The sequence below is a fragment of the Mustela lutreola genome, chromosome 3 (genome assembly GCF_030435805.1).
Source record: "Mustela lutreola isolate mMusLut2 chromosome 3, mMusLut2.pri, whole genome shotgun sequence".
In the NCBI taxonomy this organism is placed as follows: domain Eukaryota; kingdom Metazoa; phylum Chordata; class Mammalia; order Carnivora; family Mustelidae; genus Mustela; species Mustela lutreola.
In genome coordinates, this window is record NC_081292.1 from 87,055,514 (window position 1) to 87,127,602 (window position 72,089).

The 72,089-nt window shown below is 41.8% G+C and overlaps 1 long non-coding RNA gene and 1 pseudogene across 1 annotated transcript; both read right to left on the reverse strand.

Moving 5' to 3' along the window:
- Window positions 1–20,322: 20,322 nt before the first annotated feature.
- LOC131826859 (uncharacterized) lies at window positions 20,323–26,044 on the reverse strand. Its single transcript, XR_009351782.1, has 3 exons — window positions 25,580–26,044; window positions 22,342–22,585; window positions 20,323–21,002 (listed from the first exon to the last, which is right to left on the reverse strand). It is a non-coding gene; the product is annotated as an uncharacterized LOC131826859 (long non-coding RNA).
- Window positions 26,045–26,202: 158 nt separating this feature from the next.
- Window positions 26,203–46,766, reverse strand: LOC131827872 (rRNA-processing protein FCF1 homolog; annotated as a pseudogene).
- Between the last annotated feature and the right edge of the window lie 25,323 nt (window positions 46,767–72,089).

The following is a 72,089-nucleotide window of genomic DNA, read 5'->3' on the forward strand; positions in this document are numbered from 1 at the left end:
GACTGCCTTGGGATCAGGTCATGACCCCGGGCAGGCAGGATCTCCTACCACCTCCCGCTCCGAGATCCTTGGGGAGTTGGCTTCTCCCACTGACCATCTCCTCTCTCATGCTCTCTCTCACTCATTCTCTCTCCATGAAAGAAAGACAAGCTTTCCAAAGTGTCTGGAGCCTTGTTGGATGGGCTTGAATGTGGTGGATCTCAGTGAGTTTTCTCATCGCATGCAGACACCTTGAGGATAGCCATGTCTTTCTAAAAGGATCCCTTGTTGTTCTGCAATGGTTTCTTTCTCTGTTCACGGATCCGGTGTCTTTCCATTGTCTCTTCTCAAGACCTCGGAAAAGCAGCCTTTGAGGATTCCTTTGGGTACATACGGACTAGCCCTTTAGATCCTTTCTCTTTCGACAAAATCTATACTAGCCTCTGCATCCCCCTATGTAGAGTTTATTTTTCACTGACCTATCCAGGTCTTTTCTTTCAATAGAATTTCAGTCGTTCATTCTGAAGGTCATTGTTGAAAAGTTAAAGGTGAAGTCTACTAACTCGCTAGGCGTATTTTCTTTTTCCCGTCTATTCCTTCCTCCCTTTCTATCTATACACATAGATATATATATATAGGAATACATATACACACACACACGTGTGTGTGTGTGTGTGTGTGTGTGTGTGTGTGTGTGTGTTTTTGCATATGAAGTATCCCAGTCCTAAACCCCAGCACCTGGGAGCATGACCTTATTTGGAAATAGGGTCCCTGGAGATGTCACTAGCTAGCATGAGGTCATATTTGAGTAGACTGGGCCCCTAATTCAGGGGGGCTTATGTGCTTCTAAGAAGGGAGAGTGCGGATACACAGATATGCACTGAGGGAGAAGGCCCGGTGAAGAAGTCCAAAGCCAGAGCAATACTTCAAGCTGGAAAAGTGGCCTGGAACAGATCCATCCACAATACCTACAAAAGGAGCAAGTCCTACCAACATTGTAGCCTCTAGAAATGTGACACTGTCCAATTCTGTGGTTTCAGCCTCCAGGCTTCTGGTATCTTGTAGTAGCAACCATAGAAAACATATATATATATATATATATATATATATATATATATATATAACCATTATATAAAACCATGGTTATATATATTATAATGTATATATATATTATACATTCTTTTACCTAATAAAACATTTTTGTTCAGAATCTCAGTCTTCCTTCCTTTCAATGGGATGTGATTCTCATTCTTTTGGTGCCTCCTGAACAATTCGACCACGTCTGTCTTCCACTTCAATTTGCATGAAAGTTATTCTTACCTAAAGTTGTCTGCCATTTCTTTAAAAACAGTTGGCATCTTTTTGCAGTTTCCAGTGTTTTTGGTTTGAGTATCTAATTATAGGCAGATGAAGGTAACTTTCATCCTACTCTTTCCTTCTGAGTTTGTTTCTTTCTGGGAAAGTATATTTTCTACTCTTTAAAAAGAAGGACCTAGAAAAGTGAAATGGTTTTTCTTTGTAAGTCTACATTCCCTTTCCCCATTTTCTGTGTACTTTCTGAGACCGCAGATTTGGGGGCCGACAGCATGTATCAGCCTTTAAAAAAAAATTATAATAAAACTTAAATGAAGTGAAATTAAATATATTTAATTCAAATGAAACTTGAAATTACAAATGAAAATTTAGAATTAAAAATATAAATTAAATACATTGGAAGGGGAGGTGAAACATGAGAGACTAAGGACTGCGAAAATCAATATGAGGGCTTTGAAGGGGCGAGGGGTGGGATGTTGGGGGAACCAGGTGGTGAGTATTAGAGAAGGCCCCTATTGCATGGAGCACTGGGTTTGTTGTAAAAACAAGAAATACTGGTATGCTGAAATGAAAATTAAAAACAAAAGAGAAAAATGAAAAAACTTAAATAAAAACATTTAAAGAAAAACACAGGGATTTTTAAAAAGAGATCTATGAGGGCTGTGAGTTGTGTAAACCTGGTGAATCACAGACCTGTACCCCTGGAGATAAAAATATACTCTATGGTTTTTTAAAAAAATAATTGAAATAAAATAATAAATAGATAAATGGGGATGTACAAAGGGATGAAACAAAGAAAATGCAAGACAATGGGCATCATTTGAGGGGCTCAGTCCTTTCATGAAATGTCAATGGTTTCTCTACTCTAATGAATAGATGAACTTGGTTAGATTGCATCAATACACATAACCACACAGAATGCTGTGCTGCTTCGAGGAGGGACAGAATCAGCTTACGAAGGCAGAAACAAAATTCGGTAGTATTGAAAACCTAAAATTGAACAAGACTTCTACCAACCTAGACGGGGACATCATAGCGAGTATAAGAAGGGGCGGGGGAAACACTGAAGGTACAACAAATGGAAAAAAAACACAGAGTGAAATGTGTATAGAAAGATATTCTCAGAGAATGGACAAAGTATGAGAATCAGGAAGTAAATTCCTCCAAGTCATCAGATAGAAGTTAAAAATTCAGGAAAATTAAATGGACTCCTGGGACATACGAACAAAGCTTGAAACTCCTATTAATGAGAAGAGCAAAAGGAGGACTTCGTCTCTCCAAAGATTTTATACCGTCTCTACCCAGCAAGGCTCCAATCAGAATACCATCCAAGATGACTGAGGATGGCCCATATGTTCATAGGTTACCTAGGTGAATAGAACACGTACAGAGATTTGGATGAACGGTAGTGTACAGTTTCAATGGACCCCAACTGGATGGAGGGATTCAATGCAATCCAGTTTCTGATCTAGCAAGTGCCTGTGTCCGTGGGTAAGCCAGTTCTCCTATTGCCCTGGACACGAAAAGGGCTCGTCATTCCCCGGCAAATCTGAAGAAAGAAGCGAGAGCAAGACTGAGGGAGAAAGAGAGTGAGAGCAGAATCTGATGGGATAGGATGTCTTACAAAAGGTCTCTTGAAATGACCCGAGGAAATAGACCAACACGAAAGGGCAGACTTTGACCAAGCGGTGCTAAACGACGTGAATATCCACGTGGAACAGAAGAGGTCCGAACGCTATTCCAGACTGATGGAGCCTACATACGAAAGAAGACATCAGAAGTTGTCTGGAAGATACAATAGGAAACCCTTTGGAGGATCTGGGGGAGGTGGCAGAGATGAGTGGAGCACACCACCAAAAACGGGAAGCCCAAGAAGGGTTAGGAAGTTGGACTCTACGAATCCAAGGTTCCAAACACAAAATCTTGCCCAGCAAAGGACAAGACGAAAAGTATGAAAGGTTGTATGGAGATACCACCTAAGGAACTGTATACAACTCGAGAGAGGATAACTGGGAATCAAGAAGGATAGGTAGGTACCTTCAAAACAATGAAAAATCCTTGCACAGAAATATGCCAAGGAGAAAATCATCAGCCAAGAAACCCATGCAAAGATTCCTAAAATGCTCAGCGATCACAAAAGTGCCAAGGAAAACACAACCTCTGGGTTAGTGTTATCCGAGTGGAGGAGGACCTCGAAGCGTGTTGCCTAATGCAACGGACTGAATCGTGAAAAACGGATTTAATCATGGAGTGGGGCACCTGGGTGGCTGCTTTCTGCTGGGGTCCTGATGCCAGGGTCTTGGGAGCAAGCCCTGCCTGGGGCTCTCTGCTCAGCAGGAAGCCTGCTTCTCTCTCTCCCACTTGCACTTCTTGTACTCCCTCTCCAAGGGGGCTCCCTCTCTCACTGTGTCTGTCTTTCTGTCAAATGTGTCTATCAAACAAGCAATCCCTTCCATTCAAGAGTAAAAATCAAATGTTGACGCATGGGGTCCTCATGAACGACAAAAATCAGGAGGGTTGTTTGATGATTTCTTGGAAGTTTTTCTTCCTTCCTTGGACAGACAGAGAGGAGAAGGAAGGAGAGAGACAGGCCGAGAGAGAGGGCCAAACAGGCTCCCTGCTCAGGAAAGAGCCAGATGCAGGGCAGGGTCCTCAGGCTGGTGCATCGCCAAGTGCAGCGTGAAGCCCTGCAGCAGCTCCAACAATCCCAAGGGGATCTCCCTGCAGGTCTTGCCTGCCCCTCCCCCGCCGGGGACGCCTGGGCGCCGCCCTCGCCTCCACCCTGACGGATCTTTGGCCCCGCTGCCCCAAGAGAGCGCACTCAGAGGGCGCTGGAGGCGCTCCTGGAGGCTTGCGCCAAGGCTCCCTGGGCTCAGCTGTTCCCTGCGGCAGGGCTGCAGCGGGGGCGGCGGGGGCGGCGGGGGCGGCGGGAGTTGCTGCCGTGGTGGCTGCGACGGCGTCGCGAGGCGGTGGCGGTGGCGGCTGAGGGAGCCCGGCCCTGGCAGGGCGGGCAGCATCTCGGGCACCTCCCGCTCGCCCCGGGTCAGTCGCTTCTCTCCTCACCCCTCCCCCTCTCAACCATTGTTTATTTCTGTGAAGGCTTTTCCTAGTTGGTTTCAGGGCAAGAGCACTCTTCATGGGGAATGGGGGAAGGGCAGGACCCGAAGAGAGACCTAGTGGACTCTGCCCTGAGCCCAGAGCTAGCCTCAGGGCTCAATCTCAAGAGCCTGAGATCACCCCCTGAGCCAGAAACCAGAGTTGGGCACTTCACTGAGGGTGCTGCCCAGGTGCTCCTCAGCTGTTGCTGACCCATTTCTGGAGACGGGCGCCTGCGTGGCTCAGTTAGTTCAGCGACTGCCTTGGGCTCAGGTCATGACCCCGGACTGGTAGGATCTCATCCCGCCTCCCGCTCCCAGCTCCTTGGGGAGTCGGCTTCTCCCACTGACCATCTCCTCTCTCATGCTCTCTCTCACTCATTCTCTCTCCATGAAAGAAAGACAAGCTTTCCAAAAACTGTCTGGAGCCTTGTTGGATGGGCTTGAATGTGGTGGATCTCAGTGAGTTTTCTCATCGCATGCAGACACCTTGAGGATAGCCATGTCTTTCTAAGAGGATCCCTTGTTGTTCTGCAATGGTTGCTTTCTCTGTTCACGGATCGGGTGTCTTTCCATTGTCTCTTCTCAAGACCTCGGAAAAGTAGCCTTTGAGGATTTCTTTGGGTACGGTCTAGCCCTTTTCATCCTTTCTCTTTCCACAAAATCTATACTAGCCACTGCATCCTCGTAGAGTTTATTTTTCACTGACCTATCCAGGTCTTTTCTTTCAATAGAATTTCAGTCGTTCATTCTGAAGGTCATTGTTGAAAAGTTAAAGGTGAAGTCTACTAACTCGCTAGGCGTATTTTCTTTTTCCCGTCTATTCCTTCCTCCCTTTCTATCTATACACATAGATATATATAGGAATACATATGCACACACACACGTGTGTGTGTGTGTGTGTGTAAGTGTTTATGCATATGAAGTATCCCAGTCCTAAACCCCAGCACCTGGGAGCATGACCTTATTTGGAAATAGGGTCCCTGGAGATGTCACTAGCTAGGATGAGGTCATATTTGAGTAGACTGGGCCCCTAATTCAGGAGGACTTGTGTGCTTCTAAGAAGGGAGAGTGCGGATACACAGATATGCACTGAGGGAGAAGGCCCGGTGAAGAAGTCCAAAGCCAGAGCAACGCTTCAAGCTGGAAAAGGGGCCTGGAGTAGATCCATCCACAATACCTACAAAAGGAGCATGTCCTACCAACATTGTAGCCTCTAGAAATGTGACACTGTCCACTTCTGTGGTTTCAGCCTCCAGGCTTCTGGTATCTTGAAATAGCAACCCTAGAAAACTTATATATATATGTATATATATACATATATATATATATATACATTTATTTATTCATTCTTTTACCTAATAAAACATTTTTGTTCAGAATCTCAGTCTTCATTCCTTTCAATAGAATGTTATTCACATTCTTTTGGTGCCTCCTGAACAATTCGACCACGTCTACCTCTTCAATTTGCATGAAAGTTATTCATACCTAATGTCGTGTGCCAGTTCTTTAAAAACAGTTGGCATCTTTTTGCAGTTTCCAGTGTTTTTGGTTTGAGTATCTGTTTATAGGCTGATAAAGGTAACTTTCATCCTACTCTTTCCTTCTGTGTTTATTTCTTTCTAGGAAAGTATATTTTCTACTCTTTAAAAAGAAGGACCTAGAAAAGCAAAATGGTTCTTCTTTGTATGTCTACATTCCCTTTCCCCATTTTTTGTTACCTCTCTTTAATGTCTCCCCCTGCTCTGAGGCACTGCATGTTTTAAGCAGCCTCAGGCAGGCATATCTCTTTCTGAACGTCAGACTGACGCTGAGTACACATACGGAATAAGGCATATTTTGAGTCTTTGTATAGAATCGTTCCTCTATTGCTTTGCAATGAATTACCCCCAAACTTAGCAGCCCAAACTATATATTTAAGTACTTATGATCTCACACCGTTTCTGAAGGTCAGGCACCTGGAAGCTGTCGAGCTATGTGTTTCTGCCTTGAGGTATCTCATGAGATTGCCATCAAATAGCCGGCTGCAGCTGTTTGAAGGACATGTGATGATGGACAGACCTCAATTCTGTGCAGGTGGCAGGTGTGGAGGGCTTCAGTTCCTTGCCACCCGGGTATCTACAGGGATACCTGCATTTCCACAAGAGCTAATGATAAATGAGAATGAGAGAGAAAGGGAGGGAGTGAGAGGGAAGGAAAGGGGGAATAGAAGAAGAAAGGAGAGAGAGAGAGAGAGAGAGAGAGAGAAAAGAAAGAGAGGAAAAGAGAGAGAGAACAAAACAGAAGCCTCAGTGTCTTTCATAACCTAATTCTGTAACTGATTTACCCCCAATTCTACTATATCCTGTTAGTCACACCAGATGTGGGAGGGTACAACACACATGCAGATACTGGGATGTGGAAATCTTCGTGGTCCTCCCCGAGGCTGGCTAGCACACTGACTTGTGCTTTTCCCCCCACACAATCTAACATCTTTGAAATTGGGATACATCTTACAATCAAAGGTATAGCATGGTTTGAAAGGCAAAATTCCCATTTAACAGCATTTAAATCGTCGTAAGCCTTATCATCATGATTTGAGAATATGCTATCCTGGGATATTCGGGCTTTCAGGAGGCTTCCTGGCTCCTGGCAGCTTGCCTTGACCCCAGTCTCTCACGGCCCCACCTTGACAGTCCACTTGCCACCTGCCAGATGTGCTCGGCTCCTGTCCTGTGCCCTTGCTCACCACACCACCCCTTCTGATGTGCCCTTTTCACGACTAAATGATCACACCAGGTACTGAAGCCTCCAGAAGATTTCCTGGACCATCCGGAAGCATCACAGTCTTCTCTTGCTATAGGATTGTCTATAGTCCTAGCTACTGCTTCCATCCATTCATCAGTGCTTATGCTTCTGGTCTTGTAGACTTGCTGCACTTTCTGTGTAATAAATGTTGCTGTATGCATTTAGCCTTAAAAGCAGAATTTCTGGACTCTTCATAAAACATAAAGTCTTCCTTCCTCAGGTGAAACTGTAAAACTAATCCGGCACACATCAGTAATGGACAGCTATCCAAGAATGCACAAGCTCACTGTTATAAACCGAAGCTGCAAAGATCACTGTTTCCAACATTCATCAAACTGATGAACATTCTGTTCCCTACAACTTCAACATTCTAAGATTTGCTTAGACAAGGCTTTGAAGTGCACCATCGCATAGGATGGGGAAGGGGTGCCTGCTCTTTTTTACTCGCAAAAATAGGGGTTCTGTCCAGTCACTGTGTTAAGAATAAAAGGTCAGTACTTCGTGACACTCTTGTAAGTGGCTTAATTTGTTGCCCCTTTTTTTTTCAGGTTGAATTCCAACAGGTGAATTGATGTTCTCTATAGAAAGCAGGTTGAAAAGGGGGAGTGGATAAAATGCATGAACTTCCATTGAAACCCAGTAGACAAGATTGTCAAATTTGAGGATTTTCTTTCAGTTATTTGACTGCTCTGAAGGAAAGCTGTGCTGGACCATTGCCAGGAAACAGTAGGAAAGACCCAGGCCCATTCTTTTTGGCGGCAGGCTGGAAAGCATTTCTATCATTGCATGTATGTATGGGAAAACAAATCATCACTCTTGCCTCACATTATATCCAAAAATTAACTGGAAATAGATTGTAGACTTAAATGTAAAGGCTAAAACCATAAAACTTTCAAAAGAAAATGCAGGGGGATATCTTCATATTCTTGGGGTAAGCATGGCTGGATCGGGCCAGGTACACTATTCCCTGGGCACCATTTTTCAATTCAGGGCACAGGAAGATTCAAGACTATTTTGGTCTTGAATCTAAGCCATGCTGACTCATCTAGCCCTCAATACCTATCACATTTGATTGAACTCGGTTCTTATCTGTTGTCAGTCTAGGTTAGAACCCAGAAGGATGGTTCATTGACACCTTCCCTGATCTCTAAGAGCACAGAGTCTAATATTCTTCAGTTTTCCCAGACTTGGGAATAAGTGCCTTGCGGGGACATTGCAAAAAGGTGGATGAGAGGTTGTCTACAAAACACCCAGGTCTCTAGGAGGAAGACACCTCAGATTCACAAGGGTCCACTAGCATAACTCTTTTTCCCAAGAATATGTTCTGACCTGTTGCCAAGAACCTGTCTTTGATCTGTCTCAGGATGTCTGTGTTTAAACGCCCAGAGTTAATGATTGGGTTGGTGGTTGACATGAGGGGATGGTCACTGAACAAAGGCACCCCACCTATCTTCTGCTCTCTGACTTCCTCCCTCTTCTCCAGGTCCCCTATAGCATGTGACAAGCAGAATTAGCTCACATAAAGCTATCAAAGAACTCTCTCATTAACTTAGCCCCCAGGTGTCAAAAGAAACAGCTTAAGTCCCTGAAACATGAAATGAAGATGTGTCCCCACCTTAACGATGTAACACCCCTTCCCTCACATGATGCACACCGTGGGAAGCTCTAATCACATCCATTAGGGACCAAGTTGCTGAGCATATATCAAAGGAATAGGACAGAAGTGAGGAAAGATAATTATGTTTAACAAATGAATTAAAACAATTATACAACCACCCACTGAGTACAGAGCTTTTTGAGCTCTGCTTCAAATAGGATATGAAAAGAATCAGCTGAGAAATCATATTGCAATCAAAACTGGTCAGCACTTTCAGAGAACTTTTTTCTGCAGGATCAGAATGCAGATATTATTGGTTAGAGAAATCTAAAAGGTGCTCTCTTATCAGATATCTTGTGAACCTACAGCAAATGATTCCCAGTAACATTAAAACCCAATAATAACTGTTTCAAGACATTAAAACCCCACTTCTGATGGTCAGTGGTATCGTTTGTCCTGTTTGTTGTAATTTGAAACAGCCAGCATCCTTTGGACACTCTTCCTACCTCTGAGGAATTTTCCCATGTTGACTTTCTACCCCAAGAGAAGCCAGAAATTACTTTGCAAATGATACAAGGTCTGCCCATCAGATGCACCCACATGAGGCTCTGATGGGAGAAGAAGAAGCAAGCACCAAGTAGGTAGGATCTGTTTCTAAGGATGGATGCAAAAGACTGGAGTTCTCTGAGCAGCCATGCCCACGGTTCCATCCAGGGTCAACTGTTGGGGTATCACTGCACTATCTCCCCTGGGCAGTCCTGCGGTGGTACAGCCCCAGAACCTGGCATTGGCCCTCCGGGCATTCTTCAAGGCCCTTGATAATGTTCAATAAAGTTCTTTTCTGTTCAAACTAACTACATCATTGGCTGATACACATTTTGCTTTTCAGAAGTAAAGAATAGGGGAAGAACTCATAAGTGCTTTGAAAACTGTAAAAGACTGTACCGATCTACGGGAGCAACTACAGTGCTTGGCTTTTAAAGGCAAGAAGCAGCAACCTAAGCTTGCAAATAAATAGACCACTCACAAGCTTGTTGAATGTTTGGAATTCTACAAAGTAAAACATGGGTCATGGGATTAATGTTGTAGATGTCCCTTCATAGCCAGATGGATGATGAGTTGGGTTTTCAGAAGTTTCCAAAGCTACTCTTCGTGTAGGAACTAACTGAGGCTATTTCTGTCCCCATGCTCTGACACTGGACATTGTCCTTTGGGGGGCAGATAGCAGGAAACCCCAAGTTGGTGGGACGATGCAGGTTTTCAGTCCGGGCCTGGCTTAGGTCCCAGCCAAGAGCCAGCATGGCCCACCAGGGACATCACCCACACTCCTTCCTTTGTTAAGCTGAATAATCTTCCATTGTAATTTATTTATTTATTGCATTGCAATTTTATTTATTTATTTATTTATTTATTGCATTTCATTTATTGATATAATAATATAGCATTATAATAATATTTCATATATTATATGTAATATATCATATCATTGGCTCTCTCCCGTCTCTTCCCATAAGGGCACTAATCCCATTGTTAGGGCCCCACCACCATGACCTAATAATCTCTTAAAGGCCTTATCTGTAAATGTCATTACACTTGGCACTTGGATTAGGGTTCCAACATATGACTTTTTTTTAAAAGATTTTATTTATTTATTTGACAGATAGAGATCACAAGTAGGGAGAGAGGCAGGCAGAGAGAGGGAGGGAAGCGGGCTCCCTGCTGAGCAAAAGCTCGATGCAGGGCTCGATCCCAGGACCCTGGGATCATGACCTGAGCCAAAGGCAGAGGCTTAGCCCACTGAGCCACCCAGGCATCCCTCCAACATATGACTTTTGAGAGGGGACACAAACATTCGGACTACAGAAGAGCTATATTTTTTAAATTATTTTTTAAGAAACAGGAATAATTAACCAAAAACCATTAATGTAAAAAAAAAAAGATAAAAGTACATTGTATTACTGTAGACTTATTTTGTAACTGCTAATATTCACTTAATATAATCAATCACCTGGGATGATTAAAAAATGTGGACTCAACAGCCCTGGCTGACAATTTGAGTCGGCATCTAAACTGTATCTGTGTTTTATTTTGTGTGTACGTGTATTTTGTGTCTTGAGAAAAATCTGATTACAGAGATAAGTAACTGTAGATAAAGGCTGACTCGTGACAATTTGCCTTAAAATCTCAGAGCACCCCTTAATTTAACCCAAAGTCTTGAAGAAAAGATGAAAAAAGTCTTTGCTTCAAAGTTGAATCACTAAGAAGGTCAAATACGTGTTCAGATTCCCAAACAGAAACATGCACATTTTATTATGGCAGCAGAAATTTACACAGTGATGGGTTAGTCCCTCACTTGCTATTGTATAACACTATCAGGTCCTGGAGGAAATCCCAGGGAGGAACATGAATCAAGCTACACCCATTGGGGCAAAATAGTGCACATTCAGCATCTTCGCCTGACCTTTTAAGGGTTACCAGAAGGAGACACTTTGGGCTAAAAACCAACCTGTGCTTTGCTCCCCAAGCAGTCTCCACAGCACACAGCTGCAACCGTGCAAAGGATGGTGCTTCTTTTCCTAATCCACACCCAGGCACCATACAAAGATAATAAGGCACCATACATTCATCAGTGGGAGGGGTCCTTGTGTAATCAGGCATATTGTTTTGATTTTCTATGCACGGATATTTACAAGCCTCAATTTCTTAAAAGAGCAGTCAGAGTTTAAATTTTCCTGGTTAATTGTGTATTTGGAAGGTCGAAGATAGGCACAATAATGCAGAGAAAAAAACGTATTCAATAATCAGTATGAGGATGAATGAACAATGGCTCTATAAGTGAATGTGATGGTGGAAATTCAGGATATATAGCACACCTCGAGTTTTGTTGTCATCATTTTAATAAAAAAATATGAATAAAAACATTTTTAAGACACGTGAGTAAAGACTAGAAGTGCAGTCTTACAGGCTACCCACATCAAATGAGGTCACACATCCATTACATCGAAATTAAAATGGCTTCAAGTTCTCACCCTCTTCCCTCAAAGGAATCTGAAGGTTGAACATTGCTATGCTGTCACTTGGGATGCCATTGTTGGCGCTGTCACCTTGCAAGGACAGAAATATGCACTGGTTATTATGGGATCAGAAGGAAGAATCACAGAAACCTGATTTAGGGGAAGAGGGTGAAAAAAATATCAGGGAAGAATAATTGAACTCTGCATTAGAAACTATTGATACACTTTACATTAACTAATTGAATTTAAATAAAATAAGTTTAAAAAGAAAAAAAATCAGGGAAGATGAGTAACCGTCCTTTATTTTCCATATTTTGATACTTTGACCATCATGAGTGCTTGCTGAAGCTGGAAGGACTGCCCCTCCAGGGTTGGTCAGCTCCTAGAGAGAGTTACCCCTCAGCTGGGAGTGAGGTTTTTAAATGCAAAGCAATGAATCTAGAGTCTGAATTCCTGACCACCTTCTCTGTGGAACTGTTACTCAGGGTCCGAATCACCCCAGGGCCAAGTACCAGACAACCAGGGACAGCCGTTATACCCCAGCTCCTGCTGAAAGTGTCCAAATCCGCCAGTCACAACCTACCATCCCTACTTCCCCCATTCCTTCCTACAGAAACCGCAATAAAGGCTCTTATCCTCAGTCTCATCCTGACGGAACCCGGTGCTCCCCTTTGTCCTCCCCCACCCCTCCCTGGTGGCTGCGCCAGCCCCCTCCTTCTGGGATCTGTGAGTAACCAATTGTCTTTTCAATGGCAGTGATCTCCTGGTCTGTTGGCCTTACTATCCCTAAATGACAATAAAACCCCTAAGTCCAAACAAAGACTTCCTGGAGGAGGTGATGTATGAGGTGTACGATGTGTGAAGAATATCTGGAAGTATTATCTTTGTATAACAAGCCAGAAAATAGGGTTTTAGGCACAGAGAGCAGCAGGTGTGGCCAGATGCAGGTAAGAGAAAGCCAAAGCCATCCACGAATTCACAGGGGCTCACTGTGGTTCAAGCACAGAACCTGCGGAAGGAGCAGGGAAAAGTGGAATCGAAGAGATCATGTAAATGGTGGAAACTGTGGGCTATGTGTTGTGCCTGACCGCTGTACTTCCTCATCTTCCTCTTTCTGGGTACACAAAGCCGTTCACTCTGGATAATTTCCCCTGTGCTTCACAGTATGAAGGTTCCTCAAAGAGGAAAATAGAGTTACCCTAGGACCCAGCAATCCCACTACTGGGTATTTACCTAAAGATACAAATGTAGTGATCCAAAGGGGCCTGTGAACCTGAATGTTTACAGCAGCAATGTCCACAATAGCCAAACTATGGAAAGAACCTAGATGTTCATCAACAGAGGAATGGATAAAGAAGATGTAATAAACACACACACACACACACACGCACACACACACACACACACAGGAATACTATGCAGCCATCAAAAATGAAATCTTGCCATTTGAAATGACTTGGATGGAACTAGAGGGTATTATGCTAAGTGAAGTAAGTCAATCAGAGAAAGGCAATTATCATATGATCTCTCTGAAATGAGGAATTTGAAAGGCAGGGTAGGGGGTCATGGGAGGTAGGGAGGGAAAAAATGAAACAAGATGGGATGGGGAGAGAGACAAACCATAACAGACTTAATCTCACAAAACAAACTGAGGTTTGCGGGGATGGAGGGGGTATGGAGAGGGTGGCTGGGTTATGAACATTGGGGAGGGTATGTGATATGGTGAGTTCTGTGAAATGTTTAACACAGATGAATCACAGACCTGCACCCTTGGGGCAAATAATACATTATATGTTAATTTAAAAGAAATTTCACCGGTGCTTTATGCAGTCTGGGGGAGGATGGGCATACATATAAACCCATATAGTGATTGGTCCACCTGACACCAATAGGACGAATCAGAGTCTCCCTGGGATTGATATGTAAATGACAGGAAGACAAGGTTTTCTCTTTAGGCGAGTGACTGGCCTTGCTGGATGGGATTCAGGAGCTGGCAATGGCCATCTTCCTGGACACTTGAAGAGTCTGACCAGAGAAGAAAGCAGCCATATGGAGACAAGTAAACATGAGACATGGACAAAGAGAAAAGTGTTTTGCCGGTTTCCAGTCCCTAGTTCTTGATTCTGAAATTTTAGTTCCGTAGCTCTTCTTTTGATTTTTTTAAAAAGATTTTTTCTTTATTTATCTGACAGAGATCACAAGTAGGCAGAGAGGCAGGCAGAGAGAGAGGAGGAAGCAGGCTACCTGCAGAGCAGAAAGCCCGATGTGGGACTCGATCCCAGGACCCTGGGATCATGACCTGAGCCGAAGGCAGAGGCTTAACCCATTGAGCCACCCAGGTGCCCCGTCTTCTTTTGGATTTTTATGAACTTCTGTGGTATCCACCCCTACAGGAACCTGGACATTCCTTTGTTTTTTGTTTGTTTGCTTGCTTTTCCCTTTTGGTTCCTCCAGTTTTCTTTGGATTGCTGCCACTTGCAAGCAAAGGGTCTTGTAAAAATACCACACCAAGGAAATTCACACGTCCTTAGGAGCTATTGAGTAAGTTCCTGTAGGGGAAGGACACAATGAGATGCACATTTTAGAGTGATCATCTTAGAATAAGTTTAGAGGATGAATTGGTGTGAGGATGGGAGGGAAAGGGGCATATTCCTGAAGATGAGATGACAGGTTGGAAGGCCGTTATGGTCATTCTGGCAAAGTATGGTGAGTGCCTGAAACAGAAGAGAAAACGGGGCTGAGGAAATATTAAACTTATACAAGGTGAGAAGACTAATGAGACTTTATGAAATCTGAGTTTGTGAAATCGGATATTGCTAGGCTTTTAGAACACTTACTTTGGGATCTAATCTTCAAAAATATTTAAATATCTCTGGTGGTGACAACACCATCATCTTTCCAGTGATTAAGAACTCTGAAATCTTAATCTGGCCTGGGCTGTAGAATGTCAGCTGCGGCTTGAGCACAACGAAAAGCCATTGAAGGGTTTTACACTAGTGGGTGGAGCGTGGTCGTGGGATTCCTTTTGCATTCTTAAAATGTCATTTTTGGCCGCTGTGTAAAAAATGGATAGAGAAAAGGCAAAAATAGAAACAAATCATTCTCCAATATTTACGGAACATCTACTATGTGTCAGGTACTGTTCTAAACCCTAAAGACAGAATAGTTAACAAGAAACAAAATGAATTTGATGTCCTCTTGGAGTTTTCATTTTAGTTGTTGAGTGAGAAATGAAGCAAATAAATATACATACATATCAGGGGTTGATGTGCGGTAGGAAGGAATCTAAGCTGAGTGAGTGGACATGGGGTGTGAGGGTTTAGGGGAGCAGGTTGGAATTTTCTATGGGACTGTGTCAGGGAAGTCTCCCTCATTTGAGGAAATACCTGGAGGAAATTAAGGAGCGAGCAGTTGTGCTGTTTGAAGAGCATCCCACACAAAGCAAACAGTAAGCCCAAGGTGGGAGCACATCTGGTGTGTTAAAAGAATGACACGGCGACCAATAATGCTGGGCAAAAATGAGCAAGACAGAAAGTGGTAGGAGGTAGGTAAGGAAGGTAGTGGGGTCAGATCACATAAAGTCTTGAAGGCCATTGTAGGGATTTGCCTTTAACTTTGTGCCAGATGAGAAGAGCTTGGATGGTTTTGAAGAGGCTTGACTTGATTTAGATTAGAAAAGGATCGGGGTGCCTGGGTGGCTCAGTGGGTTAAGCCTCTGCCATCAGCTCAGGTCATGGTCTCAGGGTCCTGGCATCAAGCCCTGCATTGGGCTCTCTGCTCATCAGGGAGCCTTATTCTCCCTTTCCCACTGCCTGCCTTTCTGCCTACATGGATCTCTCTCTCGATCTGTCAAATAAATAAATAAAATCATAAAGAGAAAAGAAAAGAATCACTCAGGCTGCTGTGTGCAGAACGGACTTGTGGGGTTGTGGGGTGGGGATGCTACTTGCATTAATGTAGACTGAGATTTCTATACTGCTGGAATTTGGGGCCACATTAATTTTTGCTATGGGGAGCTGTCCTGTGCACTGACCACTAGATCGCAGGAGCGCCCTTTCCCAATCCCAAGTTGTGACAACGAAAAGTGTGTCCAGGCCCTGTCAAAATCCCCTGGGGGAGAGCAGGTGCACAAAACTCTCCTGGTTGAGGACCACTGATCTAGGTGAGAGGGGGTATTGGCCCAGACCAGAGCAGTAGATGCAGGGGTGGGGAGAAGGGGGGAGATTCTGGGTGTATATTGAAGACAAAACACGCAGGATTTGTAAATATATTAAGTGTGGAGTGTGCGGAAGAGACAAGAGTTGGGATGATTTTACAATTTGGGGGGCCCGAGGCCCTAGAACAGTGACATTACCACTTGCTAAGATGGGAAAGACGACGGGAGAAGCAAGTTTGATGGGCAACAGGTGTTTGTTTCTGGAGATGGTGGCTGAATCCACATGGGGATGCCCAACCAGCAGCTGAACACACAAGTCTGGCATTCATGGGTGAGGTCCAGGCTGGAGGCACAAATATGAGCACCGTTAGGACATAGGGTTCAAGCTGTGAGAAGAAGTGGGCTTACCTACACAGTGAGTATGGACAGAGGTGTGTTTGGCAACATGATAAGTCAGCTTCGTGATATCTGTCCCCCGGTATTTGTCCTGTGAGTATGGATGGGAGTGTGTATGGGACTTAGGCTTGCTTTTAACCAGTAGAATTTGGCAAGGTAAGAAGATGTCACTATTATGATCTCATTATATTAAATCAGACTGTTTTACGGATTGGAGTGAGAGGCTATTCTGGACTTGAAGAAGCAAAGAGCCAAGTTCGGAATCACCTGTGGAGAGAGTTATATGGCAGGAAACTGCAAGCAGACTCTGGGGGCTGAAGATGGTTTCCAGTTAACAGCCTGGAGAATCTCCCTGGCCCGCCCCAGCATGGGCTGGCCCCAAATCACACAGCTACAAGGAAATGAGTTCTGCCAACACCCGAGTGAGTTTGGAAGCAGAGCCTTCCATAGTGGAACCTGCAGGTGAGAACACAGCTTGGTGGGCGCCTTCTCTCCTCCTTTGAGTGAGACCCAGAGCCGAGGACCCTGGTTAAGCTGTGTCTGGCCTCCTGACAGCTAGAGATGGTAGGATAGTAAACTGAGCTGTTTAAAGTTACTAAACTTGTTATTATTTGTTATGAAGTAACTATTAAAAACAAAACAAGAGGCCCAAAATGGAGTTGCTTATGCTAAGCCCCATGTCCCCCAAATCAGACTTAATTATGATTTCAGCTGTCCCAGAAATGGAATCTGAGCCCAGGCAAACAGACACCACCTGATCCCCACTCCCTCGGACCCCTGCCATCCTCAGAAGCCAAGTCACCTGGCCATAACCAACCTGCTTTGTTTGCCTGACATGACTTCCTTGCTCCTCCTCTCTCCTGCCTATAAAAGTCTTTCATTTTGTACTGCTCCTCCGAGTTCCTTTCACTCTGCAAGCAGGATGCTGCCAATTTCGTGAATCATTGAATAAAGCCAATAGGTTCTTTAAAATGTACTCAGCTGAATTTTTTATTTTAACACAACAGAAAACTCAAGCAGAAGTTCCGAGTCCCAGAGCACAGGACTGATGTCTAAAGGTCAGGAAGCTCAAGAAAACCCAGGCAGGAAAGGAGCCATCATCACTGACCAGTGTGGAAGAGGAAGGGAGAGCCAACATCACGATGAAAAAGATAGAATATTTCCAGAGAAGTGGAGGGACTTCTATGTCTATAGGACTGACAGGTTGAGTCATTTGGATCTGAGGGTTAATCATTGGATTTGGCAACTTGGTGGTGATTAGCGATCTTGTAAAATATCTGGGTAGGTGTAGTCATGGGACCAATGACTGTTAACAGTGTCTGAAGTGCAAAAAAAATTTCAGGGTTTGGATTCAAATGGGAGCAGTGGATATAAAGAGCAGTGAGCAAGTCTGACTTCTGTTTTGGAGATCAAATCAGTTGGTTTTGCTGATGGATTAGATACGAGAAAAGGGAAAGGGGGAATTTATCCCAGGGGCTGAGGCTTTAGCCAGTAGGAGGTGGGGATGCTGTTTACTAAGATGGGGAGACTGGGACAGGAGAAGGTTGAGGAGGGAGCAGGATAGAAATCATGGTGAAAATAAGACTCCTGTTACATATTCATTGAGAAATATGCTGCAGGCAGCTGGCCATGTGAATCTCAGCTCCAAAGGCGGGTTAGGTTTAAAGACGTTCACTTCAGAGCCTTCAGCTTCTACAAAGAACTTAAATCAATGATGCTGAATGGAATCGGTTAAAGCAGTGGTTTTTAAACTGGGGCTGGGAGGCAAGGAGTTTTGCTCCCAGGGCCGACTGAACAATATCTGGCAACATTTTTGGTGGTCACCACTTGGGGGGTGCTGCTGGCATCTAGTGGCTAGAGACCAGAGATGCTGCTAACTGTCCTGCAGGGCACAGGACAGCCCCACAGCAGAGAATCACCCACCAGGTATCAATAGTGCTAGGTTGCGAAAGCCTGATCGAGGGAGAGAGAGAGAGAGAGAGAGCGAAAGCATAGCTACAGAAGACCCAGAATCAAGCTCTTCAAAGGGGCGGAGATGAAATAGAGAAGCAAATTGAGAATACAGGTCCAGGATGGTAGGAAGAGAAACCAAGTGATTAAGAGGGCACTAAGGAAGCGGGAACCTAGAGACACCGAGTACATCCACGTTTGCTAGTGATAGGCGTGTATGGTGCATGGACCGCCTATGAGAATTCATACACCTTGCACATTTTTAAGTGGGCATCTGAAACTTTTTAATCATAAACTTTTCATCACAATATATGTATATTTTATTAACTAGGTGTTGAAAATATTAAACATTTAAAAAATGAGATAGAGGGCACCTGGGTGGCTCAGTCACTAAGCAGCAGCCTTTGGCTCAAGTCATGATCCCAGGGGCTTGGGATGAAGGCCCACATTCCTGATCAGCAGGAAGCCTGCTTCTCCCTCCCTGGCTCTCCCTACTTGTGTTGTGTGTGTGTGTGTGTGTGTGTGTGTGTGTGTGTTTGTGTGTGTGTGTCTCTCTCTCTCTACCAAATAAATAAATAAATCTTTAAAAAGAAAATGAGATAGGAAAGGATCGACTTCATTGGAATAACATTTGCTTGCTACAAGTTGATTTTTTTTAAGCAGAACAGTCTCATTTTTTGTTATTTTATTTCCCAAAAGACACTGGAATGGAATGAAACCATTAAAATCCTTACTTGTGCCTTTCCCTATTATGTCCCTAAAAATATGTAGTTTAATTTAAATATGAAGGAATGAGTGTCACTAACCAAAACTGATTGTTATTCTGATGTCAGAGCACTTCCAACATCTGCCCAAATCCCCTTTCCGATGTTAACCTTTACCCTAATAAGGAGAGGAAGCCCTAAAAGCAGAGCCCCAGGACTGCCCACAGAAGGGCATTATTTGAAACAAAACTGGTATTTCAACTTTGGTATCAGCCCAAGTCCTACACTCTAATAAGATCTGAGAGGAGTGTCTTGATCTTCCAGGAAGGAGAGGAGTATCCTGATATCAGACCCAAGAATGGGCATATCATCGATCCTACAGAGCACACATGGAGTTTGGATCTGGAAATGGACTCCCTTAAAATGATCTGCACATAAGGATTCTTTATAGAGATTTTTCAACTACCCTTGGGGACATGGTACCCTACACCCACAGGTGTAGACAAATATTTTACAAGCTATGCTGGGAATGAGGTGGGGAGAGAAATATGGAGGTTGTTATAGGAAGATAGAAGGTTAAAGGAAGTTTTTGTTTTGGGTTTTTTCCTTTTGTTTTTAAGAAAAAGGTCATTTGTCTTCTGACTGGAAGGATCCATTGGAACGAGAACTTGATATTGACCCTGGGAGTGGAGTCCTGGAGAGGGCTGGAGGGAACAAATCCCAGACACAAGGAAGAACAAACCCAATCTGGGGATGTCTGCTCTTCTCAATAAACCTGCTCTGTCTTCAACTCTTTCTGTGTTTCTTGTACATTTCTCCAATTACCATGTAAATTCCATGATGCCAGGGACTTTTCTGTGTCGTTCGCCACAGATTTACAAACACTCAGGGCAGTGTGTAGCACTGACTAAATATTTGTTGAGTAAATGTCTAAAAACAAATTAAAAATGGATACAAATGTAGGTATAGATTTGATTGGGTGGTGGTAAGATAAGGGAATTCCTACACAAAGGGCTTTTATTTTCTTGAAGTGTGACACTAGTCATGAAGTTTTGGAACACAGGTGAGGTTTGGTGGGGTGAGGTCCAGAGCCGATGACCAAGAAAGGATTCTTGAGACGTCTTAGGTGCAAATGGTGGTTTTATTAAAACACAGGGACAGGACCCAAGGGCAGAAAGAGCTGCTCAGACAGAGGCATGGTTGACTGGGAGCTGAGGAAGGTGAGGACAGAGGGGGTGTCCAGAAGGACTGTCATATGCTAAAGAAGAAATTCAGGATAAGGGAGACCTGGTTATTGTAATGTCAAGGCTGTTTTTGCCTCTAATGAGGGAAAGCATGAAGACAGTCGGGAGTTTCCTGGAGATATGTTACATTCCTCCTATCACACATCCTTGTCAGTGGGCTTTGGGCTTAGAAGAAATTCAGTTTTATTACACTTCCCTCCCCCTTAGCCTCCCAGAATTTTATGGAGGGGAGGGTGATGGTGATGTTAGGGCTTCCGGAAACTGAGGTATGGGTGTCTGGAAGTCAGGCTATTGATGAGAAAGCTTCTTCCTTCCTTGTAAGTCGCTAGGACATTCGTAGATGGAGGGAGACTCCTGTCCTGCAGGACTGGGATCTCTATCAGTTAAGCATCGTTTTTCCTTTAGGGCAGCCAGGAGTGCATGAGGAATGTTACACATATGGCATGGGGAGAGGGTGTAGGGTGCCAGTTTCTGCTTTGTCCTAAGCTTGCCTTCTGCTCCCTCATCCCTAGGACAGGAGCTGGGAGTGAGGTGACATAGTTCAGAAGAGGTGGGGGTAGGAATTGTTGAGGCAAGTCTTGAAGGTGTGAAACGGTCATCCATTAGAGGGAAAGCAAACTCACCAGAGAGACAAGGGAGTTTGAAGCCAGGGTTGAGTATCCACTGGAGAATTGTGGTCAAGTGTTTTAAAGTACAGCAGTTTGGCTCAGCTGTATGATTCCTTCCTGGTTTCTGGTGCATGCCGCTGGCATTTGTAGAATCATTTCTAAAGAAACAAAGCAAAAGAGGATAAGCCTTTCTTTCACAAACGATGATGAATCAAGTTTTGAACATGCTGGGCTTTGAGGCACAGGTGGGACATCAGTGAAATGGCATGAGTAGGTAGTCAGTTACACGGGCCTGGTGGGTAGGAAAGAAACAGATGGTCATGTATCAGTGGGAGAGATGTTGGCTAGGGAATGGGAGCTGAAACCAAGGGCACAGTTGATATCACTACAAGAGAGGGTAGCTTGGAAGAGAAAGGTTAACTGAACCCCCGGGGAAACCCTGATGGGAATGTCACATGCATTTCTCAGGCATGCCAATGTTGACACAGATTACTGTAACTCCTGGGGGCCAGAAGCCATGTCTTTGAGATTCATTCATTCTCTGCCTCTGGCATAGCGTGGGCCACATTGAAGGTAATTCTAAAATTCATTCCGATTTGATTTCATTGCACTTTTCATTTACCAGAATCTTGTCATGGTTTGCTAGTGTATCATTTTCTCGAAAAGATTAAATAAGGACCATTTTACAAATATGAGATGAATGCCTGAAGGGATTTTGTTTAATTCATTCATTAGCTCGGGAACCACTAAGATGTTACCACCACTTCAAGCAAGAATCTCAAGGCAGACACATATACAATCAGTAATACTTAAACGAATTTGCTTTGATAGATGCAAATAGATATGCAAATAGAATGCAAATGGATGCAAAACTGCCTTCTACCAAAGGAAAGGGGGTCAACTGTACTTCCAGTGGACAAAATTCATTTACATATAGCTAGACAAGATCATCTGCATCCACATCAATTATGTACAATCTATAGAGTTGCAAAATAGCTCAAAGACAAGAAAGGCACAGAATATCCCATAGAATTGGTCAGCCCAGAAGGGTACATGAGACAACACCTGTTTTCCCTTGGAAGACACTATAATCTTTTAGGTTCATTTCAATGTCTTTTGTGATTTTGCCTATGCTTTAAAAGAAAAAAAAGTTACCCTTATCATTCTTATTAGTTTGAAAAAAAACTAATAAAATACTAGTCTGTTATAAAATACACATGGAAGAATGTTCTGGCACTATCATACCCAATTTGGGGTACTAACTGATTAGGAAGATGAGGCAGAATTTGGGAGCCCCTAGAATGAGTCTGTTTCCGGTTGGAATGGGAAACATTTACGAATCAAACTAAATGATCTCAAATCCACTCTGGAATGAAACAGGTTATAAGGAAAATACAGAATATGTTGAAATGGACCTGTTGGCTCATTGTGAGCTTTCCTGGTCAAATGGAGACCTCTACCATGATGCTTGTCCTCCATGTCCCACCCATCCCATACCTGCTATCCTGGCACCAAAGGGCCACCAGACTTTAGGCTCGGTCTGCAGTTCCAAATGGAAACCCTCTGTTCCCACAGTAGTGGACAGGATGACTCTGGTTGCTGGTGGAAGCGTCAGCTGCTTTAGTCCAACAGTTCAAGAGAGGATCAGAAGAGCATAAGGACGATATTGGAAAAAAATGCTCGGAAGAATTTCCAGAACACAATATTTCTCTTTGCAATTTTTGAGTGTTCTGTAGCCAACCTGCCAAAAAAAAAAAAATGTGAAAACTATAAATAGAGAGGAGTGGGAAGAAGAAATGAGGACCTGTCACAGTGCCAGCAAAAATAGGGAACTGAGAATTTTCCAGAGATTCAGAGTCAAAGGGGGTTAATATTTACTTAGAAAAGAAGTCGTGGGCACAAGCTCTAGGATGAAATGAAGGCAAGAGAGGCAAGTTAGGGAATCGAGAGAGAGAGAGAGAGACTTGAAGATAAAAAAAAAAAGTCAACTTAAAGTCTCATTCCTCATTAAGGAAAGTACAGATCAGAGAAGAGGGGAGAGACTGGGATATAGTTGATCGCCTATTGTGTCTGGCTCTGATTAGAAGCTTTGTATCCACTTTTTAATTTCATCTTCCAGCCTGTTTCCTGGATTCCAGCTTCTATTTCCTATGAAATAGGTACCATCACCAAAGACGAGAGTCAAACATGTAACAGTAGTCAAATCTTTAACAGCGCGGACAACTAACTAACCAAAAGCTGGCCCGAGGACCGCTGCAGAGTCAAGTGTTACATGCCCAGTGCCTGGATCGCGAGGCCATGGTAGGGTCCAGGGTAGGGAGACACACAGCAGGTTCTGGCCAGAGGCTAGTCACCAAACTTTGTGTGGCTGAAGGGGTGTGTACCAGCTGAATGTCAGCTCCCAGATGAAACTGAGAGAAATGTCCTTTGGGAAGGTTTCCGCTGACTCTCTGCCTTTCCTTCATCCTCCCCAGGGTGTTCCATTAGCATTTGGGGTCTGGGGTCTTGCCTGTTGCTCCTGGCTTTTGTGGGCCACGCCACTGTCACAGCCAGGGCTCCAAGGGGCAGTGCACTGTATGGGCTCTTGACTGTTCCCTCCTGACTCTCGGAAGGAGAACAGGCAGCAGGGGTTTTCATTCTTTGTTGGCATCTACTCTCTTCAGCAACCCCAAGATCAGTACCCCAGGCTGCACAAGCTCAGGTTCATGTCTTTACCAAAGGCCGGCAATAATTTCAGAAAGGAATGACAATGAAGGTAAAAAACAGTTCAACTACTCGCTCATCTGGACTTCTAGAGCAGGTGGGGTTCCCAGACAACTTTGTTCCGTCGGTCTGGCACCCTTGCCCCCCCTCTCGGTGCCTTGGTGATGAGTGTGGACCTTGCTGTTTGTGCTGCCTGAATTTGCCCTTGTCGCTTATTAGCACTGTGGCCCTAAAAGTCTGAGAGGCTAAAAGTCATGCCTCTCAGAGCCAATCGGAATAGCTTATTAGACCTATTGATTCTGGCATAGTGGGCCTGTGTGGAAATCTCTCTTCTTCATCCCTCCTCCTTCTCAGTCTTCCCCTCCTCCACCTCTTCCTCCTTCTTCTTTGATGTGTAAACCAAGGTATTTGGGGAGCAGGGAATGATGTGATGTTTGGGATTTACTTTAAAATATATTCCAGACCTCCCCTCTCCCCAAAAAACAAAAATACAGGCACTTTGGGGGCAGTAGAAGGAGGAGGGCCTATGAAACAGTTGGGGAAGCAGAGTGATAAGTACGCGGAAGGGCCGGGATCCTTCTGCTCTACACACTTTGGTGTATGCTTGAGAATTTTCATAATAAGAGTAAACAAACAAAGACCAAATAATGAGGCTTTCATTCTCTACATCCAAATGACCACAACAGGGCATAGAATGCACTTTCATAGTTGCTCCCCTGGCAATTTTTTCTGATTCTCCAAATAAGATTCCAGCTCTCATCCTACCTGTCATAGTCTCTGGATATTGACTGGGCACGTTTTCCTCAACAAGGCCTTGCCAGGCCCACTGCTAGGGAATGTATTGTTTCAGATTCTGTACTCAGGTTTTAAAGATTTTTATTTATTTATTTATCAGAGAGAGAGGGGGGAGAGAGCGAGCACAGGCAGACAGAATGGCAGGCAAAGGCAGAGGGAGAAACAGGCTCCCTGCTGAGCAAGGAGCCTGATGTGGGACTTGATCTGAGGACCCTGTTATCATGACCTGAGCCGAAGGCAGCTGCTTAACCAAGTGAGCCACCCAGGCGTCCCTGTACTCACGTTTAAAAAAAAAAAGTGACCAGTTTCCCGTTTGGAGTGACTCGAATGCAAGACTCACAGTAAGCCATTGTCTTGCTGTGTCCCATCCCTTTCTAAGGACTGCTCCTGCTATCTCTGGGAGATCACAGCATTGGGAGGGGCAGCCCAGTCCTGGGCCATTACAGCAAAGCTGCAGCCTGAAGGGCACGGGTGAGATCTGTGGTTTGAGCTGTCCGAGTCTCACGGAGAAAAAAAAAGAGAAATTAATCATCATTTGACCATGACATTCCCATTAAAAAGGAGGACTGTGGGAGAAAGAGCAAGGGAAGAGGAAAGAAAAATCTCAAAATAAAAGTGGGGTGGATGGCAGGAGGAGGAGAGGGTCTCGGAAATTGGGGGCGGTGTGGCGATCGAACCAACGCTAGCCACAAACACAGGATTCCGCCCATTAGTCTAGAGCGGACTGGACATAAACATGCTCGCACATCTACTTGTCGGCTGCGTTTTGTCGGCCGGCCCGGTAGCGAAGTGATTCTTTAAGAGCTCTGAGAACCCAAACTTGTGGCCGCCCGCAGCTGAGCTGAAGTGGAGCTGGGAGCTGCCCAGACGACCCGAGGCTGCCAGCTGACCACCTTCCTCCCTAGAGATCGCTGGAGCCAAACTCAGCGGGGGAGAAGCCACACTCGCGGGTGGGTCCCGGGGTTAAGGGCGGAAGCCGGGTTCCCACAGAGGCCTCCGCGCCCAGGTGGCTGCAGCGGCGGTGCCCGGGACCGTAGGCCTGACACCCGGACGCGCCCCCCTCTCTGGACAACCGGCCGCAAAAGTAAAAGGCCAGCATCCCGCCACGGCTATGCTTCCCACGGGACAATCTCGGGAGAAGGTCCTGGAAGAGGTTCGCAGGCCGATTTTCCGAGGGAAAGGGCGAGGTGGGGAGGGAGGGCCCCTGACCCTCCCCGCCCTCCCTTCTCCCGCTCACCCGGCATCAACAGCGGCGGGGCTGCCCTGCAGAAACGTAGGCGAGGTTGTAGTGTCGCCCTCCGCCGCTCGGGGGCAGGACCACCTGCTGGCTCCACCGCAGCGGCCCGCGCGCCTCTCTTGGCGGAGGCCGGCGGAGGCGAGCCTGCGGCGTCCTCTTTCATTGGCCCGGCGGGGGCGCTGCCATGTTGGAGCAAGCGGTGCCTTCTGTGCGGTGGAAACGCCATGGCTTCACCGGTACCGTCCTGGAGCGCAGCCTCCTACCTTTCCTCCTCGCTCGAGTGTTGGTACTGAGAGGCGGCGGCCGGCGGGATGGAGAGAAGTAAGATGAACCTGCCCAAGGGGCCGGACACGCTCTGCTTCGACAAGGACGAGTTCATGAAGGTGCACGCCTGGGCTCTGCTCCCCGGAGCCGGGCCGTGGGTGGCCTGCCCTCCTTGGCCCTCCCGGTCCTCTCCTCGGGCTTCTCCTGCGGGCTTCCTGGGCTGTCCCCGCCCCGGACAGGTCCTCGGCGGGGACCTCACTGCACTTCGCAGTGAGTCTCATGGCCTCGGGTGGGCTAGGTGCAGCCTGGAGAAAGCACTCCTGTGAAATCGTGCACATTGAATGAAAAGGCCTGAAAGTTCAGGGCAAGTGGTTTTGAGCTAAACGTAAAAGCCCTGGACCCGTAGGACCCGCCTCTGGTACCGTGCGGCACAGTCAGACCGCCGCTCCCCCGGCCTGACAGAAGCCTCCCAGTGCCTTGTGCCTAGAAGCTCAGCGACTGTGCGTTGAACACATCTCTGAACACACGTACTTACCAGGAATCGGGTCAAAAAGGCACCTAACCTAACGTTTATGCCTGACTTTCGTCTTAAGCTCCCGGAATGAGAAATCTGAAAGACTGTACTGTCCTTACTGGTTCTGGTCCAGTACTACAAAGCATACCAAGCTCCTTTTCTAAAGTTGCCCTACTTCTCTTGGTGAGGTCAGCCTGAAGCTGGCAGCAGATAACTGTAGGACATAAACTTACAGAATAGAAATTTAAACTGAAAAGACTTTACTGACAGGAAAGGTTCATCAGACATAGCCTTGAAAATGTCCCAAGGTTTGAATCAGAGCCAGGAGGAGCTTTATCTGTTTTCTGTATCCCTCTGGGTCTGTACTTAAACTATCAAAACGTATATGTTTAATTTCTAAGGATTGGGATTTAGTAGCTGGTTTCAGTGTTAAAAAGTTTTGGCTCTGTAGGTACCTAAAATTCTGAAAAGAGTTTGAATTTCTTACTTTTTTATGGCTTCAAGTCACAATATGTTTTTTTCTTTTTTGGGTTAACCAGCTAGTTCCTTTTTGATACTTGCATTCAGATCACATCTCCCAAACTCTGGCTTTAAAAGTGCTTATGTCTGGATCCTCTGCGGTGCGGCCATATCATTTTTAATATGTAGGGATGTCTAGACGAAGGTATATTGTACTCTTGTTCTTGTATGGTGATGTTAAGCCACTGTAATAAAAGGTGTAAATTGAATGGAGTGTCTGAAGGAGAGCACAGAGTGAATTCTCTGATCCAGAAACCTTTTGTTAACGAAGGACACTTGATGAGGAGAGAGGTCATTGGAAGAAGAAAAGGCACACACACAGACTTAAAGAATGTCAAAGCACGGAAGTCTCTTTAGCTTGTCTGTCTTTGGACTTCGTCAGGCTTTCTTTGGGCCTAACACTAGCATTTTCTCGCACTTCCTCACCCCGCCATCTTTCTCACTCTGAGCTGACAGAATGCCTTTGGTCAAAGCAGCTTTGGAAAATAGAAATCTCAAAATAGCAGTTCTAAAGTAGGACTTAGAGGTAGGAAGAGAGCAAACTGGGAAAGTGGCTAGAATGCCAGCAATTCCATATTCTTTCAAGGCTCTGACATTTCTGAATATAATGTATAATTTGTAGTGTTAATGAACGTGACCCCTTCATACATAGAAGGAAAATACATGGAACAGCTGTTCTGTGTAAAGTGGTATTGATCTTCTATGTGGGAGCTGGAGATAAAGGTTATATGCAATTTGTGTTTCCGTCAGAGAGATGTTAAGTTACAGTTCCGAGGCAGAAATGAGTGGAGAGCTTGCTGTCGGGGTTGTATTTCTACATAGGTGTCTTGTTTGGCACATTTTGGAATGAGACTGGGATGGTAGAAAGGGAGATGGGGTGGGGCTGCGGGTTGCACCTTGGACACTGCATACATTGAGGGGTCCACGTTGATGCAGTCTTCATGGTAGAGCTGCAGTCAGGTTTACAGCAGGAAGTTGCATGGTCATATCTGTTGAGTTTGAGCTGACTGGTGGCAAGAGACTACTTAAAAAGTCATGTTTATGAGATCTAACGAGAAATAGAAGGGGAAAGGTATGCAAAAGAGGTAGGTGATCAAAGTGCAGGAATGGCAGATGGGGAAGGGTCACCTGGGGCAGAGGCACTGGCAACATCATACTTTGTCGGCTTAGAAATACGAAAATCCTTTGGGTTGACAGCCAAATAATAGATGAGCAGGACATAAGGTATTGGTAGTAGGGGGAGAAAGTGGCATAACAGATAAATTAGACCATTTACATGGGTGTGCTATTGACATCACATGTAGCCTTCCTCTTCCATCTCAACATATGACTTCATCTCCAGTCGTACAGAAAAATTAGCAGCCATCCCACGGGACCTCCTCCATCCTGCTGATCATGATCCCATTCTTGTATTTGTCCCCTTCTCCTCCTCGCCTGGTACGGGGAGGGGCTCTCCTTCCTCCTCGGGTTCAGTCTCCACTCTGGCACGGAGTCCATGCCCTCCCGCCCTTCCAGGAGCCTGCGAGGATCCTCTCCCCTGCACTCCTTCCCATCATGCGCTCCTGTTTGATTCTCTCCCACTTGACTGCCCCACCTCTAGGTATTGCCCTGTCACTGTCGTGCATCACAGCCAGTGCTCAGGGGTTGACTTGACTTTCCCACCTTCCACCATTCAGGCCCTGTCATTCCACTAAAGAGTTCTTACCAAAACTGTTTCTAAGTCAGCACACCCGACCTTTCTCTGTCTCCTTACTCGACATCGCAGTAGACCAAATGCTCTGCATTGCTTCCTGTCTTTCTTCTACCTGTCTGATGTGTCTCCTGTGCAAAGTCATGGTCCTGGTAGCCACTGAATGCTAATTATGGGCTCAGCCCCGTGTTCCTTTCTTTCCCTAGATGACCTTTTGTGCAGCTTCATGACCACCTATCAGCAGGTAAGGCAGATTCCTGTCTCTGGCCCACACGCCTCCTGAGCACCAGTTCTGTGTATCGGACTTGCTGACCTTTCTTCTCGGATGTGTCTGTGGCCCCTCAGACTCATCAGGTTCAAGAAGGAATTCATGAGCACTTCCTCCACTGAAAACCACCTTTCTTATTCTATTGCCTCTCTCAGTAAACACTTCATCCGTTTAGCCTGGAGTCGGGAAACCAGAAGTCAACTCCTACTCTGTCACCTTTCCAAAATCTAGTCTGTCACACCAAGTCCTGTGGATTTCGCTTCCTAAACCTCTTGAGTCCATATACTTCTTTCCATCTCTTCTTGTACCTTTGCAGTGCGCCCTTGCCATCACACCGTAGAAGCTTCTCACCCAGTCTCCATGCGCCTTCCTTGTCTTCCTGGCCCCTGGTCTACACTGCAGGCAAGCCACTCTTGTCAGAATGCGGATGTGATCTTGTATGTACCAGGTGACTGGTCAGTCCACCAGCTCTTGAAAAACCATTTTCCCACGCACTCGAACGTATTTCAAAGAGAATCAGTCCCCCATGGGGTAGTTTTCCTTGGTAGACAGTTTGTTTCTGTGCTGAGCCAGTCTGCCTCCTTTGAACTTCTCTGTGTCAGTTCCTCTCTGGAACCTGTGGCTTCGTTGGCACCCCGGGTAGGCACATGAAGACCTTTTCCATGAGAAGTGAAGGCAGGAGCCCTCTGGACGGTGAATGTATGTACCCTCATGTTCCATAGGTAAAAGAACCGTGTGTGGGGGTTGGGGGGTAAGTCCTTGAGGCTCCTCTGTGTTCTAATTGGGTGAACTGGGAATTTTGAGACAGGCAGCAGGTCCTGTGTGTCCTTGTTTGCAGGGAGCATGCATTCTGATGGACAAAACGGAAAAGGGGAAGAATGAGCAGCTGCTCAGATCTGTTTGTACTGTGCTGGCTGATTAGCTGTGACCTGCAGATGTGGGTCCCATCCTCGGCTCTGCTCTCTGCCTGCTTATGTCTGACTTGGGGCAAATCACTCGCCTCCGGCCTTCTGTTTGCTTGTTAGTATAATGAGGTGGTGCTTATCTATGTGATCTTTGCCGGCTCCTCTGAAAAGACTCCAGTCCATCCTGGCTTGCAGATAAGGAAACTGAGGCCTGAGGTGTGATGACTTCCTTTAAAGCCACACAGCTAGTTGGGGCCAATCAGAGGCCAGATCTCCTGACCCCCCACGCATCAGTCCTTGGAAATCCTACTGTAATATGTTCCTATCCAGAGGCCACAGGTGGGAACTGAGGGAAGTGGGACAATCAAAACATTAAGAATAGCGCAGAAGATGGCACAATGTCCGCATGCCTTGGCACCTGCATTTCACCAATAGGGCCACCTCTTACCTTAGAAGAAGTTCCCACAGGGCTGGTGATCTGGATGCCTGGCCTGGAGCTTAGCTACGGTAAATGGGACCAGAGGGAAGTGATGGCTGTTTGAGGTGGACTTTGTTGGCGGTGGCTGGAGATAGCAGCTGACTAGCAGCTGACAGAGGAGGAAGAGGGAAGAGTAACAGACAGCAGATAGCCGCAGGCCCGCATGTCAGCTACTGTTGCCCAGGGCCGCCCATCCCCAGGAGCTGTCTTCGTATCACAGGAGCTGAGTGCTTACCCTGTGGGTTCTTAGTTTGATGTCACGTCTTGATGACAAGATTCCATTCTCTTCTGCATCAGTTTGAGACAGACATCGTAATGAAATTCTAATTAGCCAAATATGGAATGTAAGCGTGGAACTCATTTTATAGAGAAATTTTCTTATGTGAACTACTTTCCCTGATGATAGAGGGGTTGTGACGATGTAACATCAGATATAGTTTATCTGATTGGCACTTGTAAGAAGGGTTCCCGGCAAAAAAGAACTGTTTTTTTGTTGTTGTTGTCCTCCCGCTTGATCTTTCCTTTCCATTCCTTTTTTTTTTTTTTTTTTTTTGTCTTGTGAGCGGTCATCTGATTTATAAAAAGATGCAACAAAAAGTAAAATGGTACAAGATAATCAGTTTCAAAACATAAAAAAATGAGTGTCTTTAGCCATAGCTCAGAACAGAGGAACTGGGTAAGGAGAATTGCTTGTATGAACTGGCAACAGGAAAAGTTGGTAACGGAGAGCTGAGGAACTCTATTAAGACATAGGAGTGAGGGGCTCCATCCTCATCTGGCATTTGCTCCGTGTCATCTATATGGTTAGAGATGTCCATGATGGGAACTCCAGCAATCTTCTGGGTCTGGGTCAGCTGATGCCACAGTGTAACACTCTGAATTTCTTCCGTACTGAGCAGTCATCTGCATAGTTTGTCTTGTGTGTACGTGGTAATCGTTTGAATATTGGCTCTTTCTCAATCCTTAGAGCCTCTTGATACTTTCACCCCGGTTTCTCAGTTTCAGCCATTACACAGTCAGTTGTACAACTGGTACACTTGGCACACAGCCCGTCCATCATTGACTGGTCAAGTTTGGCTTAAATAGAAAAGTTGATAAAGTCGGTACCAACCAGGATGTGGTAAGTCGGCCCAGCTGTGTGTTTATATTGGAAAAAGCAGGAGGGATGTTGGGGGACTTCTCTTTCCTTGAGTGCATGGGATCCTTCTTTTCTTTCTTTTTAGGTTTTAATCTGTCCTTCTCTCAGAGAAGGATCTCAGAGCTAAGCATTCGCTTCCCGGTCACATACTTTCTTGCTTTCTCTTGCTTCCCCGTGTTCACACCATGCCCATTTCTCCTTGCTTTCGATTTTCTAATTCAGTCTTTGTAGTACCATAAAACTTATTTAAATAAAATGTTGGCCTACTAAGTTATTGATTATTAGTAAGTTCTTTATTCAAAATTTGAGAGCAAGAAGTATTATGTAAATATATCTTTTTGTTATTTAACTAGTCTTACAACATTTAGCATCAAATTTCTTGAAACATTTAAACAAATTAATCACAAACTGGGGCTTGGGCTCGCTCTTTCTTTCTTTTTTTTTTAAGTAATCTCTATACCCAACATGGGACTTGAACTCACAACCCTGAGATCAAGACCTGCACGCTCCAGTGACTGAATGAGCCAGGTGCCCTTTGGGCTTTTTGTTTTTAAGTTCCTCAGGTGAGGGGCTGCCTTAGTGGCTCAGAGGGTTAAGCTTCTGTCTTCAGCTCAGGTCATGGTCTCAGGGTCCTGGGATCGAGCCCTGCATGGGACACTCTGCTCAGCATGGAGCATGATTCCCTCCCTCTCTGCCTACTTGTGATCTCTCTGTGTGTCAAATAAATAAATAATATCTTTTAAAAAAAAAGTTCCTTAAGTGATTCTAATGTGTGACCAGTGTCGAGAACTCTAGCACTGGATAATTCCTTTAAATAGCTCAAGAAATTAATTTTGAAAAGCGAACTAAAAGCCTACATAGATTATGATTGGTGTTAAATTGAGGGGAAAAAAGAGATAAAGAGAAGACATCAGCTGGAATAGAGTGTAATTAGGTACTCAAATATTTGTTAGATGGATAAATACATTTACGGAATGTAGGGTTTTTTTTTTTTTGTCTCTTCATAAATATGTCAAATGGGTATATAAATTCAACAAAGGAGTTTGATATAAAATTGATTAAAATGTTAGAACAGAAGTTTTTTAGAATTTCAGTGTTACTATTTCATGATGCTTTTAAGATGATCTCTCTGTAGATGGTGGGAAGATCTTGTTAGCATATGTTTTTAATTTCTCAAGCTTGAATAATTTAGTCACCGAACAAAGATTTAGAATGAGTTTTGGAAGACACAAGTCCTAGATTATGTCCCCACCTAGCTGGGTCAGAGATTTGAGAGCAGGTGCTGGAGGGATGAGCTCCAAGGACATTTTTGTATACATGCTGATACCTTGGGCGGGAACACTCTTCCCACACTTCCTGTGGCTAGCTCCTTTGTGTCATTTGGATTCAACTCATTGTTCTATATTTCCTGGTTCATCCAAGTTAAAATACATCCCATTTGTCACTCAGACCTTTACTATGTCCTGTTTTCTTTTTAGCTGTGATCACTATTCATTAATCACTATTTGATCACTGTTCATTAATATAATGTTTGTTTACATATTTATTTTCTCATTTCTGCATTAGAATATCTGCTCCTTAAAAGCAGAGACCTTGTCTTTTCTTTTCATGACTGTGTCCCCAGGTCTTAGAGCAGAGCTGGAGTTGCATGATAAATATTTGAGGAATATTTATGGGATATACAGGGACATTTATTCATCTCTGTTGTCCATTGTTTTTCAAGAATGGTTGGAAACACACACATACGTGAGCTCGCACAAACTTTCTATGTCTTTCAACCCCTATGTAGTGTGCAGATTAGTGCTTAACTATTTTGTTTTTTTGTCTCAATGAAATGGGACATGTTTCAGGGCAGAGCTCATAAATTTCATATGCCCTCTTAGTACTTCTCATCATTACAGAGTGATGGTTCTGGGGGATTCTGCTTCTCGTGGAGATAGTATATAGTGATTTTATAAGTCCATGTATCTGGGAAGGAGTGTTTTACTTCTTGGCAGCTTAGAGAACTTCAATCTTTCCAAATTCCATGTAATTTTCATAGCATTAAAGCTACTAATTTCAGATTATTGGTAAGTTTTAAATGATTAATTCCCAGGTTACTTTGAATTAGTCTTTGTTTGCCATCCCTGATTGCAGCTAGTTAGTAAAGTAGCTAAACTTTTAAACTCTACTTGGTTTTAATTTTGAGTGATGTCACTGCTTCTCTCATGGTTAATGGTTCTTAATTACCTGCAGCTTGTCTGGTTAGCTCATTTATTTTCCTGTGTTCCAACATCTCTTGTGATCTCCCAACTTCTGGCCTTTTGGGGGATTTGTACTTGAACTGGGTTCAGATAGGAAATACCCCTGAGTACAAAGAGAAGATATCTTTTCTTCAAGACTTTGGGTTAAATTAAGGGGTGCTCTGAGATTTTAAGGCAAATTGTCACGAGTCAGCCTTTATCTACAGTTACTTATCTCTGTAATCAGATTTTTCTCAAGACACAAAATACACGTACACACAAAATAAAACACAGATACAGTTTAGATGCCGACTCAAATTGTCAGCCAGGGCTGTTGAGTCCACATTTTTTAATCATCCCAGGTGATTGATTATATTAAGTGAATATTAGCAGTTACAAAATAAGTCTACAGTAATACAATGTACTTTTATCTTTTTTTTTTTACATTAATGGTTTTTGGTTAATTATTCCTGTTTCTTAAAAAATAATTTAAAAAATATAGCTCTTCTGTAGTCCGAATGTTTGTGTCCCCTCTCAAAAGTCATATGTTGGAGGGATGCCTGGGTGGCTCAGTGGGCTAAGCCTCTGCCTTTGGCTCAGGTCATGATCCCAGGGTCCTGGGATCGAGCCCTGCATCGAGCTTTTGCTCAGCAGGGAGCCCGCTTCCCTCCCTCTCTCTGCCTGCCTCTCTCCCTACTTGTGATCTCTATCTGTCAAATAAATAAATAAAATCTTTTAAAAAAAAGTCATATGTTGGAACCCTAATCCAAGTGCCAAGTGTAATGACATTTACAGATAAGGCCTTTAAGAGATTATTAGGTCATGGTGGTGGGGCCCTAACAATGGGATTAGTGCCCTTATGGGAAGAGACGGGAGAGAGCCAATGATATGATATATTACATATAATATATGAAATATTATTATAATGCTATATTATTATATCAATAAATGAAATGCAATAAATAAATAAATAAATAAAATTGCAATGCAATAAATAAATAAATTACAATGGAAGATTATTCAGCTTAACAAAGGAAGGAGTGTGGGTGATGTCCCTGGAGGGCCATGCTGGCTCTTGGCTGGGACCTAAGCCAGGCCCGGACTGAAAACCTGCATCGTCCCACCAACTTGGGGTTTCCTGCTATCTGCCCCCCAAAGGACAATGTCCAGTGTCAGAGCATGGGGACAGAAATAGCCTCAGTTAGTTCCTACACGAAGAGTAGCTTTGGAAACTTCTGAAAACCCAACTCATCATCCATCTGGCTATGAAGGGACATCTACAACATTAATCCCATGACCCATGTTTTACTTTGTAGAATTCCAAACATTCAACAAGCTTGTGAGTGGTCTATTTATTTGCAAGCATAGGTTGCTGCTTCTTGCCTTTAAAAGCCAAGCACTGTAGTTGCTCCCGTAGATCGGTACAGTCTTTTACAGTTTTCAAAGCACTTATGAGTTCTTCCCCTATTCTTTACTTCTGAAAAGCAAAATGTGTATCAGCCAATGGTGTAGTTAGTTTGAACAGAAAAGAACTTTATTGAACATTATCAAAGGCCTTGAAGAATGCCCGGAGGGCCAATGCCAGGTTCTGGGGCTGTACCACCGCAGGACTGCCCAGGGGAGATAGTGCAGTGATACCCCAACAGTTGACCCTGGATGGAACCGTGGGCATGGCTGCTCAGAGAACTCCAGTCTTTTGCATCCATCCTTAGAAACAGATCCTACCTACTTGGTGCTTGCTTCTTCTTCTCCCATCAGAGCCTCATGTGGGTGCATCTGATGGGCAGACCTTGTATCATTTGCAAAGTAATTTCTGGCTTCTCTTGGGGTAGAAAGTCAACATGGGAAAATTCCTCAGAGGTAGGAAGAGTGTCCAAAGGATGCTGGCTGTTTCAAATTACAACAAACAGGACAAACGATACCACTGACCATCAGAAGTGGGGTTTTAATGTCTTGAAACAGTTATTATTGGGTTTTAATGTTACTGGGAATCATTTACTGTAGGTTCACAAGATATCTGATAAGAGAGCACCTTTTAGATTTCTCTAACCAATAATATCTGCATTCTGATCCTGCAGAAAAAAGTTCTCTGAAAGTGCTGACCAGTTTTGATTGCAATACGATTTCTCAGCTGATTCTTTTCATATCCTATTTGAAGCAGAGCTCAAAAAGCTCTGTACTCAGTGGGTGGTTGTATAATTGTTTTAATTCATTTGTTAAACATAATTATCTTTCCTCACTTCTGTCCTATTCCTTTGATATATGCTCAGCAACTTGGTCCCTAATGGATGTGATTAGAGCTTCCCACGGTGTGCATCATGTGAGGGAAGGGGTGTTACATCGTTAAGGTGGGGACACATCTTCATTTCATGTTTCAGGGACTTAAGCTGTTTCTTTTGACACCTGGGGGCTAAGTTAATGAGAGAGTTCTTTGATAGCTTTATGTGAGCTAATTCTGCTTGTCACATGCTATAGGGGACCTGGAGAAGAGGGAGGAAGTCAGAGAGCAGAAGATAGGTGGGGTGCCTTTGTTCAGTGACCATCCCCTCATGTCAACCACCAACCCAATCATTAACTCTGGGCGTTTAAACACAGACATCCTGAGACAGATCAAAGACAGGTTCTTGGCAACAGGTCAGAACATATTCTTGGGAAAAAGAGTTATGCTAGTGGACCCTTGTGAATCTGAGGTGTCTTCCTCCTAGAGACCTGGGTGTTTTGTAGACAACCTCTCATCCACCTTTTTGCAATGTCCCCGCAAGGCACTTATTCCCAAGTCTGGGAAAACTGAAGAATATTAGACTCTGTGCTCTTAGAGATCAGGGAAGGTGTCAATGAACCATCCTTCTGGGTTCTAACCTAGACTGACAACAGATAAGAACCGAGTTCAATCAAATGTGATAGGTATTGAGGGCTAGATGAGTCAGCATGGCTTAGATTCAAGACCAAAATAGTCTTGAATCTTCCTGTGCCCTGAATTGAAAAATGGTGCCCAGGGAATAGTGTACCTGGCCCGATCCAGCCATGCTTACCCCAAGAATATGAAGATATCCCCCTGCATTTTCTTTTGAAAGTTTTATGGTTTTAGCCTTTACATTTAAGTCTACAATCTATTTCCAGTTAATTTTTGGATATAATGTGAGGCAAGAGTGATGATTTGTTTTCCCATACATACATGCAATGATAGAAATGCTTTCCAGCCTGCCGCCAAAAAGAATGGGCCTGGGTCTTTCCTACTGTTTCCTGGCAATGGTCCAGCACAGCTTTCCTTCAGAGCAGTCAAATAACTGAAAGAAAATCCTCAAATTTGACAATCTTGTCTACTGGGTTTCAATGGAAGTTCATGCATTTTATCCACTCCCCCTTTTCAACCTGCTTTCTATAGAGAACATCAATTCACCTGTTGGAATTCAACCTGAAAAAAAAAAGGGGCAACAAATTAAGCCACTTACAAGAGTGTCACGAAGTACTGACCTTTTATTCTTAACACAGTGACTGGACAGAACCCCTATTTTTGCGAGTAAAAAAGAGCAGGCACCCCTTCCCCATCCTATGCGATGGTGCACTTCAAAGCCTTGTCTAAGCAAATCTTAGAATGTTGAAGTTGTAGGGAACGGAATGTTCATCAGTTTGATGAATGTTGGAAACAGTGATCTTTGCAGCTTCGGTTTATAACAGTGAGCTTGTGCATTCTTGGATAGCTGTCCATTACTGATGTGTGCCGGATTAGTTTTACAGTTTCACCTGAGGAAGGAAGACTTTATGTTTTATGAAGAGTCCAGAAATTCTGCTTTTAAGGCTAAATGCATACAGCAACATTTATTACACAGAAAGTGCAGCAAGTCTACAAGACCAGAAGCATAAGCACTGATGAATGGATGGAAGCAGTAGCTAGGACTATAGACAATCCTATAGCAAGAGAAGACTGTGATGCTTCCGGATGGTCCAGGAAATCTTCTGGAGGCTTCAGTACCTGGTGTGATCATTTAGTCGTGAAAAGGGCACATCAGAAGGGGTGGTGTGGTGAGCAAGGGCACAGGACAGGAGCCGAGCACATCTGGCAGGTGGCAAGTGGACTGTCAAGGTGGGGCCGTGAGAGACTGGGGTCAAGGCAAGCTGCCAGGAGCCAGGAAGCCTCCTGAAAGCCCGAATATCCCAGGATAGCATATTCTCAAATCATGATGATAAGGCTTACGACGATTTAAATGCTGTTAAATGGGAATTTTGCCTTTCAAACCATGCTATACCTTTGATTGTAAGATGTATCCCAATTTCAAAGATGTTAGATTGTGTGGGGGGAAAAGCACAAGTCAGTGTGCTACCCAGCCTCGGGGAGGACCACGAAGATTTCCACATCCCAGTATCTGCATGTGTGTTGTACCCTCCCACATCTGGTGTGACTAACAGGATATAGCAGAATTGGGGGTAAATCAGTTACAGAATTAGGTTATGAAAGACACTGAGGCTTCTGTTTTGTTCTCTCTCTCTTTTCCTCTCTTTCTTTTCTCTCTCTCTCTCTCTCTCTCTCTCCTTTCTTCTTCTATTCCCCCTTTCCTTCCCTCTCACTCCCTCCCTTTCTCTCTCTTTCTCATTTATCATTAGCTCTTGTGGAAACGCAGGTATCCCTGTAGATACCCGGGTGGCAAGGAACTGAAGCCCTCCACACCTGCCACCTGCACAGAATTGAGGTCTGTCCATCATCACATGTCCTTCAAACAGCTGCAGCTGGCTATTTGATGGCAATCTCATGAGATACCTCAAGGCAGAAACACATAGCTCGACAGCTTCCAGGTGCCTGACCTTCAGAAACGGTGTGAGATCATAAGTACTTAAATATATAGGTTGGGCTGCTAAGTTTGGGGGTAATTCATTGCAAAGCAATAGAGGAACGATTCTATACAAAGACTCAAAATATGCCTTATTCCGTATGTGTACTCAGCGTCAGTCTGACGTTCAGAAAGAGATATGCCTGCCTGAGGCTGCTTAAAACATGCAGTGCCTCAGAGCAGGGGGAGACATTAAAGAGAGGTAACAAAAAATGGGGAAAGGGAATGTAGACATACAAAGAAGAACCATTTTGCTTTTCTAGGTCCTTCTTTTTAAAGAGTAGTAAATATACTTTCCTAGAAAGAAATAAACAAGAAGGAAAGAGTAGGATGAAAGTTACCTTTATCAGCCTATAAACAGATACTCAAACCAAAAACACTGGAAACTGCAAAAAGATGCCAACTGTTTTTAAAGAAATGGCACACGACGTTAGGTATGAATAACTTTCATGCAAATTGAAGAGGTAGACGTGGTCGAATTGTTCAGGAGGCACCAAAAGAATGTGAATAACATTCTATTGAAAGGAAGGAAGACTGAGATTCTGAAAAAATATTTTATTAGGTAAAAGAATCAATAAATAAATGTATATATATATATGTATATATATACATATATATATATATATAAGTTTTCTAGGGTTGCTATTTCAAGATACCAGAAGCCTGGAGGCTGAAACCACAGAAGTGGACAGTGTCACATTTCTAGAGGCTACAGTGTTGGTAGAACATGCTCCTTTTGTAGGTATTGTGGATGGATTTACTCCAGGCCCCTTTTCCAGCTTTAAGCGTTGCTCTGGCTTTGGACTTCTTCACCGGGCCTTCTCCCTCAGTGCATATCTGTGTATCCGCACTCTCCCTTCTTAGAAGCGCACAAGTCCTCCCGAATTAGGTGCCCAGTCTACTCAAATATGACCTCATGCTAGCTAGTGACATCTCCAGGGACCCTATTTCCAAATAAGGTCATGCTCCCAGGTGCTGGGGTTTAGGACTGGGATACTTCATATGCATAAACACATACACACACACACACACACACACACGTGTGTGTGTGCATATGTATTCCTATATATATCTATGTGTATAGATAGAAAGGGAGGAAGGAATAGATGGGAAAAAGAAAATACGCCTAGCGAGTTAGTAGACTTCACCTTTAACTTTTCAACAATGACCTTCAGAATGAACGACTGAAATTCTATTGAAAGAAAAGACCTGGATAGGTCAGTGAAAAATAAACTCTACATAGGGGGATGCAGAGGCTATTATAGATTTTGTCGAAAGTGAAAGGATCTAAAGGGCTAGTCCGTATGTACCCAAAGGAATCCTCAAAGGCTGCTTTTCCGAGGTCTTGAGAAGAGACAATGGAAAGACACCCGATCCGTGAACAGAGAAAGAAACCATTGCAGAACAACAAGGGATCCTTTTAGAAAGACATGGCTATCCTCAAGGTGTCTGCATGCGATGAGAAAACTCACTGAGATCCACCACATTCAAGCCCATCCAACAAGGCTCCAGACACTTTGGAAAGCTCGTCTTTCTTTCATGGAGAGAGAATGAGTGAGAGAGAGCATGAGAGAGGAGATGGTCAGTGGGAGAAGCCAACTCCCCAAGGATCTGGGAGCGAGAGGTGGTAGGAGATCCTGCCTGCCTGGGGTCATGACCTGATCCCAAGGCAGTCGCTGAACTAACCGAGCCACGCAGGCGCCCGTCTCCAGAAATGGGTCAACAACAGCTGAGGAGCACCTGGGCGGCACCCTCAGTGAAGTGCCCAACTCTGGGTTCTGGCTCAGGGGTTGATCTCAGGCTCTTGAGATTGAGCCCTGAGGCTATCTCTCGGTTCAGGTCAGAGTCTACTAGGTCTCTCTTCGGGTCCTGCCCTTCCCCCATTCCCCATGAAGAGTGCTCTGGCCCTGAAACCAACTAGGAAAAGCATTCACAGAAATAAACAATGTTTGAGAGGGGGTGTAATGCCAACTGAATATTACCCCCATTTAAAAGACCACCAGAGACGTGAGTCAAAGCCAAGCAACAAGTGTCGTTTATTGCAGGTTCAAACCTGACCTCTGCGCTGCTCGTTGCCAATAACGCCGAGAGGTCCGGAGCTGGGTCGTTGCAGGATTTTTATAGACAGATACAAACAAGTTTCGGATGGGGCTGAGCTGATTGATTGATAGTTTGAACAGGCATACTTGGCGTCAGTGGATTGGGTCAGGGGACCCGCACGCGAAAGCAGACAAAGCAATCTTACAGAAGCAGAACCGGCCGGTTAGCCCACGCATGCAAAAAAAAAGCACTATCAGGATATTGAAGGCCTGGTTACTATCAAGCCAAGGCCACTTTCCCTCTAATGAGGCACTAACATAAAGACAATTGGGAGTCTCCTGGTGAAATGTTACATTCTGGCTATCAAAGGTAAGGTAACTTCTTTGTTGTAAATCTCAAGGTCATTTGCAAACCTAGGGAGACTCCTACCCTGCAGGACTGTGATTTCTGCAAGTTAACTATTTATCATTTTATGGCAGTCAGGGGTGCCTGAGGAATGCTACACATATGGAGGGGAGCGGGTGAAGGGGGGGGGTGCAAGGCGCCAGCTTTTGCTTTGTCCTCAGCCAGCCTCCTGCTCCTTCATTCCCCCCTGAACAATTTTGACCCTTAAATCTTTAAGGGGGTTGAAGGTGGAAGGTCTCATCTTCTATAACTTCTTCGTGCTGAATGGGGGCGTAGAGCTGTCCCTACCTACTGGGGTCAATATTGATCAGGGTAGGAATGTATAAGGGAGTTACGAAAGGTGGAGGCGGCTGAATCCAGCGCTGACAGTGAAGAGGCGTCCTCGGGTACAATAAGGATCGTCTGTCGTGGTGTAGTCATTGTAGCAATGGAGTCTGGCACCAAGTAGAGAAAGATGGAACAAAGCAACATATTAAGGTTAATAAGGCGATAAGAATAAGAAGCCCGAAAAGGAGATTTGGCCATAGCCCTCCTCCAAGCCAGGAATTTAACCAATCACTAAAAGAGAGAGAGGGACCTTGTAGAGCCTTAATCTGGGCATTCATATCCTTAATTAGTTCTGTGATACTTTTGTGATAGTCTGGGATGTACAAACAACATTCTGTCTTGATAATTGCACATGTGCCACCCTGGGCTGCTTTCAGGACATCTAAGGCCATCCTATTTTGTAGGACTGCCTTGCGTATCTGTGACAATTCGGTATTAAGTAGGGAGATGCCATTTAGTGAATCATTGAGTGCCTTTGTAGTATATTTATTAAAGGCTTCTACATGCCACATGACATCCTCTAGTCCCGCAGATGGAACAAAAATGGATGCTAAGTGATCATACCATTTAAAAAGAGATCGCGTCCATCTTTATTTCAAGTTGGGGAGATTAGCTGGGGTTGTAATGGTTTTAGTAATGCACCCATGAATTCAGGCAAATCCTAAAGTACAGCGACCTATCTACCCTGGAGGAAGCCAGGGCCACAAGTTGGTTCCACATATCCAGTGGGTTCCGTTTGGAGCTGGCCATCTGATGCCAGGTCGCCTTGCCCAGTCAGTAGCAAACCAGTCAGTAGCCTGAAGTACTATTATTTGGGGATACATTTCTAGTGAGCCATCCTAGACATCGTGTGTTATTTGCCCAATACCACTCGTATGATTCCTTTGTTCCCAGCATAAAGCTGCCTTCTGACTGAGCTGTCCAATCGTGGGTGTAAGACACAGATATGTATCTCAGATGCCATCCTTAGTATATGCCATCCTTAGTATATGCCATCCTTAGTATAGCGATAAGGAGGGTTTTGAAACTTAGGCCAATATTTGATTGGGGATTTATGGCTTGATAGCAATCCCCTTTCTTCCAAATAGCTCCATGGGCATGTAGCATATTTGGAGTCAGTATAAATGTTAATTCTTAGGCTTTGGCAATTACAAAGTGCAAGTGAGCACTATGGCACACCTAGCTTTTCTTATTCTTTCTATGAAAACTACTGTCATCAGAAAACCAACTGTCATTCGTATTTTTAACAGGGGCATCCTAAATCTGGACAAATAGAGTAAGTAAGATCAATAACCTCTGAACATTTTTGCTCTATAGAGAAAGAAGTACAATGGTCAAGTTCAGGCATACAGGTAACTAGGTTTAAAGTTTGACAAATTTTAAGTATTATTTCTGGCATATCTATAAGCATAGTCCAATATTTAATTAGATGGCCTCTATAATCCATTGGTGGCCTTTGGCTTCTAAGACAAATCTGGACCTGATGTGAAGTTATTACAGTCAGGGACTGTTCCATAGTGAGCTTTGAGGCTCCTTTTATGAGGGCTGTTCTATGCTTAGCTAAAGCATCTGTTTGCAATCGCACCTCAACAGAGGTGGCCTCTAGGATAAATATGACTAAGGGATGAAACCAATAAGAAGACCTTTGAGTGGTTCAGCCTTAACAATATCCTGATTACAGAGGATCACTGGCAAGTGAGAATACTTGTCAAGAGATAAGGGGAGTCCCCAATGCATCATACAATCCACTCATAAACAAAGTGGGGTCATCCATTGTCTCCACAAGTCCATAATTAATCCTATGGAGTGCAATAGGCTGGCTTTGAGGCAATTTCATTATCCCAGCCACACATAAGGTGTTAGTTAAGTTATACAATTGTAAAGGAATCAATCCCATTTTCCAGTTGTTTAATTATGTGTGAAGGGGTTCTACTAATATCCCCACAAAATAAAAAAGCAAGAAGATCATCTAAATGAGCTATTGTGTATCTTCTCTGAAGTTTACCTCAAATTGTTTAGCTTAGGTAAACAAACATTTAAAGACAATCAAATCTAGAATTTAACATCCATAAAGATGTGTTACTAAAACAATTTTTCTCTCTAAAATAACCCTCATTTACAGAGATAGCCAAATCAAGACTAATACACTTGTGAAACATGTCCAGTTTTAACAAACTTGGCCCATTATTTACATAAGCTCAGCAAGAACAGTTGAGTGTGATCATATAGATCTTTTAGAATCTGCTTTGCTGGAACTTCTTATAAGGAATCTCTGGGTTGAACTTTTAGTAGCCTCTCCGGGCCAGAAGCCAAGCCCTGTACTTGCCATCAGGCATGCCTGCAATACCTGTTGATTTGGGCGAGTTCCTCTTCTGAGTTTCCGCACCTACCAAAGAGTGACATTCTTTACTCACCTGGTGAGGCTGCTGGGATCTCTGTAAGCAAGGTATCAGGCCAACAGTCCCAAGGGGCTTTATGGCTCCAGGTTTCATAAAGTCAACGTTAGTTCCTTAAAGCTGTCTGGTCATATCTGAGTCTATGCATGTCTTTCTCAAATATGACATTCCAGTCAAAGCCTTGGTAAAATAACCAGTTCTCAATGGTGTCCTGTTAAAGGAGAACAGATTCTTATTGAGCTTATGCAAATGACTGATTGCCATGGAAGAAAGAATACTTACTGAGACCTTTTGGTTTCAGAGGGTTCATATAGAGAGAAAATTTGAATGCCTTGAGCACTTTCACATCTCTCTAAGTTACAGATAACTAGGAGGAAGTATCCCTGGTCTGGAAGAGCAAACATTAGAGAGAACCAGCAATGTTTAAAGTAAGACAAAACATTAAGAGACACAACACTATAATCTTTTAGTTCATTTAGTCCCATGTTACTAAATCTGGTGAATGCGGCTTTAGTTAGTTTTGGAAATTCTTACCCATTTCAGTTTTAGGATTTTCAAGTATATCAAATATCTGTATTTGTCCTGAAAGTCCTTTATAGGAATCTCCTTGAAGATAAAACTCATTTTACAAGAGAATTAAAACAATTATAAATGACAAAAACTCAGAATGGATATGGTTAGAGCTAAAGAGAAACAGGAGTTTACAATTTAGCTGTAAGTAAATCAGGTTATTTCTGTGATACATAACATTTCCATAATTACAATATCAAGCGATGATCTCTCTAAACATTAAAACTTTAGGAAGTGCATAGAATCTCTAGAATAGTTATAGCATTTTCCCAAATGTAATCCAAGGTTTATCATTGGTTCAGTAGTATTTCACGAGAAACTTCACATACCAAGGAAAAGCCCGAGTTAAAGAGATTTACAATTTAAATCTTGTCAACATTTGCTAAAATCTTAGAAAGTTTTGAAGCAAATGCCTAAATATAATTAGGGTTGTTAAACACCTGATAAAACAAAACATAGAAACTGGTTTTTCTGGGCAGGCAAAGAGAAAATCACTTACATTCTCGTAACAGGAGATCAATTAATCTAATAAAACTTTATCCTTTGAACAGAGAATTTCAGTCTTGTACTAATGTAATGTACCTTTAAAACCCATTCATTTAGGACAAAATTACCTTCCCTTACCTTCATCAAAATGTATTCCCATTCCTTAAATCTTTCTTACATATCTGCTACTTTCTTACATACAGAGTTTCCCTTATTTCCATCAGTCTTAGTTACACTAAGCAGAACTTTGTATTCTTAGAAACACCTTTAGTTATTAACCAATTGTGAACTGTTACACAACAGAATTCTTCAGGTAGCAAATTTATGAATCAGTTAAGTGGCAAACAAGTTTACCAACAGATTTAAATACTCTTAGTTTCTTTGCAGTAAGAAGTCAAAAGCACAAACCTACATCCAATAATTAACGACTTAGCATTTTATCCTGTTTGGTAAAGACCTAGATGTCCACAATTTAATTCCATTTGTCATCCAAGCAAAACTTTAAAACTTTCAGATTACCAAAGACTTTGAAAGCTACTTCAGCAATTACCCATTAGAACTTTGAGACAGACAATTAACCTTCAGTTTAGTTATTTCTTTGCTAACAAATTTTAATAAATAACATGAGCTTATTTGACCTTCAGTAAATCTCGAAATTTCACATTTACTGCTGATAACTTAAAAGACAGGTCTTATCTTAATTAAACCAACAAACTTAACTTAGTTCCAACACTGATTTACTTTCCACCTGGGCCCACTCCACTTTGAATGTTTACCTGAGACATGCGTGGGAAGATCTGGAGTGGGGCGTGTTAGGTCCAGGGGGTGCTCTTCTTGCTCCTTGACAGTGAAGAGAGAAGGAGCTGTGGTGCATGATCTAGAGGCCAGTCATGCAGGCTGCACACACGTTGGTACAGGAACACTTAAGGGGGAAACAGAAGAAACAAAGCGCTGCCAGGAGGCAGAGAAATGATTCCCGGTTTTAGAGCTCATAAGGCCCAACAGAGGAGCAGACACCATGCTTTCCCATCAGCCAGGGGGGAGGGGTTAGGCAGTCCAAGTCAGGCCAGAGAACACAGGGAAACTTCCCCGAAACAAAGAGAGTTTCGGCAGCTGCTTGGGAATATTCCTTATAGTCTCTGTCTCGAGTTAGACCAACCCCAGTTGGCTCCAGTTATAGCCATTAACATGGGAAGTGAGTGAGGGAGAAGCCCCCACATCTATTAGGAGTAACAGAGAGAAATAAATCCAGAGTCCCCTTTGCTAGGGATGGCCCAGCAACCTGGGTTTACTAGAAGAAGGCTTATTTACATAATTATCATCCAATATGTCAGGAGGAAATTTACTAGCTGACTCATTGAATCTGGTTTTAGCTCTTAATACCTATCTCTTATATTCCCACCCGATATGTACGATGTTGCAGACAAGGGGAGAGGGATCTTTCAGGTGCTGTCCTGCTCGCATCCCTCGCGGGAACTTAGGAGCGTCTTAGCTAAGGTCTATCTGTGTAAACCCCGGACCAGGCTACTCCATGGAGTAGATGACCGTTATGCTGTATGACGCTCCAGGGTGCTGTCCACTCAGACTCCGAAGCCGAAGGCGGTGGAGCCACACAAACACATTCATACAGTCAGGCATTCCTCAGATTCAAATGGGTTAGACACCCTCCCGTTAAACAGAATGTATCCTTCATGACCAGTACAAGGAACATATATCCACATTTGAAGACATAACATGGAGACATACATGAAGACATACATTGTTGGCCTCCGAGGTGGGGCTCGAACCCACGATCTCTGCGAGGCCCTCCTGGCCCCCGAGGTGGGACTCGAACCCACGATCTCTGAGAAGCCGTCTCGGCCCCTGAGGTGGGACTTGAACCCACGATCTCTGAGAAGCCATTCCCGCCGGGCACGAGGGAAGCCTCCCCATTGGCCCACTGGCAACCCTATAGCGCGTCCGCCAGAGTGTATTTGCCAGCCACCGTCCTGGGACTCTAACCCAGGTCCTGGGACTCTAACCCAGGAAAAATCACAGAAAGGACAAGACACACAAGACATACATAAGAACAAAGCATACGAAAAACATAGAGACAAAAGACAAAGCCCGCTTTCTTACCGATCGGTTGCAGTGACCCATTGACCAGTTGTCTGGTGGGCTTGAAGGGGAGATCTCGGTGGGACCTCCAAATGTATTGCCAACTGAATATTACCCCCACCTTAAAAGACCACCAGAGACATGAGTCAAAGCCAAGCAGCAAGGGTCGTTTATTGCAGGTTCGAACCTGGACTTCTGCGCCGCTCGTTGCCGATAACGCCGAGAGGTCCGGAGCTGGGTCAGTGCAGGATTTTTATAGACAGATACAAACAAGTATCAGGTGGGGCTGAGCTGATTGATTGATAGTTTGAACAGGCATACTTGGCGTCAGTGGATTGGGTCAGGGGACCCGCGCGCGAAAGCAGACAAAGCAATCTTACAGAAGCAGAACTGGCCGGTTAGCCCACGCATGCGGAAAAAAAAGCACTATCAGGATATTGAAGGCCTGGTTACTATCAAGCCAAGGCCACTTTCCCTCTAATGAGGCACTAACATAAAGACAATTGGGAGTCTCCTGGTGAAATGTTACATTCCGGCTATCAAAGGTAAGGTAACTTCTTTGTTGTAAATCTCAAGGACATTTGCAAACCAGGAAGATTCCTACCCTGCAGGACTGTGATTTCTGCAAGTTAACTATTTATCATTTTATGGCAGTCAGGGGTGACTGAGGAATGCTACACATATGGAGGGGAGCGGGTGAAGGGGGCGGTGCAAGGCGCCAGCTTTTGCTTTGTACTCAGCCAGTCTCCTGCTCCTTCACTTCATCATCAGCACCTACTGCTCTCCTCTCCTGGTGGTCTCTCGGGAAGGGGTCTTCTCTAGGTCTTCTAGCAGGAGATGGGCACTTCCCCTCTACCCCTGTTGCCGGACCAACCTTACCTATCCTGCAGGGTCAGGTCGGCCTGGCCTTCTTTTATCTGTTGTTCTCTTCTGAATGGTTAGTTTTTCATAGATACCATGCTTTGCTTTTGTCAGGATTTACCCTGGACTATCAAAACCCTTTTCTTGTGCCAGTGAAGCCTAAGAAACACCCTGATGAGAGAACCAGGAACTCGAACAGATCATATTTATCCTGAATGTTACGTCCAAAATGAAAAATACATTTCTGAGGAGCCTCAAGATCTCTGAGAAGGGAAGTTTCACCAACTCTGTCATGTAGGGGCATCAATTCCGATTCTGTGTCAGTTTTTCTACTTTCGAAGCTAGTAATTCTCTACCTCAGAAAGCCCACTCCCAACCGTTTCCTCTCTCAAAGGCAGTTGCTCTTAGAGTCTGCACATGGCACTTGGGGCCTGCTGGTCGTTGGCTACTGCCCTCTGTACCTTGGATCTAACAGCTGCGGGGAATCAAGATGAGAACGTCTCTTGTTCTAAGACTTAATATAGTTTGGGGCACATGGTAAGGAATAATCACTTTTTTTGTTGATCCAAGTGTTCGACCTTTCTTAATTATTCTAGTACCACAGTTTACTTGTTCTAAGAGTTGTCCTCCCCCAGCAATTTTAATATCTCTTAAGGTGGCACTCACCTTGCACTTGATGACATATCCTAGTTTAATTGATAGCATTTCTCTTTCTTAGTCGAGCATAAACTATAGTGCATGTTACCCTTGATGAAAGCTAGGATGCAATTAAATACTCTATTATGGTTACGATTCTGATATTTGAAATCCTCCGGTAGCTCCCTGTGCCCCCACAGTGTAGTACCTCACCTCCTAGGCATAGTGTACAAACCATCTCACCCCAGTGTTAACCCCGCGGCTCAGCCTCCATCCCCAGGTGATGCTGCCAGATCAGCTGTCGGTTGTCAGGAACTTGCTGTAGTTTCCTGAATGCACTGTGCTGCCTCCTGGCACTTTGAAACTTGACACACTCATCCTCATTCTTCGCTTTGCCCTTGTCTATCAGCTCCCCTGAAAATCTGTTCCTAAGTGGCTTTTCCCAGCTCCAACCTACCCTTGGTAGTCTTTTATCTCCCTGTGGTAAAGCCTGTCACACTGCACCATGGACATGCCCGTTGTCCCCCTGAGAAGAGAAAGGGGACAGTGAGGTTCCCCCAGCATTTGCAGCTCTAGTGCAGAGCCCCATGCCTGGCTTGCAGGAAATGCCAGATCATGAAGACAAACGGAGATCATCCTCTGGCTAAAACCAGATCTTCTTTGCCTACCGCAGGATCTGGATCAATAAAGAGCAGCCAGTTATTATTGCTGTTTTTCTACGGATTTTTTCCCCATATATTTCCCAGGTCTTTACTCTTTTTATAGCACTGTAATTCAGGCTTCAACCACTTCCTAGTCAGATCAGGTGAAATCATTTTCCTTCCCATACCCTCGATGTATTTCACACCTAGTAATTCTTTTTTTAAAGATCTTATTTACCCATTTGACAGACAGATCACAAGTAGGTAGAGAGGCAGACAGACAGAGAGGGGGTAAGCAGGCTCGCCACTGAGCAGAGAGCCCGATGTGGGGATCCATCCCAGGACCCTGAAATCATGACCTGAGCCGAAGGCAGAGGCCTAAACCACTGAGCCACCCAGGAGCCCCATATCTGGTAATTTTTAATCAACGTGGATTTGCTGCATCAAATAGTTCCTCCTTCTTTAAATATAAATATATAAATATATTGATCAAATCACACGCATGTCTTAGGAGAATGTCATACCTTTAGTAGAAAACTTGAAAACTTGGCCATTGGTTTTGATTTTTGTTTTGGTTTGATTTGGTTCGGTTTTTGTAATTTTAAAAATCCCTCCAGCCCTTGGCTCTGTCTGACCTGATTGCTTTCAGCTGTTTCTGCCACAAATTTATCCCGGCAGCGAAAGCTCTCATTGTTTACAGTGGCGTCCCCTTCTGAACACTTTGTTAATAAAAAACTTTTTTTTCTTTTTTTTTTTTTTCTTTTTTTGGCTATGGTAAAGTGGAACAACAGTGAGGTATTTCAAAGAGGTGAACCACAGATAAATTTCTCTAAGGGTGGGGTGAGGGTTACTCAAAAAGGAACTTGACAAGGCTTTTAAAGATATCGACAATCATTATAACATAACGTGACTGATTGTTACCGTGCTCTTAACTGGGCAAACACTTGTTGGCTTCCAAGAAAGACTAACATTGTTGAGATGGTTCTAGCGGCCTTCTAGCACAGGGTCTCATGAGCCAGGGATTCAAGCCACTGGCTGTGCAAGGCATGAGTCCTGTTAGTGATTCTATTTTTTCCTCGCAGAATGGGCCTTTCTACATTCCAGGTCCTTCTACCCCAATAAATAATGCGGTGATTCTCTCAGTGAGTTATACTTTTGGCTTAAACAGCCAACTGTCTCTTAAAAAGGACTTTTGTTTAAAGTCCTTTAAAAAAAGGTTCTTTCAAAAAAATCTTTTTTTTAATTTTTTTATTTTTTAATCCCATATGTTTACTCTGATCCTGGAACTTTGTCATTTTGACCTTCTCTGCTGATTAAAATATTCTTCATCATCAGCATCTACTGCTCTCCTCTCCTGGTGGTAATCTCCGAAAGGGGTCTTCTCTATATCTTCTAGCAGGAGATGGGTACTTCCCCTCTACCCCTGTTGCTGGACCAACCTTACCTGAAAGACCGTAGAGGACCAGCACCCAAGGACGCACTCAGAGACCACTGGATGCAATAAGCAAGAGGATTTTATTAGGGCATGCTTGGACTCCCAGGGACACTTGACCATGACCTCCGTGAAGGATGGGTCAGTGTCTGAGAGCCCTGATCTGTTTCGGGAGTGACTTAATATAGAATTTTACAGTCCATTACATCAGAGCTCTCACTTTTCTAGCCAGTAATTTCAAAGCATTACAGTAAGGCCTACACACAGGTAGCCAATCCTTTAAAATCAACCATACATTCTGGCCTGTCACCGTTCAGGTAGTGTACAGTAGAGGGTACATGTTGAATTGCACGTTTCTAACCTTTATCTGTATACGTGCTGAACCGCACGTCTCCAGCTAGCGTACGTGCTGAACCGCACGTCTCGGCCTTGGTACGGGAGACAACCCTTATCAATTTTATTTAGTAGTAGGGGAAATTCTTAACAGGGGAAGGGTATAACTTTATTTGATTACACAGCGAGCGAGGGTTTAAGCAATTTTTCATTTCTTAGCAAAGCATTAGAAGCATTATTATACAGAAGCCAGAAACAACTGGGTTAAACACAGATTTTTGCTATTTGTTTTCCTATTATGCTGCTTGCTGACTCCCTTATCTATGGTCAGCTGGCCACAGTTTCTTAGTTAGCATGAGCTGGTTATAAAAAGAATGTTAAAACTTATAGGCTATACTATAGTTCTGACCTGGGGTCCTTCATTCCCCCCTTTTTCTTTATCATGGATATAATCTTATATCCATCTGTTTTGTTCTTCAATTGAGTCCTTTTGGGACTCTACTTGTTTAAGTAGTTGGTATTGCTGAGTCAAGACCATAGTCTGAACAACAGACAGGCGATCTTTAATGAATTGTATTAACCTGTTTAAGACACAAGGACCAAAAGTTAGAATTAATAACAGAATGATGAGAGGGCCCGTTATAGATGACAACAAAGTAGTAAGCCAAGGTGATCTGTTGAACCAGTTTTCGAACCATCCCTGCTGGGACTGAAAGTCCCTTTTTCTTTGAGCAAGTCTTTCTCTGAGTTTATCCATAGTTTCTCTGACTACTCCAGTTTGATCTGCATAAAAGCAACATTCTTCTTTTAAGGCAGTCAGGGGTGCCTGTGGAATGTCACACATATTACCAAGGGATGTGGGTGGAGAGGGGGTGCAAGGCATCAGCCCCTTTTCCATCTTCAGCCAGCCTCCTGCTCCCTCATTATTTCCCCCTGAACAATTTTGACCCTTAAAGCTTTAAGGTGGTTGAAGGTGGAAGGTCTCATCTTCTGTAAATCTTCCTGCTGAATAGGGGCGTAGAGCTGTCACTACCTACTGGGGTCAATATTGATCAGGGTAGGAATGTATAAGGGAGTTACGAAAGGTGGAGGCAGCTGAATCCAGCGCTGACAGTGAAGAGGCGTCCTCTCACGCGACAAGGATCGTCTGTTGTGGTGAAGTCATTGCAGCAATGGAGTCTCGGCAACAAGTAGAGAAACACTGAACAAAGCAACATGTTAAGGTTAATAAGGCGATAAGAATGAAAAGCCCGAGAAGGAGATTTGGCCATAGTCCTCCTTCAAACCAGGAACTTAACCATTCACTGAGAGAGAGAGAAAGATCTTGTAGGGCCTTAATTTGTGTATTCATATATTTTATGGTATACTTTTTTTTTGTTTTATTTATTTATTTGACAGAGAGAGAGATCACAAATAGGCAGAGAGACAGACAGAGAGAGAGATGAGGAGAAGCAGGCTCCCTGCTGAGCAGAGAGCCCTATGCGGGACTCGATCCCAGGCCCCTGGGATCATGACCTGAGCCGAAGGCAGAGGCTTAACACACTGAGCCACCCAGGCGCACCGTATTCATATATTTTATTAGTCCTGTGACATTTTTGTGATAGTCTGGGATGTACACACAACATTCTGTCTTGATAATTGTACATGTGCCATCCTGGGCTGCTGTCAGGACATCTAAGGCCATCCTATTTTGTAGGACTGTCTATAGAGCAAAAATGTTCAGAGGTTATTGATTATAGAATAAGCAAGATCAACAACCTTTGAACACCTCCGCTCCACAGAGAAAGAAGTACAATGGTCAGGTTCAGGCATACAGGTAACTAGGTTTAAAGTTTGACAAATTGTAAGTATTATTTCTGGCATATCTATAGGTATAGTCCAATATTTAATTAGTTGGCCTCTATCATCCATTGGTGGCCTTTGGCTTCTAAGACAAATCTGGACCTGATGTGAAGTCATTACAGTCAGGGACTGTTCCATAGTGAGCTTTGAGGCTCCTTTTATGAGGGATGTACTATGCTTAGCTAAAGCATCTGTTTGCAATTGCACCTCAACAGAGGTGGCCTCTAGGATAAATATGACTAAGGGATGAAACCAATAAGAAGACCTTTGAGTGGTCCAGCCTTAACAATATCCTGATTACAGAGGATCATTGTCAAGTGGGAGAAAACTTGTCAAGAGATAAGGGGAGTCCCCCATGCATCATACAATCCACTCATAAACAAAGTGGGGTCATCCATTGTCTCAACAAGTCCATAGTTAATCCTATGGAGTGCAATAGGCTGGCTTTTAGGCAATTTCATTATCCCAGCCACACATAAGGTGTTAGTTAAGTTATACAATTGTACGAGAATTAATCCCATTTTCCAGTTGTTTAATCATGTGTGAGGGGGTTCTACTAATATCCCCACAAAATAAAAAAAAAAGCAAGAAGATCATCTAAATGAGCTAATGTGTAACTTCTCTGAAGTTTACCTCAATTTGTTTAGCTTAGGTAAACATTTAAAGACAATCAAATCTAGAATTTAACATCCATAAAGATGTGTTACTAAAACATAATTTTTCTCTCTAAAATAACCCTCATTTACAGAGATAGCCAAATCAGGACTAATTCACTTGTGAAACAAGTCCAGTTTTAACAAACTTGGCCCATTATTTACATAAGCTCAGCAAGAACAGTTGAGTGTGATCATATAGATCTTTTAGAATCTGCTTTGCTGGAACTTCTTATAAGGAATCTCTGGGTTGAACTTTTAGTAGCCTCTCCGGGCCAGAAGCCAAGCCCTGTACTTGCCATCAGGCATGCCTGCAATACCTGTTGATTTGGGCGAGTTCCTCTTCTGAGTTTCCACACCTACCAAAGAGTGACATTCTTTACTCACCTGGAGAGGCTGCTGGGAACTCTGTAAGCAAGGTATCAGGCCAAAAGTCCCAAGGGACTTTATGGCTCCAGGTTTCATAAAGTCAACGTTAGTTCCTTAAAGCTGTCTGGTCATATCTGAGTCTATGCATGTCTTTCTCAAATATGACATTCCAGTCAAAGCCTTGGTAAAATAACCAGTTCTCAATGGTGTCCTGTTAAAGGAGAACAGATTCTTATTGAACTTATGCAAATGACTGATTGCCATGGAAGAAAGAATACTTACTGAGACCTTTTGGTTTCAGAGGGTTCATATAGAGAGAAAATTTGAATGCCTTGAGCACTTTCACATCTCTCTAAGTTACAGATAACTAGGAGGAAGTATCCCTGGTCTGGAAGAGCAAATATTAGAGAGAACCAGCAATGTTTAAAGTAAGACAAAACATTAAGAGACACAACACTATAATCTTTTAGTTCATTTAGTTCCATATTACTAAATCTGGTGAATGCAGCTTTAGTTAGTTCTGGAAATTCTTACCCATTTCAGTTTTAGGATTTTCAAGTATATTAAATATCTGTATTTGTCCTGAAAGTCCTTTATAGGAATCTCCTTGAAGATAAAACTCATTTTACAAGAGAATTAAAACAATTATAAATGACAAAAACTCAGAATGGATATGGTTAGAGCTAAAGAGACATGGGAGTTTACAATTAAGCTGCAAGAAAATCAGGTTACAGTTTCTGTGACATATAACATTCCCATAATTACAATATCAAGCGATGATCTCTCAAAACATTAAAACTTTAGGAAGTGCATAGAATCTCTAGAATAGTTATAGCATTTTCCCAAATGTAACCCAAGGTTTATCATTGGTTTAAATCTTGTCAACAATTGCTAAAACCTTAGAAAGTTTAAAAACACATGCCTAAATATATTTAGGGATGTTAAACACCTGATAAAACAAAACATAGGAACTGAATTTTCCAGGCAGGCAAAGAGAAAACCATTTACACTTTTTAACAGATCAATTAGCTAAGAAAACTTTGCCCCTTTTAAACAGAAAGAAAACCAGCTTTTTATACCAGTGTCTTTCCCTTTTTTATTTCTAGGTGTGCAGTCTTAAGATAGGAGTTTCCTGGGTTTCCCTCCCATCATGAATGATGTCGCAGACAAAGGAGGGGGATCTTTCCCCTGCTGTCCTGTTCCCATCCCTCATGGGAATTTAGGAGCGTCTTAGCTAAGGCCTGTCCGTATAAACCCCGGACCAGGCTACTCCGTGGAGTAGATGACCGTTATGCCATATGACGCCCTGCGAGACTCAAGGTGCAGCCCACTCAGACTCCGTAGCAGAAGTGGTGGAGCCATACAGACACATTCACACAGTCAGGCACTCTTCAGATTCAAACAGGTTGGATACCCTCCCCTTCTGGGCATCTCTGGCTAATGGGAGGTGATCAGTCTCCCCTTTCACTCAGATACAGGGTTGTCCATAGTCTGAAAGGTGAAGCAAAAGGACTAGGTTTGGATAATAGGTAAGGACAGTGAAAAAAATGATCAAATTTTTGGGCAAAATAAATTCTTAGGTGTCCTTTCAATGGAGTCCTGGGCATTATATAGCAGAATCTCTGGATATGATCTCAATCCATTGGAGTCACCCCGTTTATTAGCTTGCTATTGACAAAGTTATTTACAAACAGTAGAGCAAGAAGTTATAATGTTATAATGTAGAAAACTGATGGTAATGCACAAGATTCTTGTTAACAATAATGCAAATTAGTGATATTTCATTAGAAAACATAAATGCTATATCCCAAATTATGGGCCCAGAGCACTTCTGCTGCACAACTCTGCTTATATCCCAAATAACCATGTGAACTAGTTTTAATATCTGCTTCTCTTATTAATTTTTGAATAAAAATTCTTGACACAAGTATTTTATAATTGCGTGATAATCATGCATTTAATTTCTTGGAGAACAAAACACACTTTAGCATAATTATGTTCTTTCACAGAACCAGCCTTGATAACACACTTCTATATGTTAGAAATGATGTAATAAATGTAGAATATTGGGCACTCGTTTGGTATTCTTTGCCATGTTTTGCACTATCTAAAAAGAGATCAGTGAACTTGGACTGGAGTTAGTAGACATGGAAGAAAATAAAATATTACAGAGAAGAATACTCTGTGGTCCACAACCTAAACGGGCTGGGATTCCCATCATTTGAATCCCTGTAGCTTTACAAAAGTCAATTAAATTTTTGTGTCTCCTATTAAAGTTGATTCCCCAGTACTTTTTCAAACATCTCTTGTAAAGTATTGTTTCCCAGAAAGAAAGGGATTTTGCACATGTATCTGCCTTTGTCTCTGGTCATGATCTCAGTCAGGACCCTGGGATCGAGCTCCTTATCGGGCTTCCTGCTCATTAGGGAGTATACTTCACAGTCTCTCTCTGCAGCTACCTCCCCCTGCCCCACTCATGCTCTCTCTCTCAAATAAATAAATACAATCTTTAATTTTTTAATTAAAAATAAGATAAATGAAATAAAATAAAAAGTCTGGTCTTACTGCCCCACTTAGCTACTTTTTTTTGAGTTGTATTTAAAGCAGCATGAGAGAAGATGAGGCTTTTTTTTTTAAAAAAAAAAAAAAAGGAAATAATTGAGTTTCGTTAGGATTTAAGATCTTGTCTGCTAGACAAAAACGTTGGCTTTGTTAACATGTGAAAATTAACAAAAGAGAATAAGATAGAATTCTAATAATTTTTGTAGAAATTAAAAATTTCCTCCCACCCAATTACATACAGACCCATTAAGTAAATTCATTCCAATGTCCCAAACCAACCTTTTCTAATAGTAATGCATCTGTGTAAACAGGGTCAACCCAAGGAATAAATAAATATTATTATTTTTTTCCTGTCTCTTCCACAGTCACATCTGGGTATATTGGTAGCAAGCCAATTATCTATCTTATAAGACATGATATCATAAGGAAGCGTATTCTGTCCATTTGGAACAACTGAAAATCATTGTAATTTTATCTTGGTGCAGTAACTTGAGATCGCACAGTGTGGGTTATGAATATATATATATATATATATATTTTTTACTGGGAAGAAGAGATTATAGAGATATTGGTTATCCAAGAGAGACTGACAGGTGTTGATAGTTGCCAGGTCAATATCCATCTACTTTTTCCTTGAATCTCAGAAAGCACTGAGGGATTGACAACAAGGAAACTTAAAACAACATCAAATATTTTATTGTCTCTTTTCTAGTGATATTGTAACCATATGACAAAGTATCAGTCGTACAAGCTATCATGCTCTTTTACCTCTATCTTTCTGCCAGAAATGTGGGCTTAATAGTGAGAACTCCAACAGCAGTTTTTGCAACTGTGAATAAAAAGCCATGAAAACCTCTAAGATAGTTCACTTGACTTTCTTAAGACTCTGAACCAACACCAGAAAACACTCTCTGTAATCTTCTTGTTAAATGAAAAAATATGGTTAAACCACTTTTGAAAGTCTACTACATACAGCAAAATGTGAATCTTAATTGAAATATGTCCTCTCAGCTGTGCTTAAGCAATTGAGTCCTGAGCTTTTCAGGTTTTCAGTCTGAAAGAGTACACCTCTGGTGCTCTGAAAGGGAAGAGAAAGGACACCCTGTTCTCCATATAAATTAAAGAAGAGAAATCTGTGCATTTACGTGGGCCATATAAAATTTATCAAGCAATTATCTCCTAACTCCTTCCTATCCAAATTACCTGATATGCTCTCCCTACTCCTTTATTCCACGTTACTGCCTTTTCCAGGATTCTGTCTCACATCACAACATGTCTTCTGTTATTTCCTTCTTGCAAGCTAGTTTTGTTTTCTCCATCTAAACAAAATCAACAATCATTGTGTATTTCAATTCCCACTTTCCTCAAATGCATTGATTCTTCTTATCTATTACTCTTTTCTCATACTGAGTGTCTTTGTCTTTATGGGGTTTGTACTTTGCTTTTGCCCATCGTTTACTGCCATTAGATAATCAAATCTAATAACTTATTAGAGAAAGTTAAAAATTCCTGCATAGCCACACGTGAACTCAAAGTCACTGAGTTTTAGCAAACCTATAAGATTGTCAGACATCCATTCAATTTCTTTTTTTTTTAAGATTTTATTTATTTATTTGACAGAGAGAGATGACAAGCAGGCAGAGAGGCAGGCAGAGAGAGAGGAGGAAGCAGGCTCCCTGCTGAGCAGAGAGCCCGATTTGGGGCTCGTTCCCAGGACCCTGGGATCATGACCTGAGCCAAAGACAGTGGCTTAACCCACTGAGCCACCCAGGCGTCCCTCCATTCAATTTCTTAACTGAGTCTCCAATGCATCCTGAGTTCTAACCTAAACCTAAGTTCTACTTCTTACACGTTGTTATATGACCAAATTCTTTCAGTTCAGTATTTTGTAACATTTAAATATTAATCAATTGATGCGTTGTCTGTGTATTTCTATGAAAATAATTTGAATACTGTAGATTTAATGATATATTTATAGATTTATAATCAAAGTTTCATCAGTTGAAGTTTTTGGAAATTTCAGATATAATGATTAACCTAATGATTCTGCCTCAAATCCCTCTGATATCAAGGCCCAACACCTGATTATAGCCAAACCTGTGGTGGATAGTTCCATGGGAAATTGCAGTTACTTAACACTGATAGCATCTCATGTTCTCTCTCTCATTTTATAATGTGTCTGTCCAACACAACCCCAAAGTGTAGGAGAGTAAATGTCCTCTGAGGACAGCTCTCAGTGAAGTGGAAATAAGAACCATAGATAAAATTGTCAGTTTTCAATTCTTCATGAGGACAATTAAAGAAGTTTCTCAGGACCTTTCAGTAAAAGCAAGCCTTCATTTTCTTTCAACAACAATTATATCAACAACGTACCTCTTTGACAAATTTGCTTCTTCACTGTATCACTTTCCCATTCTTTTCTACCTTGGATAATCTCCCAGATAAACTAACAGTACTCAAATCCTTTGTCCTACTCTTTGCCCTCAGGATAAATGGAGCCAAAAGACTTAGATTAATAGCAAGTTCTGAATGGGATCTTAGAGCTATTTCTGTCCAGATTTTCATAAACATAGGGACCTTTGAATTATCAGGCTATAAATAAGTTCTAAATGGAGGGGGCAAAAGCAAAAAGTAGAAATTTTTATGTTTGGTTTTTAATCATGATTAATTGACTTTACTGATTATTACAAATACTAACATTATAAAAGTGTGCATCTTTGTAAAACAATGTCATAATGTAAGAAATAAGTTGCATAGTCCTTTGGAGAATATTAAACCAAGTGTTCAGGTGCCATCTAATTTCTTGTTTAATCCAGAACTTTGGTGTGCATTATCTTGAGGAATAGGATTTTGAAGTCCAGACAGACTAACAGAAAACAGATCCAAATGTGTGTGTTTATATTTCTGCTTTTGTTGTAAAAATCAAAGTGTGATTGCTGGTTTAAAATGGTAAAACTAATAATGTTCATGGACTCTATTATAAATTTTCTAATTGTATGGGAAGAATCCAATAAACATAGAATTAATTGATTTGCAAATCCTCAAAGAGCTACAGGATCAGGTAGTGGTATGTTCTGATTCAACAGCATCCTAATGAAGCATTTTATATGTGTGGCTAATGGATATTTTCATGAATGTTTGCTAGCTAGTCAGCCAATACAGAGAAATATTAGGTAGGGTAATTACTCACAGTTGTGTTTAATAAAATGAGAGAAAATTATCAAATGACACTAATAATAATAATCCTATAGCAGGCTAAATAATTCAATGATAATTACAAGTATTAATCTAGCTTTCTTCCCTGATTATGACTCTTCTCTCCTTTATCATAATGGGAGTAGCAGATTGTCTGCAATGAATTGTGAAAACCCAGCAGTGACTTTGGCCGTGAAGGCCTCCCATCAATTTTGATAGGTTAAAATGATTCTGGTTAGTCTTGTGCAAATGTATCAATTTTTTTTTTTCTGTGTGTGTCATAAAAGAAAGAAGCAATAGTAAATTCTTGCTGTTATTCCATGGAGCCAATAAAATCATACTGCCAACAAGAGGCTGTTGACACCATAAGTGTAGTTAACTGTCTTGAAATACTACGCCTCGAAATAAAATTCCAATATTTCACATAACCTCTTTTTTTTAAATAAAAAAACAAAACTAAACAAAACAAAACAAGTATACTGCTTACATTTAGGGCCCTGCTGTTGTGTAACTATTTTTGAACATGTCTACTGTAAGTGTATATATATATATTTTTTTCTGTGCAATAAAGTCATTTAGAGATAAATTTGGATTGCAAATTATTTTGGGAGAGGCATGGTATTTGTGGCTAGTCTTACAAGTAAAAAGGACTAAAAGAAAGAAGAAAAACATTTTTTATTACAGCATATTTACATCTGTCCAAAGTACTTATTTACTATAGTACTGAGTAATGTATAATACTGTACACAAAGAAAGAAGTTAAATGAGTTATAATTCAGTCGAAGTATAGCTGGCCATTTTCAAACTTACCACTGAATCTTTCTGGTATGAAAAGTGATATCTGGCAATCTGGTCCAGTTCATTACATCAGGTCATTTGTATGTTCTTATTACCATTTTGCTAGCATAGCACATTTTATAACCCAGACATTTTACAATGGAACTATGATGCATGTATTTTCAAAAGTATAGACATACATGAAGCTATGAGGTCAAAAAAGATGAATGTCCGTAGTACCATATAGACTCAACAAATAAAAGTGTCCAAGGCTCTGAGTGAGATTTATGAATATTGTGTAAGATTAGGCCAACATGTGGTTTTGATATAAATAATCTGTTCTTAAATTAGACTTACAGTCGTTGAGTACAGTGTTGAAAATGGCAGATAGATTTTAGCTATCTTTGCTCACTAGGGAAAATGGAAAAATGTTTAGTTTGGTCAGATTTTCACTTAACTTCTAAAAATCTTACATTTGAGAGAACCCTTCTGAAATAAGAATCCTTAAAGACATAACCCCTTTGGCACAAGTTTTCAAGAAACTTGTTTGATGTTGTAGACAATTATATGGCACACGTACTGTTCTAGATGTTTCATGCCAATAATATGTAAGTCATACCAAGGCTACATATACATATAGAGATGTTCCTCAGCTTACAAGGGGGCTATGTACAGAGAAACACATAAAAAATTGAAAATGCATTTAATACCCCTAAACTATCAAATATCATAGCTTACCTTAAGCTTATTTAAACATACTCAGAACACTTACATTTGCCTGCATTTGGGCAAAATCATCTTAAGCAAAGCCTATTTTATAACAAAGTATCAAATATCACCTGCAATTTATTAAATATTACACTAAAAAAAAGAAGAATGTTTATATATAGAATGGTTGTAAGAATATCAGGTGTTCACCCCTGTAATCTTCTCGCTGACTGGGAGCTGTGGCTCACTGCCCCTGCCCAGCATCACAAGACGGCACCATACCATATGTCACTGGCCCTTTTTATAAAGACCCAAATTCAAAATTCAAAGTACAGTTTCTACTGAATCACTTTCACTTTCACATCATTGCCAAATATATCATAAGTTGAATCATTGTAAATCAGGAGCCATCTGATTTGAAAGTTAAATCACAGTCACCCATATACACACAAAAAAAGGCCTTCATGTAGGGCCATCTATGGATCTCTAAACAACATAGCAAGACATATCAACGGCAAAAAATGGAGGTGAAGGGGACAATTGCTTTGCGTCAGTACTCTGAGCAGTAACATACATGGCCTTACTCACCTAGCAGAACTCCAGAGCCAGCTGATGGCAAGGAATTTTGCAAATGTTTGCTGAACAGCTTAAGCACTATTATTTTAAAATTAGTGTGCATATCTGTTTTCTGAAGATATGTTAATTTATTTTATTGACTTTTTACAAAACCAAATAATTTCCTCTTATTTAAGTGGCAGGTAAATAGAATTCTTTTTAATTAAATCAAATGGCTTTTTAGGGAAAATATACTAAAAATTCTGATACTTGTATTGCTTATGAATCTTTTATTGGAATCCTTATCAAGTTGTATTTTTCAAGTTTTTCCTAAATAATCTTCAATGAATTGAAAATATTTTTTGGATTTTATTTAAGGCTATTAACACACAATTTCACTTTGTTAAATATAGTGCTAAACATTCAACCAAAACGTTGTGTCTTTTTTTTTCCAACACTACATCCTCCATCTACTGACTGGATTCTCTCCCCAACTAGCACATATATACCATTGTCTATCTTTAGGATAAGTAAGGGTCATCTTTTATCTTTATTCTATTCCTTGTATGCTTCTGAACTTGTTGAATTTTAATATAGTCACACCATAAGCATCACATATTTGATTCCCCTTTCAATAGTAAACAGTGCACAACCAGAGCATACCTTCAAAGCTATCAATAGACTTACTCTGATATATTATTTTTGTATTTTTGTAAATTAAAATAATTAAATTATAGAACAAGAGTTTCAGGTGGTAGGTGTTGTAAGTTTTACCCAAACTGACTTTTGTCAAACTCGTTTTTGTCATCATATATGTCAAATAGTTTTCTCAGGTTTATTTTTAGAATATCCTTGTATAATGAATATTTACACTGATATATAGTATAAAAATCTTGCAATTTATTTTAGAAACATTAGGATATTGAAAATCAATCTATTTCTTTAATTCATTAAAGACATTTTTGGCTTGTTTCCAGTACTTTCTTACTGGTTAAAAAATGAATTTGAAGTAGTCTGAATTTCATTATTATATGGCACTTTCCCTTTGATGAATACAAAGACGATATTCTATATTAGCTATCTGAGAAGAATTCATTTTTTTAATTTTATTTATTTGTAATAGAGAGAGTGAGAGAGAGCACAAGCATGGGGAGCAGCAGGGGGAGGGAGAAGCAAACTCCCGGCTAAGCAGGGAATCTGTTGCAGAACTGAGTCCCAGGACCCTAAGATCATGACCTGAGCTAAAGGCTCAGGCGTTTAACTGACTGAGCCACCTAGGTGTCCCAATCTGAGAAGAGTTCTGTATGTTATTCCTATTCATATGAAGTTTAAAGTCTAGGTAATTAACTTAATATTTTAGTGGCTATTACATAGATAGCACTATGTTCCAGGCAGAGAGTAAGAAACAAATATTAAATCAACCATATTCTATGCATTCTAAATGAAAATAATTAATCAATCATAATAAATCCTTCTATTTATGAAATATCATCTTATAAGCTTTCTTCCATATGAACAATGCCAAATACAAGAATAAAGTGTCATCTAATACAAATAAAGGATAGAATTAAAGAATTCTGGTAAGCCATTTAATTTTGAAAAATGGTGCTATATTGTTGCTGAGTTGTGGTTTTCAGTTACATAATATCTGATAAGTGTAGAAGTAACATGAGTGTTACGTGAGTTGAGAAATGGTATATAATTAAGATATTTTTAAAGGTACAGATAAATACAAATTTGTAAACATAGCATTATGGAGGAATAAAAATAAATGATAGCTACACCCTCTAAAGTGAATAAATCTTGGAAAGTTAATAGAGAATTAAAACAAGGGCAGTGCAAAAAATATGGTACATTTTTATGAAGTTCAAACAAATTCTGTGAAACCGTAGATGGACTTAAAGATACTATTATGTATCAAATATTGTAAAAATTAAGCAAGGAAGTAGCAAACATGAAATAACCAAAGCATACAAACTTGGGTAGATACAATAGGTGTGATCATGTTCTACTTCATAAAGAGATGAGTTAATAGATAAATAAAAGTAACTAGACTTTTTAGAAGTTAATAAAACTTTGCCTGTTATTTCTTAGCAATATAAAATATATGGTTTTCTAACAAAAACGCTTATCTTAAAAATATTTAAAAATAAATTTCTGGGTACTCATAAGGTTATATTTACTTTTCCACTGAAGGAAAAGCTGGTTGTTGTAGTTGTAGTTGTTTGTTTGTTTTAGTTTCCTCCTAGTTTTTATTATTTTAATGTGGAATGAGGAATGTTAGATTGAAAAGTGAATTATTTTATAGACAAAAATCATTACTTGATTCACCTCCTGGTACAGCAAATGGAACTCCTGAAAATATGCCCTTTTGCCTTATGGAAGAGTAACAGTTATGCTTACTTCTGAAACATACTTGGTGGTGGCCCTAAATAGTGACACCATAGTAAACATTTTGAATATTTGCAATTAATTTTTATAGTCATAGGGCTCCAAAAGGCACTGCTAGTATCTTCACAGGTATTTCAATAAAGCTAAAAGTTGCCTGACTGTTTAAAAATATTAACAAGGCACAAAACATGGCAGAAGTACTGTCCTCAGATATTATTTTTTTCCATATGCTCCTGATTCCAGACATGAAAGTTATTTTTTAAAATTTTTGTTATAAAAGATTTTATTTATTTATTTGACAGAGATCACAAGTAGGCAGAGTCAGGCAGAGAGAGAGGAGGAATCAGGCTCCCTGTTGAGCTGAGAGCCCGATGTGGGACTTGATACAAGGATCCTGGGATCATGACCTGAGCCGAAGGCAGAGGCTTTAACCCACTGAGCCACCTTGCGCCCCCATGACAAGTTATTTTTGATAGATATATATACAAAGTATTTTCCAGTTATAAGAAAAATGGTTCTGCTATTTTTAACCTTTTTAAAAAATTACATAACTTTTTTAAATTAAAATTTTATTTTTTAATGTTTTACTTTTCTTTTCTTTTTTTTAAAGGTTTTATTTATTTATTTGACAGACAGAGATCACAAGTAAACAGAGAGGCAGGTAGAGAGAGAGAGAGAGAGAGAGGGAAGCAGGCTTCCTGCGGAGCAGGGAGCCCGATTCAGGGCTCGATCCCAGGACCCTGAGATCATGACCCGAGCCAAAGGCAGCAGCCCAAACCACTGAGCCACCCAGGCGCCCCAATGTTTTACTTTTCAATATACTACTTAGAATATAAAACCTATTCCAGTTGGTAAGAAGTTTACCGTTTAAAAAATGGTAATTTTCTCATTGTGTCTTCCCCTCTCATTGCTTTATTTTGAATAAAAAATTTCACAATAAACATAACTAATGCTTTCCTTTTGATAGTCCCTCTGTTGGTCATATTGTATATGAGCCATGACAATAAGTTTTACAAAATTTATTCATGTTTGTTGATATGTTTTATCATAACTAATTTTCCCTCCCTTATCTAGATTCCCCAGCTTTCAGACAGGTGGACACTTCAATAAACCATACCCAAGGGATTTATCAAGTACTTCTTAGACATCTCTCAGATCCTTGAGGTCTCATTTTGCTTAATATTAACAAACTTATTTTAAAGTTTATATGGAGAGGCAAAGACTCACAATATTCAACATAGTGTTGAAGGAGAACAAAGACTGAGGACTGACTTCAAAGTTTACCATAACGATAGGGCACCTGGGTGGCTCAGTGGGCTAAGCCTCTACCTTGGCTCAGGTCATGATCCCAGGGGCCTGGGATTGAGTCCCGCATAGGGCTCTCTGCTCAGCAGAGAGCCTGCTTCTCCTCATCTCTCTCTCTGTCTGTCTCTCTGCCTATTTGTGATCTCTCTCTCTGTCAAATAAATAAATAAAATCTTTTAAAAAAAGTATACCATAACGATAATTGTAAGCAAGATATTGTAATATCACAGAAAGACTAGAATAAAGGAACAGAATATATATTATCAATTATATTTTATATTTAATATAAAAGCAAAAGCAATACAAGAGAGCAAAATACAATCTTTTAAACAAATGGTTCTGGAGTAATGGTGAAGCTAAATGTAAAAATATAAAATAAAAATAAAATAAAATAATAAAATAAAATAAATCCAGGCAGATATCAGACACTCTTCACAAAAATTAACTCAGATTGGATTATAAACCTAAACATGAAACATGTAGAAGGTAATATAGAAGAAAATTTAAATGACCTTGGTTTTGGAAATAACTTTAGCTACAAAAGCACAAGCACTGAATTTAAAAATGTCTACTCTGTGAAACAATGCCAAGAGAATGAAAAGGCAAAGCACAGACTAAGAAAAAATTTGCAAAATACACATCTGGCAAATGACTGTTAATCAAAAATACACAAAGACCCCTTAAAACTCAACAATGGGGGAAAACCTGATTAAAAATGAGCCAAAGACATTAGCAGATACCTCACAAAAGAAAATATTACAGATGGCAAATAAGCATATAAAAAGATGCTTCACATCATATGTCATCAGGAAAATGCAAATTAAAACAAAAAAGAGACACCAGTACATACCCAGAATCCAGAACACTGACAACAGAACATGAAATGTCGGTGAGGATGTGGAGCAACAGGAATGTTCTTCCATGTCTATTGAGAATAAAGAATGGAAAACAACTTGGCAGTTTCTTACAAAACTAAACATATTCTTCCAGATGATTCAGCAGTAGCAGTTCCTGGTATTTATCCAAAGAAGATGAAATCTATACCCACAAAGATGTCTATAGCAGTTTTATTCATAACTGACAAAAGCTTGGAAGCAACCAAGATATCCTTCCATAGGTGAAAGGTCAAATAAAGTGTAGTACATGCAAACAATGGAATATTATTTAATGCTAGAGAAATGAATTTCCACACCATGAAAAGATATGGATATAAATATTTAATAAATATATGATTTTAGGCTTCTACCAGTCTATCAATAGTGTTAGTATATTTTAACAGTGAATGCTCAGCATTCATGAATTTCAGTAATAAAATGTTTTGGGTTCAATATTTTAAATACTTCAACCTCTATGATTATATTCCTAATAATTTTGAATTGGGGTAAATAAACCTTAATTTTTTGTAACTTGTTTCTTATTGCAATAGAGCTCAATGAAATTATAGAAAATAAAAATTTACAAAAAAAAGTTTAGTTTACTATTGCCAAATAATTTAAAACTTTAACTTATATCAAATACGTATATTTTTCTAAATTGATTTATATGCTACTAAAACCAAAAACTTTTAGTTATATTAGATTTCATATCATGCAATCAATGCCAGAAAGCCATCTGGCGATGACTTGTCTTAAATAGAGTTAAGATGGGTGTTATTACAATGCAAGATGGAAACAAAGATAGTATAACAATTGAGTGTTACATAACTTTTCTGTTTTGATCAAGTTACTAATCTACAAAAGGCTTTTATCGGTGACAGACTTGGGAATTTAACAAAACTTTTAAACTAGCATGTGCGACTCATTCCTAGAAAACAACACAATCAATAACACATTATTTAGATGACATCATGACTATTTCTCCATTTGAATAAAAAAGGTAGCAACCCCAATAAGTTTATTGAACATGAAAAGTTGAAATGCTATAATGCTCCTAAGGAATTAAATGATCCAGTCATGAATTACAAAAAAATGATATAAATTACCAAAGTGTTTGTATAATTGTAATGTACAACTGCCCATTATCGTTCAATAGTGTCGGCTTGTACAAGAACTCTATAAAAGAACTCCACTTATAAACCGTGGAAAATATGTTCCCTTTCCCCCTATATACAACTATAAGCCATTCATTTAGCTTTTAAAATATCCACTTAATACAGGCTTTTTACTCATTTGAACAGGCAGCAGGGCTCTATTCTTATTGCTTACATCTGAAGGATAGACTTCTAGCGTAAGAGGTAAAGCCCATAAAGGATCCCAATAATAACAAAATAGAGTTTAGTGAGCCCTTACAATCTGCCAGCTACATTTCTGAGAATACTTCAATTAATAAAACATATAAAATACCTGACCACAAAGAGCTTACATTCTTTTGAAATATAATAGTGAAATAAACCAATAATAGAGGGGCACCTCGGTGGCTCAGTCCATTGAGTGACTGCCTTTGGCTTGGGTCATGATCTCAGGGTCCTGGGATGTAACTCCCCAGCAGGCTTTCTAGGCAGTGGGGTGTTTTCTTCTTCCTCTGCACCCCCTCCCAATTCTCTCTCTCTCTGTCTCCAATAAGAAAATAACCAGTATTAGAATAATGATTGATGGTTGATGGTGATAAGTGTTACAAAGAAATACAAGAAAGGTAAAAGCCATTGGAGAATGCTGGGAGGAAAGTTAATTTTATTTTGTGTTGGGTGGTTATATCTCATTTATGAGATGTTATTTGCACAAAGACCCAGGAAGTGAAGGAGGGTGTTATACACATATTAAAGGAAAAGACTGCTCTAGGCAGAGCAAGTAAGTATATAGACTTTGTGTGAACAGCTGGTCTGTTACTTTTGAGGAAAAGCAAGGAGGCCAATGAGGAGTTCATAGTGGTGGAGAGAGGAAGAACGTATTGATGCGTGACCTTCTAGTACATTGAAACGCCTTCAGTTTTTGTTTAATATGAAAGGGGAAGATACCAAAAGACTTTCGACAGCAGAATAAAATCATCTGACTTGATTTTTAGGTTAAATTGCTGTACCAAAATAAATTTGCAGGGAGAAAGGAGTGCAGTATGTGTGGAAGTGGGGTTATCAATCAAGTCAATAATTCAGGAACATATGATGGTGTTTTTAGCATGCTGGGTGGTAATAGAAGTGGTGAGGTATGGTATTTATTTTGTATATATTTTGATGGTGAATATTCTGGTGAACAGGATGGAGTATGTGCAGGACAGACAATATCAACATTTATTTTACCTGCACAAACAGAAGTGTGGAGTCTTCATTCCCTGATATGGAGAGAACTCTGAGTTCAAATGTTCTTTCTGATTAAATGGCATAGTGATGATGAGGATTTAGTCAGACAGTGAAAGAGAGCAGTAAGCATAATGTTAAGCGGTAAGACGTTATAATACATTTGAACATCAAAAAACGTTGTGTTGGATCATCTGTTTATGTGAGTAAATAAATAAATAAAGCTTCCTGGGGTTCTGATAGAGGTAAAGAAGACTACTATATGATCCAAAGGGGCACGTGCACCAAATGTTTATAGCAGCAATATCCACAATAGCCAAACTATGGAAAGAACCTAGATGTCCATCAACAAATGAATGGTATATATATATATATATATACGATAGAATACTATGCAGCCATCAAAAGAAATGAAATCTTGCCATTTGCGATGACATGGATGGAACTAGAGGGTATTATGCTTAGCAAAATAAGTCAACCAGAGAAAGACACTATCATATGATCTCCCTGATATGAGGAAATGGAGGTGCAATATGGGGGGTTTGGGGGAATAGGAAAAGAGTAAATGAAACAAGATGGGATCGGGAGGGAGACAAACCATAAGAGACTGTTAATCTCACAAAACAAACTGAGAGTTGCCGTGGGGGTGGGGAGGGTAGGGAGAGGGTGGTAGGGTTATGAACATTGGGGAGGGTCTGTGCTGTGGTGAGTGCTGTGAAGTGTGTAAACCTGGCGATTCACAGACCTGTACCCCTGGGGCTAATAATACATTATATGTTAATTAAAAAAAAAAAAGAAGAAGAAGACTACTATAAATCAAATGCTATGGTTTTCAGCAAAGAGTGTGTAATCAGGCATATTTTATTAAAGTAACCAAGTAAAATGATGGCGGAAAATTGGCAAAACAGAAAACATAAAAATCAGAGATTTTAAAAAGAGATATGGGACAGTGTAGAGAATATAGTCAATGATATTATAATAGTGTTATATGGTGACAGATGGTGGCTATATTTGTAGTGATCATAGAATAATGTATGGAGATATTGAAAACCTGAAACCAATGTAACACTGAATATCAACTATACTCAAATAAAAGAATAGTAAAAATAAAACATTTTAATTTAAAAAGATAAAAAGAGGGACAAGAATTTGAAAAGTGAATTTCAAAAAGAGTAAAGATGAGGCTAAGACATACTCTGAACCTTGAGGAAAACACCATTTTGAAAATTCTTCCCAGTTTGAGAAAACCCAAATGAATCAATACCATAAAAGAACCCATTTTAACTGAGAGATGTAATGAATGCTCAAGAAATAATTTTATGACAGGATAATTCTTCCCTATGAAACAGCATACAGAAACCAGGGGAAACACCTGGAAGCAAAATAAACTATACTGAAAATAAGAATTAGGAAAAAGATAAATGATGAAAGATAAGAAAATTAGACCTGCGACAGAGACCTAGTGAAGAGAACTTTTAGCTTGTGGTTTAATGTTTTTGAGGATAATCTAGAGTTCATAACTGCCTTGAGACAGGCTGGTTGCAGGCAGTTTAGGCAGACCCCTAAGACAGGCCTACTTTGGGCAGGTGGTGTTGGAGGAGGCCATTGGGCTGGACAAAGACAAATCCAACCATTTGAATAAAGTGTCTGTGAAGATGTTGAAGTCAGAGAAAGACCTGTCAAACCTAATCTCAGAAATGGAGATGATGAAGATGATTGGACAGCACAAGGACACCATCAACCTGCTGGGTCCTGCACACAGGACGGTCCTTTGTACACTCTCATGGAATATGCATCCAAAGACAACATACAGGAGTACCTGCAGGCCCAGAGGCCTCCTGACCTGGAGTACTCTTACAATATCAGCCACAATGCAGCAGAGCAACTCTCCTCCAAGGACCTGGTATCCTGTGCCTATCAGGTAGCCTGAGGCATGGAGTACCTTGCCTCCAAGAAGTGCATACACCAAGACCTGGCCACCAGGGAATTGCTGGTGACAAAGGACAACATGATGAAGATCTCAGACTTCAGCCTTGCCAGAGATATCACCACATCAGTTTCTATAAAAAGACAACCAACAGTGGACTGCCTGTGAAGTGGATGGTCCCTAAGGCCATGTTTGACCAGATCTACATCCACCAGAGTGACTTCTGGTCTTTTTGGGTGATCCTGTGCAAAATCTTCACTCTGGAAGCCTCCCATATCCTGGAGTGCCTGTGGAGGTGGTTTTCAAGTTGCTGAAGGAGTCATTTGATGGATAAGCCAATAAGTGCACCAGAGAGTTCTACAAAATAATGAGGGGTGCCTGGCATGTGGTACCTTCAAGCTGCTGGTAGAAGACCTGGATCATACTGTGGCCTTGACCTCCAACCAGGAGTACCCGGACCTGTCCTTGGCCCTGGAACAATACTGTCTATGCTTTCCCAACACCCAAAGCTCCACCTGCTCCTCAGAGAAGAATTCCACCTTCTCTCATGTGCCGTTGCCCAGGGAGGCCTATCTGCCCTGACACCCAGCCCAGCTTGCCAATGGTGGACTCAAATGACTAGTATACCTATTACTCCTGTCCAGATTCCATCATAAGCTGTAACCCTTACCCCCCACCCTCCCTGCAAGACTCACTGCCTTCTCCTTTGTCCCTTTCCTACTGGCAGGAGCCAGCTGCCTACCTGAGGCCTTCACCCCTTGAAGTTCACCTCTCTTCCCCTTCCTCTTACTCCTCCTTACAACCTGCTCATGAAAGAAAGGCACAGAGAGGCAGGTACTTGCTCGTGGCTACTTCCTTCCCTCCCATATGTTGGACCAAGACCCCTCCCTGGCATCTGGTACTGACTGGACGTCGAGGGAGTGGGAGATGAGGCATGCCAGTGAAAGGTGTGGGAGCTTTCCTGTTTTGGTTTTGTCTGCTTAGCATAACATGTAAGACTGAGTTCTGGTGGCAGGGACCTAGTCCTTGGGGCTATAGCACTAGAGAGGGGAGGTCCACTGCTCTGGGCCTTGGCTAAGAGCAACCCCTGCTCCAGAGATATGGTGCCAAGGGCTTATTAATTTTGATACTAATTTGCTTTGCTGACCAAATACCTGGTATCAAAAGATGGGAAGGCAAAGACTGGAAGCAGTGTTGTGACCATGGGCTCCAGCCCCAAACTATGAAGAAAACACAAAGTGTATAAATCTGAGTAAGTATATATTTACACACCTCTTTAAATAGGTTGTTATCAGAGATTTAAATAATGGGTAATATGCTCCTCGTGGCTGGGAAGCATCAGTTGCCATATATTAAAAACAAAGAAAAGAGGTGTCTGGGTGGCTTCCTCCATAAGTGTCCCTTCCTTTCAGGTCATGATCCCAGGGTCCTGGGATGGAGCCCCACATCAGGCTCTCTGCTCACTGGGAAACCTGCTTCTCCTTTTCCCTCTGCCCTGCTTATACTTCCTCTTCCTGTCTCTCTGTCTGTCAAATAAATAAAATATTAAAAAAAAGAAACAAACAAAATGTTTTTAAAAGGTCTTTTTTTTTTTAAATTTTCTATGGGTGACTGGATGACTCAGTTGTTTAAGCAGATATTTGCCTTTGGCTGAGGTCATGATTCCAGTGTACAGGGATCCAGCCCTGCATGGGACTACTTGCACCCCAAGGAGCTTGCTTCTTGCTCTCCCTTTGCACGTGATTCCTCCCGCTTGTGCGCTTCCTCTCTCTCTCTCTCTCTCTTGCTGTCAATAAACAAAATAAAATCTTTTACTAAATAGGTCCCTTAACAAAAATTGCTACTGCTTCATTTAAAAAAAAAAAAAAAAAGATAATTTAGAAAGATGCTTCCAGAGCTAAAAATCTGTTTTTTTTTTCAGGATTAAATATAGAAGTGCTTTATAAAGT